Below are 63,714 nucleotides of genomic sequence, written 5' to 3'. Positions count from 1 at the left end.
AATTCATAATTAATTTACCTTATTTAAGTTTTTTGATTTTTTTTTTGGGAAAACATAAATCATAATGCATAATTCAAGGTAGAAATTTCCTTACTAAGAGTCATGTCATCAATCCACAACCAATTGATTCCAAAAGAATTAAGTTAAAAATAGATTATATTCAATATGAGTAGATCTTTTTCAAATGCCCAAAATAGCACTCCCTCCGTTTTTAAATATTTGCTCTACTTTTCTTTTTCGTCCGTTTTTAAATACTTGCTACATTTCCTTATTTTGAAAGCTTTTACAATATTTAATTCACTTATCTCAACTAATTGTTCCAACATAAATAATATTTTATTAATTTCATATTTTCTCTCCAATTCTCTTAACTACTTTTGCTTTTTACAATTTTTTTATTCTTCCACCAATCCCACTATCTCCGTATTTTATTACTTTATCCAATTTCTCCTAAAACTCCACGCAAGAAGAAATAGAGCAAGTATCTAAAAATGGAGGGAATATATGAAACTAACATTATGAAATGGAGACTTGGAGAGAGTAAATAAAAAGAGAAAAAATGAAATGTTGTAACTAATATATAACATAATATATGAATAGTTAAAAAAAGGTTATTCTACATAGTAACTCTGTTGTATTCACTTTTCTAAGCTGCTGTAACCTTGACATTAACTTTCCGTTAGCTGTTGCTATTAGTAGGGCCCACTTTACACCTATCAAAAAAATTTCCCTCAATTTGCATGCTAATAAAAAGTTATGTTAGATATCACAGGATTACTATGTAGAACAATCCTGACTATTTGCCATGGTTTTTTACGTACTCCCATCCTCGGCTTATCTGCGATACTGCGGAACTAGCCCCTCCGGCAGTTCCAGGGAGGACGAACACTGATTACGTAAGTATTTCATAAAGTGTATCATTGTATTATTTTATTATTGTACAAAATATTATACGTTATGATTATTTGCTTTGTATTTTGCAGTGGATGGGTCGTTCCATGCATGTGATTCGGCGATTCATTGCAGACACGAGTGGTGAGGTCACCCCAACAGTGGTTGAGGCCCAGGAGCTTATTGCGGCGTGGGATGCAATGACGAGAATGTATTAGAATTTAATGTAATTTTTAATTATAACTAAAATTGTAATTAAAAACTAATTAGAACTGGAATTTAAATTGCGTTTTTAATTACAAGTAGAATTTCTATTAATATTATGCCATGTTGCTATCCTACTTGCATATCGTTGGTCCCAATCTGGGACGCTAAATTCACGAACGTCATACCAAAATTCGGCTATTGGGGGAACAGGGAAATTAGGAGACATTTGCAACCACACGTAGTGATATATGTCCCGAGCAAGATATATGATGCATTTGTAGAGATTTATGAGACATATATTATCTGAGGCTAGGCCTTAACGCGATATATCGTTTGGTCTAAAGGTCATACGTGGAGGAAGTCATGGCCATTGCTAGAAGCATGCCTAATTTACACAATCTTCAACTGATTTGGTAACTTCGTAACATGAGTAATGAAGGCTTGAAAGCAATTCTTGAAGAATGCCCTCTTCTTGAATCCCTTGATATACAAGCGTGTTTTCACATTGTATTAGTCAATGGTTTCAAAGCATTTCTCTTTTTAGTCTCTAGTGATTCTTTAATTTACACAATACTTGAACTATAAGTAAACTATTACGAATTTCTTTCACCCTTTCTAAGTTTCTATGGTTTACAGACCATCATATTTTGTGTTGTTGAGCTCATTAATTAATGTCTTAAGGGTGATAGAAAAGAAGTTATAATATGAGCATGCTCCTATAACAAATTAACGAGGAAACGATGTAGAAAATCTGAACATTCATAACTGAGTTTCCCTCGTCTCAAATCTTCTTTTTCTGTCACCACATTTATTTTTTCTTCCATTGGCATGGCTTGCTGTTACGAGTGACTCTCTTTGCAGGATTGTGTCCAACACAATTTTAACCGCTTTGATAATAAGTACGAAGTATATTATTGTTATTAGATTTTTTTTATCTTAGTTTTTTAAGGAATGGTTAATATATTATTAGAAAAGATATATATTTACAATATTTCTAAAATATTTGATTCTGTAAATTCATGATTTTCTAAATTATTTGTTTCTTTAATTTCGTTAATTTATTTTAATTTTTAAACAAGAAACTAAGGACACATGTCATTGCTAGTGTATCTTTTATTATATAATTATTGATTGATGATTAATCAAAAACTGCTGTTTACCATATACTTAGTACAATGTAGGAGTGGCCAGCAGGAGAGTCACAAAATAGTGAATAATGACAACACAAACAAGCATCAACTTTGGTCTAACGTCAGACATCGATCTCTTCTCCATTAACAGTAGACATAATAGTGTTCTCTTGCTCCACAAATTCACAAACCAAATGAAATCAAGTTCAAATTTGCATAACTAATAGCTGCATAAGTTCAAACTTTCTGGTAAACCACACATTTGTACATTAACATATTTAGGCTACGTTCAAATAGTCTTGCAAACCACACATTACTATAAGTGGCACATATGATGCCCTTTCATGTACAATTCATCCAACCCCCTTCCTCACCAAAATTCAGTTATTGGCTGAGAAATCAATCCAGGGGTGGTTTGTAACCATATCGGAAAGTTTTCGGATGACGAATCACTCCCATGGGACACATGTCGCAGTAATGCTCGTAGTCCGCACCTATAAAAACATCAAAGATAAAGTTAGAAAAACATATTTTAAGGAGCCGTGTGTAAGAGAGAGATGCTCATAATAAGAGGCCGTTCATTATTCTTGCCAAAAAACAGTGAACCATCTAAAACATACACACCCAGGCAAAAATATTGCTAATTAGGCATGCATTAGGGCTTGCCGCCGACCAACACCTACATATCATTTACCATTGAATTCCCTAGTTTCACACAGTAATTCAAAACCACAACAATTAAAGCGTAATTAAGTATTTGCACAATTAAAGCGTAATTAAGTATTTGCACAATTAAAGCGTAATTAAGTATTTGCACAATTAAATCATCGAGATACTTATAAAGTATAATTTCACAAAAAAGAAAAAAAAAACTTTATTTGAAACCTATACTGGAAATAAAAGACAAAACATAATCCATCAGGAGTTTTTTTAATTTATTTTTTGGCCATTTTTACAGGTGACTTTAAGCAAGGGATTGTAGTTGTTTCAAAAAAAAAAAAAAAAAGATTTGTATTATACCAAATAAGCAGGCAGCAATGACATACAAACTTCTTAACCCTCTTTCTTTTGGACTATAATATGCGAAGACTTCCATGCATAGTAGAGCCTGTCACAGTTGCATGTTGCATTTTACTTCTTGCACTACTATATAGGGATTCTCCCACTCCCCCAACAAAACTCCCAACTCTCAAAGGCAGCCAACCACATTAGGGCTTAGGCCGCCAAGGAGGAGGTCATAAATAAAGATGAAATTAATTCAATTTAGTAATGATACAAAACTAGCTCAACTACATTTTCATTTTAGGTTAATTACAGACTCACATTAGATAATAAAACAGAAGGTAATAACAGCACACAGATGAATCAAGAACAGAATAATCATGGAAACGTAAGAGGGAGAAAGCATTTTAAGGGACATATAACATGCTTAAGGGTCAAAAGAGGAGGAATGCATTTTAAACAAGATATAAGTTTGAGCTATGATGGGAAGTAAAGCAAAGGATATGAACCAAAACCATCCCTTCAAAAAGACAAACTTTTTTACGCTGGTTGGTCACCAAACAAGATTATCAAGTCATCTAAATCAAACAAGAACCCCAGGTTTAAGAGCAAAAAAACCTGAAGAACAATGGATCAATGGCATACTAGACGGGTACAAATAACAACAATGGGCATTATGAAGACAAGAGATCCAAATACTATCCCACCTGTGGAAACTTAAGAGATGATACTATCTCATTATAAAGAGCAAATTAAGCCCAAAGAACTCATCAAGCACAAATATCTAATATGAGCCGACACCAAAGGTTTGCTTTCATAAACCAAGAAGAAGACAAAAGGCTATACAAATTCATTGAAGTTGTACAAATTTAAAAGTTCAATTTATAGCTAAAACAATGCCCAAGCCATAATCCGTATAAAATAAGATCAGTTTGCATGAACCAAACTTTTATCAGGTGTTATATGCTACATGCTCTTGCAAACCCAATTTTTTAAAATCATTTTTTTATGCCTCCAATCCAAGTAAACTTGAGCCTCCCTTGGCTTCTTTTAAATCCCCATAAACCCAACTCTCCACTTTCCATAATAGACGTCTCACATGCCCAAAGCAACCTACTTGGTTCTTATCTTTTACCAAAAAAAAGCAAGCATTCAAAGGACAAAGATAACACTACAAATAGACAAAGCATTATTTAAACAGCATAAAGAAAATATAGAATAGTTAAGAATATAAGTCTAAAGCTGAGTTCACCAGGGGGTGGAAAATAATTATAAAGATAAAGGTCTCACCGTCTAGCAGACTACAACAAGTTAGGGAAGAATTCGACCGAGGACTGATCATAAATTCAGCAAAGAAGAGCTTGCTGGAAAAATCCCCAGGAATAAGAGGCACTGTATCAGGCTTAGCAGTGAAGTTGCAATGAGTAGCATTACAGTGATCATGATCACCATGGACGATTTTGCCATTATTTTCAGACTTATAGTCTGTGTTCTGCATGTCATATCATAAAAGTAGTTTTACGTTATGCATAAGTCTTTACAGGGTATTAGTTAATACATTGGTATTTGAAAATGGCTAGTAAAAACTAAAAAGAAAAAAAATGAAAGTGCACTAATGATGTCAATTTAGTTGTGAAATGAGATGTGAAGTGAAATGTACAAAAACAATACGAAGCATAAATTGAAACGAAGAAAGTGATATTTATAGAGTACATACATTGGTTTTGTTAAAGTAAGCCAAGGCCTGTTCAGAATACTCAGCCACTCGTCTCTGGAGCTCCGCCTCGCTGATAGGCTTGTAACAATCAGTACGCCCTGGGAAGTACTCAATCGTCTTGGGAATGAAAAAAGGATAGTTATCCTTCTCCAACCTTGTAATCCATAATCAATCAATCTCTAAATTAAGTTCAATTTAATTCTTATTATCATTAAAAACCTTAAAATTCAGAACAAACAAATTATTATCATTATGAATAATTCCCCTAAAACAAAAACTTAAGATTCAAACAATATAGAAAATAATAATCATAAGCGATAATAACTTTGTAAATAACCAAGTAAAATTGGGCGATTTCGGAACAAACAAATTATTATCAGTATTCCCCTTAAAACAAAATTCCATCAAAAACTTAAAATTCAAACAATATAGAAAATAATACTCCGTAATAATCATAATTGTGAAAGTAATTAATAGCAGAGACAATGAAAAGCTTAAAATCTGGAAAATTATAATCTTACTTGTCATACAACGCTAGAAACTCATCCATAGCTTTATCGAGGTTAGTGCTATCCAAAGGATCTGCATCCAGAAACTCAGTTAGAGGAGGAATAGAACGAAAAAGACGAACAGGGATAGAGTCATCCATTTCTTTTCGATTTCTATTGCTTCTCTTCGATTAGGGTTTTCTGCAAAATTTCAGAGGAAAGAGGTTAGGTATTCTAATTGCAATTTTATAACCGATTTGGAGTCGGTTTTGGTTCTAATCTTTTCTTTTATTTAATGTTTTTTTTTCCATTCAATTTTGGTTTTTTTTTTTAATTTTTTGGTTTCTTTTTTTTAATTTTTGAGGGCGCCCCCATTGATCTTCAAGATAAACTATGTTTATCTTGTGTACACATCGTCAGTTGGCCATCCACTTGTTGTGTTGTGCTGTAACAATGTGCGTTGTTGGCGACAGGTGGTGTAAGTAATGCCAGCTGAGTAGTAACTCTGTTTGTGGCTAACAGCTGCATTTATGTTACAATTGAAATATAAAGGTGACGGTGTTAGCTTAGAATGTTTCCTGTTACCGTCACCTTCATGGCTAATAGTGTTAAGTTCAAACTTCAAACTTCAACTCAGTTCTGAAGCATACCTTGAAGATCTGAAGCCGCTTCGTTTGATGGTTGGCAAGACAAGGTTGTAGATCCTCGTCGTGGTTTGGCTTCAGGTACGTTGATCATACCATCTATAATTTGTCGATCACTGTAATTTTGCTTATTTTGCTTATTATCTGAAAAAATCGGTTGATAAAAAAAAATCGATCACTGTAATTTGTCGATCACTGTAATTTGTCGATCATAAATCGTATTTTGTGTATGTTAAAAAAAAACGCAACTAAAAATCGATTTCGGTTAAAAAAATCTATTTCGCTGATCTATTTGTATGTTTTGTCTATCACATCACCTTTAAAACTGTATGATGCGAGTGATGTATTGCATCGACTTGATGTAATTTTGATATGAAGCCTGTTTTTGTTTGGTATATGGGCTACCTATGTATAGTGTGAATACTATCTAATGGTTGGATCACGCTTAACTAGTATTGTGTGGTGTTCATATTAGATCGTGTATGTAACGAGCAGTAATGAATAAATTTTATTGGGTGTTGGGTGTTAAGAGTTTCCGCTGCAGACCAATGTACCAGCATTCAAGCTTTTGCTGGATTTGTAGATTAGATAGTCGTGTAACGGAAATAACAGATTTGATTGATTATATATGAACAAATGCATCTGATTAGGAATGTGTAATATTTTGGTTTGACATACAATTGAAGATTTGAAGCATATAATATATGAATCATGTGTTAAATTTGGGAATTGTATGTGATACTGTATTTGTACCTTTGTTTGTTTGACATACGGTATTTGTACCTTTGTGATCGTTTAATCTTTTAGATACATACAAACCGAAGCTTGATTTAAACTTTTGTTTTTAATGCTTCAATTTCAGATTTACCCTTGCACTCCAATGGGGGAGGGTGATGTGTCTCCCAAAGTTGATAGCGGTACTCATCTATGTGTGGCTGACAAGGGAAGTGGGGTTAAGTGCTGCGATAAAAGTGCTAAGCAGCATGATCATGTTGATGAGTGTGCAGACTTGGACGGTGGTATAATTATTCCATACGTGGAGGGACAACCACCTCCGATTAGTCCTGGACCGTCTCAATGCATTGGGATGCAATACTTAACCCCAATCAAAACAATTGAGACTGTGCAAACGGTTGTATCTAGCAACCATGTAAGTATAGTATCTTATGTGGAGTCTCCTAAGGTTGGAATGGTATTTAAGACATGGCAAGACGTAGAAGCTTACTACAAAGAATATGCTCAACAAATGGGATTTGGAGTTACCAGAGTCCAGGGCGTGTACTCTAAGGGTGAAGGGAGGGATCGTATTGCCACAACTTGGAGATGTGAGTGTTGGGGGAAACCTGATATGAGGGCTCTAAGGGAAGCAAAGAAGAGGGCAAAGTTGATGGATGTGAGTGGTTCAGGCGGAGTTGTTGATGGCGTAGTTTGTGAGAATGAACTAAACCGACGGAAGAGGAGGTCAAAAAAATGCGAATGCAAAGCAATGATCTATGCTAGTATCAACCGTGACCGCGAGTGGGTGATTAAGAAGGTAGTGTTGGAGCATTCGAATCACACACCAAGTCCAAGTAAGGCGAAGTTGGTTAAAGAGTATCGCATGAAGCGCTTCACTTCAACGGTTAGGAAGAAGTTATTACATTTCTTTGATAAGAGGGTCCCGGTTACACAAATTCATGGATGTTTGGCACCAGATGAATTCGGAACTGACAATTTGTCATGCACCGTGAAAGACCTTGAGCATGAAGTGTACAAGGAAAGACGTTTGAGGATGGTGGGTGGAGATTCAGCAGCGATGATGATGTATTTTCAACAAATGCAATCAGATAATCAGAACTTTTACCATGCACAACGTCTAGATGATGAAGGCCGATTGAAAGATGTTTTATGGGTGGATGCACGTAGTCGTGCTGCTTATGAAGAGTTTGGGGATGTTGTTTGTTTCGATGCCACCTACTTGACGAATGAGTATGATCTTCCATTTGTGAACTTTGTAGGGGTAAATCATCACGGCCAATCGATCTTGTTGGGGTGTGCTTTGGTTTCACATGAGGATTGCGACACATTTGTTTGGATATTTAAACAGTGGCTGGAATGTATGAACAACAAAGCACCAGCCGCTATACTCACCGATCAGGCAGCTGCTATGCGCAGACCCCTCGAAGAAGTGATGCCGAATACTCGACATCGATGGTGCATATGGCATATAATGAGGAAAATACCCGAAAAGCTTGGCAAATGTGAAAGGTTTGTCTAAGGAACTAGTGATTGCATGTATTCGTTTGAAATTTATTTGTAAACATCCTGTTTTCTAATTAATATCACCTGTAAATATTGCAATTATTGCTAATGATTTCCTTAACAAAATGAGGAAAAAAAATATTAACCTAGGTATATTTTTACGGAGAGAGTATTATTGTTTTTATTTTAATTTGCCCTTGTTGTAAATCCAGATATACGGAGTTCAAAAGTGTGCTAAAGGCTATTGTCTATGAGAGCTTTACTGTAGCGGAGTTTGAGAATAGATGGTGTGCACTAGTTGATGAGTACGAGTTACAAAGCAATGACTGGCTCGAGAGCTTGTACACGGAAAGACATATGTGGGTACCTGCTTTCATGAAAGAGTATTTTTGGGCCGGAATGAAGACAACCCAAAGGGTTGAGAGCATTAATAGTTTCTTTGATGGTTTTGTCAACCGTCAAACAAAACTTTTTGAATTCCCACAGAAGTATGCTAAGGCCATGGAGAAGCGTGTACAAGATGAAACAGATGCGGATGCAAAATGCTCAAAGTATATCAGGAGACTAGCCAGTGGATTTAAGGTTGAGAAGGTATTTCAGAAGCTGTATACAGACACTAAGTTTCAAGAGGTCCAAACGGAGTGCACCAGGATGATGTATTGCTACCCACGTGAGGAGAATCGTGTATCAGACAATGTAATTCAGTATGTTCTTGAGGACCGTGTTTGGATTGTCCCCGAGGGAAAGAGTGAGGATGAAATCACTGATAGGCGCAGGTTTGTTGGTGCTACATTCAACACGGACACTAAGGAGGTGCTGTGTGATTGTCGCAAATTTGAAACGCACGGTATCATGTGTAAGCATATGATGAGGATACTTGATCTGAATCTTGTGTTTGACATTCCTGAGAGATATATTGTTAGTCGTTGGCGAAAGGATATACTAAGGAAGCATACACGGGTGAAGGTTTCATACCATGACCCAAACAAGACAGCCGAGGTAATGAGATACAACAAGCTTATCCATGCTTTTGAACCAATTTGTGAGGAGGCGGCTATGGTAAACGATGAAACGGTTGATAAGGTGTTAAAAACCGTAGAAAATTTGAGGGCTTTCGTGAAGCAATGCACGAAGAGGAAGCTGGAACAAACAATAGCATTAAGTTACCCAGACAAAGGTGGTCCATTAGTCTTACCAAGTTCTGAAGAATGTGGGACTCAATCCTCTGTTAAAAAGCCATGCGGCCGTGAAGAAAACACTTGTAGCCAACCAACGTCGTGGTTACAACCTGCTAGTGAATCTCAGTTGAAGGACCCTATACCAAAAAAGAGGGGACGTGGCAGGCCAAAAACTACAAGACACAAGTCCCTTGCTGAGATCGGCTTCAAGAAACCTAGCAATACCAAAAAGGGCCAGAAAAAGGTATCATCTTACAACTTAGCACCATGTCATTATATATTGTCTCTTATATCCATAGTGTGGACTCTAAGTACTACAATTGATACAGGGAAAGAATGCAGTTGAAACGACACCAACACCAAGCATACCTCCTCAAATTAATGGAAAACTAGCAGTAAGTTGTACATTTAACTTGTTTTGGTGGTTGCTACGATTTATGCACTTGTTCGGCTATGCCATTACAAATTTTACAGTACATACATCACATGTACATGTAGGTTTGGCGCAATCTTGAGGCAAACATGCTGGATGGCCCATCTCACCACCTCGATATTGTTCCAGATGATGACCTCCTTGTCAACAATGACATTGGTTGGTGTACTAGTTTATCGGACTAATTTCGACCTTTACTGACGTGCTGCCGTTGTTCCCTTTTTGTTTAATAAGAATACTTGGTTGTCTATTGTGACTATGTTTGTGTATTCTATGTGGCTTTTACGCATTGTATGCTTCTTTAATATTATAGAACCCTAGGTATTGTTAACTTTCTACTCTAAGATGATAGCCTATGTTATGATTATTTATGTATTGTATGCCCCTTTAAGGTTAACCCTATGTATTGTTAACCCTTCTTTAATATGCATTGTATGCTACTTTATGATTATAGAACCCTATGTTTTGCTAACTTATTTATGTATTGTATGCCCCTTTAAGGTTAATACAAGTGTACTCAATTATAGTATCTTAGAAGTACATACATTATAGTCGACAGTAATTTAACTCTTCCCCACCACTCTTGACATTTCATTTACCTTAACTTTTAATATATATATATTTTTTTTTTGAAAAACATAGCTTTGGTTTTTTTTATTATTTACCCGTAAACTTTATTACTATAAAATGGCTAATTGTCTAGCCTTTTTGTTAAACATTTTGGCCCAAAATTATCCACCTGCAATAAAATAACAAAATATCAGAATTAAAACTATGGCCACTACATCACAAAGCCCAAAACAGACTTGGGGGTTGTGTGTATGACCACATCGGGCCCAAGATACACCAAGAGTATACGATCCATAAGTCCAATTTAAACACTGTATCACATAAAATCATAACGATTACAATATATATATTTTTAAAAAAAAAATTGAGTTCATTCATCAACTATTTTTCGTATAAATACAACAAGTCTATATGTTCCATGTAATGCATGACATAATTTTTAAAGATGCATTGAGAGATGATTTAGGGAGTGTTAGAGTAGAGTGGCAGGACTACATGAGTGACCTAAACCGTCGAATCAAACCCTATTAAGGTTTTAGAGTTTCATTATTTTGTTATGTATTTTGGTTATACGTTTTAAAATCAAATTTCATCTATGGCAAACCATGCAATGTAGTTCATGCATATTCTACAAGCACTTGAAATTAAGTACCATATAATTGTGTACTTAAATAACAAAAATTAGGAATTCAGGACAGCCGAGCTAAGTAAACTAAAGTTATGTAATCATGCAGGGCCGTGCTTAAATTTCATCCCAGAAGAGTGGGTTCGGAATTGTTAAAACCACTCCGTTCATCGTAACATATAGGGGTCCTTCGTTTATTTTTAAAAAATTATTGCAATGTATGCTAGTTATTTTACACCTTGATGGGAAAAACATTTGAAAAATACTAAGAAAGCTGAATGCCAAGGCATGATTCTTTGCATGCATTTGTAAGAACTCGTATGATATGTTTTTTTTCAACGCATGATTGGCGTGTGAACAGGTTAATTCAATCAATTTCTTATGTGGGAAAGGTTAAAAATAGTCACTTCTCTTAAACCCACACCAGTCCTCTCCAATTTAAATGTGTTTTACTTGACCTTTAGAAAATAAACGACATGTTTTGGAAATGAGATCCTGCATAAAATTACGAAAAAAACAAAATACATAAATAACACATATAATGTAATTTTTTTTTTACAGGTTTGTTATGTTGTAAAAATTAGAATGAAAAATTTGAAAAAATTTAAATATTAATATAAAAAAAAATTGAAAGAAAAACACTACTACTTCGTTTACACCGTACAACACTAGTTATAAACTTATAAAACAATGTTTTTGTGACATAAACAACACGGTCGATGACTGTCCCAATGGCAACTATCTCCTCTATATGTATCCTTCCCTCCCCAAGTCCGGGGTTCGATCCCTGCTACTCCATCCACCCCCACCCAATATTGTTTTTTTTAAACCTTAACTAATTTAGCATTGGCGCTTTTTCCAATGTAGTCATATGTTCATTTTTCCCTTATTTTGTAATTTTCCATTTATTCAGTGGTTGTAACAATTAAAATAGGAAACTAATCTAAAAAAAATATAACATGGATTAAAAACAACACGTTAATACACCACAATCGTGGGGTTATAATATTTTATTTTGCCAATATAACCACGGTCGATGACTGTCCCAATGGCATTTGTAGCAACAAACTCTATCTTATGTCCCCTCATCAGGTCCGGGGTTCGAATCCTGATAGGCCCTTAACCCACCCTCCACCCTTTTTTTCTTTTCGTTTTTTTTCCAGGCACTTGCTTATGTTTGTTTTTTTTTTTGCTTATGTAGTGCATGTTCTAATAACCTTGATATTCTAGATTCATTTTGTAATATCCCAATGTTTTTATATTATGTTAAAGGAAATTAAGAGAATGACATACTTACGACATTAACCCTACTTATTAGACATGCACTGCCGATTTCTCATATTTTGGGTATTTTGCTTAGGTTGTGCATGTTGCAATCAAACTTGTAAGGTCCAATTCCAAGTACCAATTTTTGCAATCCCACTTTCTTGTTTTGTCATTATTCTTATGATCTTATCCTATTTGCTTTAGTTAACTTGAGCTACCAAACTATTTTTGAAGTTTGTCTATATAAATTTACAATTTACAATAGTTTGTCTACATAATTCATATGCATTATTCATTAATTACATTATTCACACTTACAAGCAAACCGTTTGTAAAATTTTTCCGTATTCTTCACTCTTCAAGTAGCTTCTTTAATTCTAGAGCGTTCACATTTATTCAAAACTTAATTAATGGTGATGTACTGGTGTATGGCAAGTACGCGTTTGAGACTTTGTTTTGACCTCATTTTTAGTTTTATCCCAATTTACAACCTTTGGAGAGTGCCTATTTTAAACCTCTTTCCCCTATACCCATCTTTTTTTATAAAAAAAATATGAAAAAATGTCTATGTCTTTCACTATTGTCATTAATAGACTTCACTGGAAACATAAAAGACGATTACTTATAAACATACGCCATTTTTCCATATTAAAAACATAGTTTATAGTAAACACTCTTAAACATTGATTCAACATAACTACATAAGGTACCATTCATAAAAAAAAAAAAAATACCATCATAACAGCAGGAAACAACATAAGCAGAACAATACGAACAAACATAGTAACTAAACAACCACTTTATTCTAGTACGGCATGATACTTCATCACCAAACACACCAAATGGACTTAACACTTGCTGCAGCCCAATCCTTCAAACCTTCCTTGAACTTGGCCCAGCAACCTCTTGCACTTGCTACGATTTATTGAAAAAACGCTATTAATTTTCAGCACAATAATACGTACAACATAATCATATACAGACACATTAACACAAATATGGGTACGCATACCTTCTCTATGGCCTTCTTGACCTTAATTGGTTCAATCCGACCTAAAACGCGAAGCTCATGATTTGGAGAGTCCGACACAAGCAGTTCAGCTTCAACCCTTTTAGCATCCCACATGACAAGAGTTCCACCACAAAGGGTTTTGGTCTCTTCCACCTTCCACGACATAGTAGTATTCAGTTGCTTAATCACCCTCTCACAAGTAATTTTCCCAACTCGAGCCTCAGTTATAATGACAAGCATTGGATTATGAGTTTGAACAGATCAATTGAAATCGATCTCAAATGATGGCCTTGTAATGCGCCTTGCATTCCACAGAATTATGCTTGAACCCCTATCCATCAGAGGCTTATTTGCTTCATTTTCCGGGGTCACCCGGACTATATGGTAGCGACTTAATGGGTTCTCATCTATTACTTCGGACCGGAACACCATGAAAGCTACGTTCGACATATCGGCCCGAACATGCAGGATTTGGAATGCATCCGTTAAGCAACCAACTTCAGTGTTGTATGCTGTGCGTGTAAGGGGGTATATTGGACCCTTACGAGGTATTATAGGCTTTGGATTGATTAAATCGACCAACAGCTTGGGAATGAGCTTGGTAGGTCCTTCATACTCGGTTGGTTCCACTTCTAACTGGGGGATGATTTTTTGTACCTCCGGGAGTACAATGACATCGCCCGTGTTAGGCAAATGTGCGGGAGTAACCCTCCCACTTGCATCCACCATCATGAGCGTATCCATCTTGGCGTGCAAGAACTTATCAGGATTTGCAATTGCTTTGCGCAAATCAGATAAATCCGCCTCGTCAAATGAAATGCGACCATTTTCACTATAGAAGTAAACATAGTTGTTAAAATTCATTTCTGGGCCAGACTTATTCTCTCTGGCCCAAAAATATGTTGTTCCAAGGACAATTTGTAGGTGGTATCCAGAAGGAAAGGGAGGTGAGGCAGCCATTTCAGTGGAACTCGATAAAAGGATGCAATTTAGGGAGAGATGGTTGTGTGGTGAATGGCTCACAACGTTGCATTCGTTTATATAGCCATTGATGTAACACCTACCACTGATTTATTAATTTGAAGTAGTTGAAACAGTATTTGGCTTACCATAGTTAAATCCCAACTCATTTTGAGTTAAAATAGGGTTACAGGTCATTTTGTATTTTAAAATTTTTCATGAAATTTTTTTTTTTTTGTTTATAATTATCATGAAACCTTATTGATAGAATGATAGCTGCACTTGTATAAACATGGCCAACAATAATGGTTGTATTACTAAATCACAAATTAAATATACGTATATATGTATATATATATTTTTTTTGAACAAAACAAAAAAACGCACGAGTACAATACTTTGGATTTTCGGATCGATTCCAAGTAGTCAAAAGTTTAATTGGATTGGACCGGTTCCGATTGATGCGATAATGTTCGAGTTACTTATATCCGAACCGATAATTGATAGACATGAGTCACACGACTAGTGATTCCTATATCGGTTTAGCGGGTTCAGTTGTACGCATATTTGATTTTGGGAAACATGCATAACAGGCTAATATCATAGGTTTCGCAACATAATTTTCACATTATCTACAACTACACGTATTTGGCCATGGTTGGCAAGTGGATGTTGGCGTTTGACTGTTGGCTGGTTTACGTGGCTTGTTTGACCATCTGGTATGTTTGGCTCTTTATAATGGCTTTTGAAATTGGCTATTTCAGCTAGCTGTTTATAAAAGTGTTTGGTAAATTAAGGGTCTGTTCTCTTACGTTGAAATTCAGTTCAGTCCAGTTCAGTTCAGCTCAACTCCAAATTTCCCTCTCTTATAAAATATTCATTTCAGTTCAGTTCAGTCCAGTGCAGTTCAGTTCATTTCAGCTAAGTTCAGTTCAGTTCAGCTGATTTCAGTTCAGTTCAGTTCAGTTCAGTCAATGAGAACAGACCCTAATTGTTGGATGTTGCTGTTTTTTAGAAACCTTGTAGGCCAACATCCAAAAAATTTGTGTAAATATGGTAAGGCCAGAAGCAAAAACAAAAGGCTACTTTAATCAGCTTTTTCATTGTGGTCTAAAAGTTAGTTTTTTCAATAGCAAAAAAGCTAATTACCAAAAACATTTACTTCCTCGGTTCTTTTTTACTTGACCTATTTCTTTTATCACGCTTGCCAATGCAAAACTTTAACAAATAATCACTTAACTTCTTCATAAGTAAAAATTATAAAATTTACATTTTATGATAGTACTTATTGAGGTGAATTTACAAAGATCTTACATGAATATGTTTTTCCTTATATATTATTCACAAAAGACGGTCAAAGAAGGGGTGATGAATAGTGTAAAAGTCAAAGCGGGTCAAGTAAAAAAGAACGGATGAAGTATTGGCTATTTGACTACATAAAATAGCGAAATGCCAAAAGCTAACCGAAAAGCCAAAATAAATAGTCATTTACCAAACATGGCCTTTAATTTGACTACCTGATTTTATTAACTAATGTGACTGACTTATTGTATTACGGAGTACATGATTTTATAAAAGTGGTTGGTAAATTGCCGATAGCTTAAAGGTGATTGAATATGTGAAATGACCAATAAGCTAATTGTGGGTTAGGTAGTTTGGGTAGCATTTTAAAATAAATGAGTTTATAAGTGTCATTTCATATTAATTAATGAATAAGCTTATTGAAAAAGCTCCTAAAATTAGCATTGTCAAAAAGAGCTTATTTTGTGGAATATACTAATATAATAAGCTTGTACCAAACACTTGTATTAGCTTGCTTGACAAGTTAATTTTTTAAAGTTAGTCAAATAAGCTAACATAACCATAATAAGCTTACTACCAAATAGGGGCAATGTATTGCGCGCAAGATCACAATGGTTGCGCCTAGGGTTGCTAATCGGGCGAGCCGAGCCCGAACTATGGTCAGCTCGACTCGTGACCGTTTATATTTGTTCGAGCTTCTTGTTCACAAACTTTCGAGCCGAACTTGGCATAACTCAGCTTTGCTCGTTAAGGTGTCGAGCCGAGCTCAAACCCGTGTCGAGCCACCACGAATCGAGCTTTGAACGAGCTTTGACCGAGTCGAGCTCGAATAGTTCACGAATAGCTCAGTCTCATTATCACCCCTAGACTTGCGCCTGCTAGGACGCGTGTTCGAACCCTTTCAAGGACAATTAAGTGATTGTATTTTTTCTAAAAAAAATAAATAATTAGTTAGTCATCATATTTGCGAAACGTTCCTATTTTATAGAACGTACTATTGAACACTCTCGTATTTTAAGTGTGACACGACCCGTTACATATTGATACCTAAAGAAAAATAAAGGTGGTAGCATATTTAATGTCCCAACAACACCATTACAGATTTTTTTTTATTTTTATTTAATTTTTTTTTTGTAAACATGTTTATTAATTTAAATTTTTATGTAATTAATGACACATTTTTCACTACCACCCACATATATACTGTTGTACTTATAATATATAGGTTCACAACTTTTTACTATCTCCTTGAAGTGTTTCATATCACCCATCTAACACATTTTTCACTACCATCCATAGCTGTTGTAGCTTTATATCCTTATTTATGGTTGTGTCAATATTTTTTAAAACCATTGTACATTGAGTAGTCAATCTATCACAAGATCTACGATTGTTGTAGCCTATAGATTAGTAATCCATCTACAACTACTTGTTATACAACATACCACATAGAAACTCTCCTCAAGCGATCTGTGATTATTCGCAAATTTTCTACTTATCCACATCCAATTAAGAACATATTTACATATTTATATATGTACATATGTACTTATATGTATATGTTCATATTTATATATGTACATATGTACTTATATATACATGTACATATTTATATATATGTATATATATATATAGTATATATGTTTTATATATGTACATATGTACTTATATATATATATATATATATATATATATATATATATATATATATATATATATATATATATATATATATAACACCCATGCTGCCAACTTTCAAGATCATCCAAAGTATACTTGATGATTCAAAATGTAGACTTCAATAGCTACTTACCTAATCCCTTAAATTACAACTCTCATTCATTAATACGATAATTCAACCTTGAATAGACTTTGATGACATCACTAACTTGTGCTCATCAACACAAGTATCATCAAGTCTAATAATAACCTAACATTGACACATCAAATTAACTAGACTAAAATAGATTTATCACCATAGATATCCATACAATACTTACTTACTTAGTATATCAAGGACAATTTGAGCATGGCCTCCTTGTGCATCTACATCCCCACAACTGATCCATTTCCCTGAGCAAGCACTGCTCTTCTTCTTCAATCTGCTCAGCTGACTTTTTGTTCAAGTTTATCGGGTTACACCCCTTTGTAGCTTTGCATTGTCTTTTCATAATAGTCTCCTTCACCCAGAGGTTGTTCTTCCACCTACAAATTGACGCAAGTTTGTTCAGCTTCTTGCGGTTGTTCCCTTTCTTCGCGATTGACCCCTTCAGCATTGAACCTATCCCAAAGAATCTTCTTTTTTCCTTCACTGACTCCGGGGAGCGTGGTGACAGATTCAAGTCCCCTACAGTAGTACTAGACTCAATTGTCAAGTCCCTTTCCTTGGCTAACTTTAGGAGCGAACCAAGATTCATAGGAGACCCAATTTCTTCAATTTCATTGCATGTTGTTGGGTATGTTACCTTAGGCGAACTTTCTGCCGAGGCATCATAGTACGGCGAGGCATCGTAGTACGGGGTTGACATGCCGTTTATTTGATGGATTAGCATCTCATCCAACTCTGACGATGTTGGAGACGAACTTCCTGATGCACCGATGAACAAATGCGCAGTTAAGAAATCGAATCGTCTCAAATTCGGAACTGTTACACGATCTATCGGACTAAAACGAATGGTTTTTAGCCCAGATTCGGTGTCGTATGTGAATGAAGTTAATGGATTTGGAAGTGACCTGGGTAGTGAGTTGTTTTCATCCATTTTTTGGATTGTTCTGCTGAGGAGTTAATAATGGCTATTTTGTTTGTGGACAAACAGTACAATCGGAAAATTGAAGTTAGCCGGTGCTTTTATAACACTTGTATTCAATTTAGGAAGGTAGGTGGGACATAGCAAACTATTGTATGCAACCATTAAATATAGTGCTTGTTCTGTATTAAACACCAAGCATTACATCACACAAGACACAAAATATGATAAGCATAAGCACCATATTCCAAAACATAAACTACCTAGGCAATGTCAAGGGCGTTACATTAAAGTAGCTAAGCAAATACATAGTGCTCACATATATAATCAATATGCCAATGTAAACACAAAAGTAAGTGAGCATACACCTTATCAGTTAATCGAGGTACTAGTGTGGAATACTAATACATAATCATTTCGTTTCTTGATCCACACCAAAATGGCATTCCAAGCCTTGTTTTAATTATAATCTAATTAGATTATACTATATATGGTACGCACACCAAACCGTAGACCATCTTACGATTAATTCATACCACCGAACACGAAATTTCCTACTGGGAGGCTGAAGATCCTATAGTTGTTCTTAATACGGGCGTCCCGGGTGATCACCATTGGAGACAACGCAACGCCTTCATACATCAGAACAAAGTTTGAAGGTGGTGTGTTGATATGAGCAGCCCATATGGTGTGTATTCCACCCAAAGCCGCATCATGTGGCCACAGCAACTTTTTGGTTCGCGGGAAGGTGCACATCTCTTGTACAATCACTTGCTTGTATCTCGTATCCACATTGTGCTCCGGATTCTTGTGACATAATGCAATTACGATTATAATCTCAAATTTATTTCAAAGTATTAAAAAAACAACACTGATCACATACGCTAACTACAATTATTTCATGTCTCGAATTACCCAAATATGTCTGGATATAATGTCTTGACTTTACAAAATTTATTTTGTTTAATTTGAACCAATGACTTCACTAATCGACTCCATACCAATATATTATAATTATGTTTCCCCAAATATTTTGACCTTACTCACCTTTCTAAAAAAACAAATATATTAATCAAAGCTTCACAATGTTTAACACGGCACATGTTTCCACATTTATAATATTAAAAAAAATATATTAATTAATTTTACAAGGCACATGTTTTAGCTAGTATTACACAATCACCTTTTGCCACAGTGCTTATTATAATTTCATGGGTTGTTTGACTTGTGGCAGCTGATAATCTACAGCTCCCTTTAGCTCCAGACGTGCAAACTAAATATAATGGCGTCCAATATTTATAATTTTATGATTTATAACAACGACATAATATATGTCAGGGGAAAAAAAAAGTAACTAAACTAATTGACAAGTCAACGACATAATATATGTAAGATACAATAAAAACCCAATTAAAACATTAAAACAAAATTAAATAAAAGAATAAGTACACGACATACTAAATAGCTCAGAAAAGCACTTTAGTTCAAGTATTTAATAAAATTAATTTCAACATATGCCCTAACATCTTCCATCACCAAACACAACAATCAGGCAATTTTTTTTTTTAAAAAAGAAAAAATTTTAAGAATCATGTTTGAATAAGATTTTCGCTCCCAAGAATAAAATCTTTACTTTTAAATTACCTATTACTACTAACATTTCATCAATTGGTGAACAAAAATGTTTAAGATTTTTTTTACACTTTGAAGCTAAGTGCACCCCTTTTATGGCACTGACCAAATTAACCTCATAGATCCCCTAGTTGGTGTAATCTTATTATTTGTGGCATCCTATAAGACTACTATAGTATTATAAGTTTATAAGTAGTATTATATGTTATTCATAACTTTTCATAAAAAAATATACACACTATGCAAAAAACACAACTAATTCGAATCACATTTTAAAACGAGCTCAACAACTCGACTTCCATATGCATAATCAGCTAAACACACAGTAATATGTGCTTAACTTTTTTTAAAAAAGATTTTAAACAAAACCAAAATTACGTAAATAAGCCAATACTCAACTAAATAGATGACAATTAAATACAATACACAAAACCACAAAAAACTTAAGACGAATTTAAAAAAAAATAACCAGATATACTGCAACAATTAACACAAGCGTTTACAAAAGCAAAATTCAAACTGTATGAAAGTGCTCCACCTCAAAATATTTAACAACCAAAATGTTATACATCAAACAGTAACTTTGCATGTACATCCATCATTGCAAGTAAATTATATTCAATTTATAATTGTAATTAACTAATTTACCTGGGCACGGACGAGGAGCACATCTCCGTTTTGAACTCCAATTGAGGCTGCTGTGCGGCTCGGTGCCACGATTTGATTTCCTCTCATGATATAGATCCCATACATGGTCATGTCAAGTCTTGATGAGTAGTCTACGTAAATATTTTCGAACGTTTGATCAGCTCTTATGGAGTAGGGCACTCCAAAATCATTAGCATTTCCACTTCGCAGCCTTATAGTGTACATGGGTACTCCTTCAAAGGGATTAGCAAAAGGCTGCATGAAAAAGGGCCCACCAAGAGCAGCGGCTACTTGTTGGTTGAACATCAATGGATTAACAGGAATAGTAATTGGTGGAGGGATACTTACAGCGCCAGTTGCCTGAGTTGAGGGTTCCCCCTCTTCACTAGCTACGTGTTGCACCGTATGGTTATTAGTGACATCACGTACACTAACAACTGGAACTACGCGATCACTTTCACTTCCCATGAGCTCATTGGCAGTAGGGATCTCGTTGCTCGGAGTTGGTGCCGAGATTGATAGGCTCAAGGCCAAGGAAGTATCTGCCATCGAGGCCACAACATCACTTAGCAGAGATACTGGAGCAGGTCCCCGGCCACGTCTGGGGATCGCTGAGCGACGTCTCCTTCTTGTTGAAGAAGACCCACCAGCAATATTAGATGTGATTGTGGAGTTATTGCTATTAGAAGCCATCTCATTCAAGTGGTGTTAATTTAGTTAGTTTCGTGAGTTATGGCTGTAAGAAATGTGGAAGGTGTTGCATCTATTTATAGCAAAGTAGTAGTAAAAATAAAAAAATAATACAAGTACATACAATTATACTTTAGAAACCCTAAGTTGGGGGAATTAGAGAACATTAATTTATAATAAAATTAAAATAAATTGGGGAATTTAGTTATCTAATGATTATCTTGTTGTCTAATACGAAAATGTGTGTTTATTTCTTTTTATAACAATATATAAGTTTGCGAGCAAGCACTATAAACAAAATAATATGTGGCGGAGTAGGATGTTTATATTCGGGTTATTAAAATGTGGTGGTATGTTTGTAATATATGAAGTTATCGGGTATAGTGATTAATGTTCGACAAATTATAAAATAACCATTCACGGTTGCATCTGCATATAATTTTGCATGATATAGTGATTGAATACGCACAGTCTTGTTATCGTATGCATCTGCATATTATTTTGCATGATATAGTGATTGAATACGCACAGTCTTGTTATCGTATGCAATAGTTTTAATTCAGCATATTTCGATTCTAATTCATTCACCATAATCACCGTATAATTCGAATTTAGACTTTACTTATTTTTTCAAGAGGGGCCTGAATTGGGAATATATTATTTTATGGCACAAATGCTTTTCCTTTTTGTGACAATAGAGTAGCTACAAAAGTTAGGTTAACAAATGCTACATATGTTAACTAAACACATTATACAAACTACATTTGATGTCTATGCTTGTATGCTCTATGATCAAAAGTTAGTATTCTTATAAATGATATACACTTGTATTCTTGCTCCCCATGTAACTAAGGGCCTGTTCTGATTGACTGAAATCAACTGAACTGAACTGAACTGAATTGAACTGAACTGAACTGAACTGAGCTGAACTGAACTGAACTGAACTGAACTGAACTGAACTTATTAATTAGTGATTTTTAACTACGGATTAGTGGTCTTTGATTATATATTACTATACCTATGTGTATATACAAATGTACTATTTCATATGACATAATTATAAAATTTATAATATAATTATAAATTTATGGAAAATATATTAAAAACTTGAAACCTCTAAATATTTTAAACACATATACTATTTAATTTTAAAATAAAATAGTATTATGACAAAAAAACACAAAACACTTACATGTAACAGAAAAGCAGCTATGGATATTGTCCGACAAGAAATAACTGATCAGATATGGGAGTCAGTTCAGAGGAATGCCGAGGTAATGGAGGAGCTTGGTGGACAAGAAGAAGACGAAGAACTAACTGACTATGAAAATTAGTTTAAGTTGTGTAGTACTCTAATTTTCTCAATAAGATTAACAATAGAAATGTGTATCAAAAAAATAGAACCATTTGAACAATGAATTGTATCGATATTATTATTATTATTATTATTATTATTATTATTCTTAATATTAATTATTGTTATTATTATTATTATAATTAATTATTGATTATTATTATTAGTATTATTGTTATTATTATTATTATTATTATTATTATTTATTCATGATTATTATTATTTTTTATTGATAATAATAATAATAATAATAATAATAATTATTATTATTATTATTATTTGTTGCGTCGTTGTAATAAGAGCTTAAAAGAATGAAATTTGGCTTTATATCATTAGCAATATCATTAGACATAAGAGCTGAACTGAACTGAACTGAACTGAGCTGAACTGAGCTGAACTGAGCTGAACTGAGCTGAACTGAACTGAACTGAACTGAATTTCAACGGAAGAGAACAGGCCCTAAATTTGAAACTCGTTTACTTTTCATCACGAACCATATTGATAAGTTGAAGCGATTATAGTCAAGACAGTGTAAAAATACGTGATGTAGTAATATCATCATGTTTTTATATGTACTAGTGATTAGATTCTATTCAATCATACAAAGTATATTTTGTTTTTTTATAAGCCAGCAATGTTAATTTTTTTAATTAAATGGTTTTTTGCCCCTTTTTTCATGATTTAGTAACACTTGCAAAAATACTTTTTTAAAAAAAATACAAATAAAAAATACACATTACCACTTGATGGTCAGCTTTTTTTTAAGTAGCAACGACATAATATGGAAGAAGTGCAATATACGAAGTACAATATTTTTTGCCTTGTTAGTTGTGAGAACTTTTCAATTGAACATTTCTAATACCCCATACGTGAGGGGCAAAAGAGTCTTTCAAAATTGCTCCACAATCTTCTTCACTTCCCAACCCCCACCATGAATGCTTACCATAAGTAGAAGTGACACAAAACTACTACTGCAAAGTAGGATATTTGCAGAGGACAGCCGAGTAATTGCTTAGACTTTTGCCTAAATTCACAGCATGTACACAGTCCTGCACGCACCTCAAAAAATAAAAACCAAAAAAAAAACAATAAAAAACAAATAACCAAGCAAAATACAAAACAGTATAAAAACCCATTTAAGTTTATATTAAATAGTGTTGAGTTTAACGGATACTCATATATACACCAACTTCAATCTTATTTTTTTTTTTTTTAAACAATATTGGGGATTACTTAAAAAAAAAACAATCTATGTAATAAGCTAAATAACCTAAATATATACTCATAAATATTTCAAAACGAAATCCAAAAAAAATTATAATTAAAACATTACAAAGGATACTCTTAAAATACATTTTTTGGTTTTATTTAATAAAACACATGATTAATTTATGTAACGACCTACATACATAGTTATCCGGCCTAAGTAAATAGTCTAAATACCCACTATGCGTCCATTTGTTGCTTAAATTGCCTCTTAAATCATGGATTACAAATACATATAGCTATTCATAAAAATGTGTATTTCTTACCATGGTCAATTAGGCACTCAAGTACTCTACAAGTCTATAAACTATAAACATATAGCCTAAGTGCCTAACCATTTACTCCATCCATCCCAACAACCTTGCTATAAATGTTGTGCTCTTCTTTTAGCATTAGCAATTGAGTAAAAGCCGTTGAAGTTGGCCAATTGGAACATGACTACATATAATGCAAAATGACTTTAAAAAAAATAATTACAGAACATACCATTAGTAACAATAATAATAATATCAGTATTAAAACGTACTAATAACATTAAAATATATAATACATATAGGAGCAATAACAATAACAATAATTTTAATGGAAACTAATAATACTAATAATAATTACTAATAATACTAATAACAAAAATATTAATACTAATAATAATAAATAAAACAACAAAACACTGTTATTAAAAAAACAATTAAAGAAAAAGACCAAAAGCCAAGTAATTATAAGTTACTACAATTACAGAGTTAAATACCTAAAAGACAAGTTGGTAATATACATGAATGACACTACTACACTAGTCCTTAGCTAGGTAACTCAATATTGTTCTGTCAAACAATCTTGATGAATTTGTTAATGTAAGTAAAAAATTAGACTCATTAATTTTGCCAACATTGATGACTCACATATGGATTTAGTCTGTATAGATCAATGAATTTTTTTTTTTTTTTTAAACATGCAATGTATTATGTATATGTACCAAGTCCCCCTACTCCCATAACTTCTTAACAACAAATCTGGCACTAACTAAAAAATAAATCGCGGTAGCTAGACTAGACTGTTAAGTTGTGCTCAATTTTTTAGGACTCACTCGATGAAACCCCCTTATGACTACGCGTCTACGCATGTATGAATATATGTTAGTCATACAAAAGCAACCCTCTATGTTTGTAAAAATGCCAACGAAGTAATTTCTTTTCTTCAAATTCAATTTATATTTTTGCGTTATCGGTTGACATAAGTAGCATCCGAAAGATTACTATTCGAATTGGAATTAGTATGTTATTACTAGTCGCTCCATGTTTATATTTCATCTAATTCCATAATATACTATTTTTTAATACAATCTGGGAATTAAGATATAGTGAAAAAAAAAGGTACTAGTTTCTGGTTTAACAAATTTACAATTATAAGAATACTGTAAGTACTACGAGGGTATTTACGTCTTTCAAAATCACTTGCAGAGTATTTCAAACAAATCTGGCAGGCAATTGCATCCAGTTTCGCGCAGCTCATTCATACTCATTCTTCAGATGGCTGTCTGGCTTATGTCAGTAGCTTGAGGTGACCCCTATTCAATTGGCCCCTATGTCAGTGAAGCTTCTTTTACTCAACTACTAGTACTCCGTATTAAATATTTTATCACAAGAGGGTTATCTCATTTCTATACTCTATATGGTCTTCTCTAACTAGCATGTTTTTTAATTTTTTTTTATTTTAAATATAGTAGTATTACTGTAGCTTACCTCAGTATATATTTTGTACTCTTTTTTTTTCACATCGCAATTTAATTTTACACACATTTTTTTGTTGTTCCTTTTTTGAACCAATTGTAGCATACATAATTTATATACTTCATTTTTTTCGAAAAAATTAAATAATTGTACTTTAAATGGGTCACTAAACAATGAAAAACAACAAACAAAAGGAAAATAGTATCTGTAGATTTATGCATGCAATTATAATCTTAATAACTTCATGTGAGACTATGTGTCAAAAAAAAAAATAAAAAAATAAAAAAACAAAAAACTTCATGTGGAGACTAGTCCTTGTATGTTTTTTTTTTTTTTTTTAAAATGATATTTATATATTATCAAAATGTTATTTATATATTATAAAAAAATGTTATTTATACATATGTCATTACTCATTCTATAAGATTACCAAGTACCCCATAATAAAACAAGTTTGCTTGGCAATGCCAAGTGTCACATATATATTGGGTTAGAGTTATTGTTTTGGTTTAAAAAATCTATTTTCAGCAAATAAAAGATTTCCTTCAAGTAAATGCCAAAGTACTTGGTGGACACTCCCCATCCATACATATCTCCTTTTTGCATTTATGAATATGTCCCCTTGTAGAGTCGATTGAATGGGTGATAAGGACAATACATAGTCATAGAATAGAATTTATGAACTATGGTTTGTCTGATTGTTTGGTGGAAAATATGAATGATGAAACAAACAATGGTGGGTGAGCCTTAATACCATGTTTATATTTGTAGCAAAATTTAGGATGATATCATACAAGTTCATGTGTGTAATAATTTTCATGTAAACATATAATAGTTTCCGAAAATGATTATATTTTTGTATGCTTCCTACATTTTGTAATTTTTGTCACTTTGAACAACTAACTACACAAACAAACAAACAAACAAACAAACACTAAAAATAAATAATAAACATAAAAATGTTATGTCGTAGTTAAAAATGTGAAAGAGGATCAATTGCAAATTTGTAACAAAGTTAGAAGTTTATACATAATCTATCTTTCTACCTATTATATACTTCTAAATACTAAACCAATAGGACACCTGGCAATGTTTCATGCAAAAAAATCCCTCCAAAAGTATGTGTAAAAAACTTTAACATATAAAATAAAAAAAAATCCGGTCGGATAAATAACGATCGTATCAAAATTATGACATTTGCTTATAGTAAAATCTAAACTAAAATAGCTAAACGATTACATTACTTGTTATACACAGACGAACAAGTGATAACCAAGGTCTTCATATAAGTAATCGCCAAAAAAAAATATGGCCGTTTTTGTAAACAGATGAATTAAATTCTTATACAGAATCAGTTCTAATGATATAATAACACATGTTATCGAGTGAGGAAATAATATGAGAATATCTTTAATATCATATACTCCGTATTATTCGTTCCTTATTTATAGCTTGTACTCTACATACAAGTATATGAGTCGCTAAGTAATTACATATACATCATTTCGAACCTCCATTATCATTTGCAGACCATCGACTTAATTAATAATTTATAAACTCCTTTTACTACTATATATTCCTACATAAAATTAAGATTTGAGTCATTTAATTATTTTAAATTGGATTAATGATGAGTAACATTGTTTTAAAATAAAACAGCTCAAGAAATGCCTACACAAAAAGGTGTCAGCGGGATTAAGCTCCTTTAATTATTTTATATTCCTACATAAAACTTCTTTCCAGATTTAGTCCGACCCTTCATAATCTTAACACCGTAGGTCTTTGAATCATCATCGCCTCTTTGTACTTGCACCTCCTTTATCCCCCTAGGAAGTTCCTCCTTTACATAGTCTGGAATACACTGTTGTAAAAATTAAGTGGTTAGGCTATGGTAATTAGATGGTGAACCATTTTACAATTAAGTTGTATCGGTAAAAAACATTGCTCACCAGATAATACAACTTCTGATCATTATTAACCGTGACAATTGTTAATGATGCTTGTTGATCTAGCTAAATGGCAACGGGTTTATTGTCGCCATAAACAAATCCTTAAACTAGTTGTAGTTATTGTAATTCCTTTACACACATCTCAGTAAGATCTAAGAAAAACTAAATATATGTTTTATACCATAAGAAAAACTTAATATTTTTATAACATATTTCATACACTAGTCGGCAGTATTTGATCTTTATAAGTTTATTATATAATCCATAAGTCAATTGCCGTTCCTTTTTCATATATGCATCGGTAATTCAGGATTTTGTACAATTTTTAATTTTTTTTTTGTACAGATATTTAATTATTTTTACAATATTTTAGCAATATTTTTTTTTTTCAAATATATTATTTTTACATCCTAGTATATTTTATTTTATTTTATTTTTATTACAGCTGCACCCAAACACTGTCGATATATTAAATTCGAAATAGATACTCTATTGCATCTAGATTCAATTCGTCAGATGTTATAAATTTGTAATACATTTAATAAAGGTAGTTGGCCGAGCAATTAAGTGGTGTATATAGTGCAATGTTGATGGCTAGTAATGCAACACATCTACATGATACACCATTTGTTGTATATATACTCCTAAATATTGAAAACCCTAATTCCGACAAAGATTTAACAATGACATCAGCTTCTTGGACATCCGTCCGTTCTACACCGATAATGAAATGTCGACATGGTCTTCCGGCCAAGGTGTACATCAAGAAAAGCGGTTCGGACATCGGTAAACGCTTTCTAGCTTGTCCATTTCGGCAGGTAAAATTGAATATGGTTATAAAATTGCTCTACAAGCTTGTAGAATTTGCCTGATGAATGCATCGTTATTGTAGGATAAGGTGAAGGATTGCGGGTTTTTCGAATGGGAGGGGGATGAATCGGTTCCAACCAGCCAAAACACTTCCATTGGAGACTTGAGAGACATGAATGAGGCTCTCATTAACAAAATGGATGAACTTAAGGCCGAGATAATCAACACAGTGTCAGTAGTGAACAAGTTATGCAATGAAAACATCGAACTCAATAAGCGAAATAATTTGTTAATTGGGTCACTAATCTTGTCATGGATAATTATTTTAGTTGTGAGTCGCTTGATAATTTGATGTTGTAATCGTAAGTATAATTAAATAAAGTTACTTTTTTTCCAATTAATTCAATGTTCAATTGTTAAACGTGTTGCTATATTTTATTTAAGTGTACACAAGTCATTAAATTATTTGCAAGCATATGTAGTCCCAACAATATAAAATCATAGAAACTAATTAATTCTCATTTATAAACGAAAGTAAATTACATCATTAAGGATAAAAAAAAAACAAAAAAAACAAGGGACAATGCATAATTAAGAGTACAAACACAACAACCTAATCACGAACCAAACGGAAAACTATTTTAGAACAAAGCACGCCTTGAGCGTAGGTGACCCTGCAAATTGCTTAATATCATTAGATGGAGATTGCACGGCCCTGCACATATTAGTTAAATGAATTTAACACAATAGATCGGATATTAAGTTAATATAAGACAGGTAAAGTAAAATAAAAACACAATAAATGTGAACATATACATATATATGTATTACCTTGAAGAATATATCAGTCTTCACAAATGTTGTGCAAGTAAGTTTTTGGTTAGCTGCGGAGATGTCGTTTAGCCACATTACTACCACACCGCCACATAATCCGTCCTCCGAAGGGGTGTATAAAAAATTATAATTACCAGGCAGGGAGTTTACTATGGACCTTGTGTGTGGTAGCTCATGCCTAGTCTCTAATAAGACAACAATTCCTGGCTTATGAAGGTCATATAGTTGTTGGAACTGCTCAACTAGAGATGGTCTTTCTAGACCCCTAACATTCCAACACACTATACGTGTGTCTTGTGGAATTGATCCCCCATTTCCGGTTACTAAAGAGGAAGCCATTGAACCTTCAAACGGTGTGATATCTATCTTATGGTATCCTGGAACATACTCTGCATACTCATCAAATGCAACCCAAACATGGAGTACGTGTGGAAATGATGCTACTTTAAAGACCTGAAAGGCGTCCGTGTATGGTCCCATGCACACACGAATTGGATCCCTATCAAGTTGCCAAACTGGAGCATGCAAATCTATTTCAGGCTTAGGATCTAATAGGTGCATAGCAGGACGGACATGGTGTGGATTGAATGTGCCAACTGGCACACATCCCAAACACCATTTAAGAAATATGCGAAATTCACGCCTAATGGGATAGGCATCAAAATAATTAGGAAGATGAGCAGGACGAATTGCTTCGTCAGTGCCTGCCCTACGCATGTAAAGGGTATTAAGTTGTGAGTGGTTTGGGCTACAAGGGTGTAGTATGAGAGCACCAACCGTTTCATTAGATAAAACAGTGAGGGCACCCGTATCATCTTTGAATAAGAACTCATACGTAGTAAAATCCATTTCTGGAACTAGCCCAGAAGGTGGACTAAAGTACATGAGTACCCGGGTTTGATCAGACATCCTTGCAAGTCTTGCCATGGAGATGAGGGGAAGACAAGATATTTGAAAATGGTTTTACAAATTAAAAGGGGGAAAATCTTGTTTAGTGCATGTGAGTGAGTGGAGTAGCAGCCTAAGGGCACATGTATATATACTATAGTTTCAATGAATATAAACCACAAAAATTATATGGTTTGTATTGTGACACGTAGTATGTTTTGTTTTAATTAGTGAACTAGTTACAAGATATTATTTTCACAATAGTATTAATATCCCCTAAAACCTACTTAAAACCATCTAACTAAATCAAAATGCCACCGAAACAACAAAATCCAGACCGAACATAGCAAGAATTGGTGACAAACATTCGTGAAACATTGCTTAACCATAAAAGAATGTTAGTACGCATAGGTTACCCTACATTATTGATGGAAAAAATTAACGAGAAGTTATGGGGTCACTTCGTTGTATTTGATCGGTCTGAAAATGGGTGCTGATTATTTTAGTATGCATAAGCTGAATTTGATTTAATAATTTAATCCAGAACTATGTTATTCATTTAAATGAACAACAAACTTTCTAACTTTTTAGGGAATCGATTATTGTAGCGTCATGCATTTTTTTTCCATCGAGTAGTACTAAGGTAATAGATAGTCGTTGAAGAACGCACTTGCTACGAATCTGGAATGAGAAGTAGATTATGTATATACATGTGTCTTGTCCCTAGGGTTCACTAAAATGTAGCCAAAGATTACACGGAATAGTACAATGTAATGTCGGAAGATGAGAATTGATCACGTGATAAACTAAAATCGGGCGGCCGGGATACCGAATTCACTAAAAAGTTCTTACGTCGTTATCCTTTACATGCCATATGTAAATTAATCAATCCTTAGATATCCTCAAAATGTACATTGTAAATCATTAATCAGTATACAAGTGATCACTATATCCATACAAGTGATTCTATATATTAACAAAAACATTAGTTAATTGTGCATTACAATAATTGCTAGATTTTGTGGTCGATCTCCATATTCTTTGGTTAATATTCATTGTTTTTGCATATAAATTAAAATAAAGAAACTTTGATTTGTGCTTTCATTTAGTAAATAATTTAAAAAAAATATATACAACCACGTTTACATTTGTATTCCTATTGGATGGAACTTACTTAATTATGTTGAAAGATAACCATATTTGTGTTAATGTAATAATGGCTATTTAGTTATTTATATGTTTTTTTTTTACCTCTAATTTAAAAGAATAACTTTTGTAAACATCCGGTGTACAGTAATTTACTGTACATCGTGGGTCACTTTTTATCAAATTTAGGGTCACTTTTACAATTTTTTGGGTAACTTTTATCAATAAAGTATAAATACGTTGTAACATTTATTTATGTTAGGGTAACATTTATCCATATTAGGGTAACTTTTTCTTATATTAGGGGTAATTTTATAACGGATGTACAATATTTATTGTACATCCGATTTATTTCAAAGTTTGTGAATGTAAAATCACATTTAACAGTTTTAGGTAAGTATTCTATTGGGAGTACAATAAAATATAATTTCATAAATTGTACACGTGCAGTGTGTGTCTCATATATTGTTATTAATAAGTTTACAAACTCATTAGATAGAGCTGCTCAAAGATGAACTTAAATAAACAAAGATATCTTAAGGACAGATTCCAAATCATTACCTATTATTAGCCGAAAAGATGCACTTGATAATAGTACAAAAAATTGCTATTGGCTAATTTTCCACGTAAATTATAGTAATCAACCTAAGCTTTTACATCATGATGCATGTGTAGTCTAATTTTTCACGTTAAAAAAAGGACCAATCACATGCTCAAACACACCGTACCATCATACACTAATATTCATACAAAAACTATAACCTAAGCTTTTACACCATGATGTGTAGTCTAATTTTTCACGTAAATTATATTAATCAACCTAAGCTTATACTTATGGAAAAGTGCTTCAATAATTGGTCCACGTCATGTTGGCCTTGTTTGGTAATTGGCTATTGGCTGTTGGATGTCGGCTTCTTTGATTCGCTGGTGTGGCTAGCATTTTATTTTTGTTTATTTGTTTGCTGTTTGACTTTTTATTACTCTGTACAATTGTTTGGTAAAATTGACTGTTGAATGTTATTAGTAACTTAGAAAAGCCAAAAGCCACAACAACTTCAAGTAGCTTTTTATATTTGGATTAAAAGTCACTTTTCAACTAGATGAAAAGCCATTTACCAAACACTAATTTTGTATGGTTGACCTAATGAAAAAGCCAAACAGCCAAAATCCAATTAAACTGCTAATGAAAAGTCATTTATCAGACACCCTTGGTAGTGATATAAGAATAGTGATGTGTTTGGGGCCAACACCATTTATTTTATTTGTATATGTAATTATTTTTTAGATTGGTGTTTAGGATAAGGTTGAGACGGTTTTTTTCCCTAAAGATTTGTTAAATTAAGCAAAAAAAATGTTGCTTAAAAAAAATATCAATAAATGATTATAAAAAAAAATGATTGTAACGAATAAAAAATTCCTAAAAATAAAACATTTACAAAAAATAAATTAATAAAAAGAACAACACCCTTGAAAATCTTCCAACAATTGTACACGTACCACCTGACATTGAAAATCTTCAACATTCTAGTCGCATTTATTACATGTCGGTGTCACCAAAACCCTAGCAGTACACACTAAATACATAAAATACTATAAAAAAAACATTTATGTATTTCCTCACCTACCAAAAATAAATACTTAGTATCCACTCCTATTTATTTACAAATCATCCTGTCTCCACACGCGGTTGCATAGATCGAACCAATCGGACGGTGCAGATTGGTAACACCCTCCTCTTTCATATATTCCGGCATAGGTAAACCTGTATATTACAATTCTTTGTTTTTTTTTAAAATTTATTTGTTTGTCGTTTGCTTTAGTAGTGTTGCTAAATACGGTTGAAGCAAATTTTTCATCAATTTAATTTGTTCGTTTCACGGAACACTTCCAGTATATGCATTTTTGTGGTGTTTCCCACGATCTAAATGTTAGGAATTAGGCTCTAATGTTATTATGTTTCTCATGCATATGATGTAAATTAGAATCAAACTTCATTTGTTTTGAAATGAATTATTATTTTTAGCTTCTGTTAATAAATACTTTGCCAATCCAAGTTTGCTTGGTAAGTGACATGTGTTATCGTATACCGATAATGATGATGTTCATCTTATAGTGGTTTTAAATTATGCCTTTACATTGTTTTCATCTCCATTCATACTGTGCCTCTAGATACAATTCAAATATGGAGTACAATTGTATGTATAGTAAAAAATATGGAACAAAACAAATAAATTATATAGTTTTTTTATAGTTTTTTAATAAAAATATTTTACACCGGAGTTCCATTTGTAATTAATTTAAAAATGGAAAAAAAAACTATTTCCATTTTTTGTACGAAAGGCACTATATTAAAATTTTTAATGTGGTTAAATAAAAGTTAGTTAAATATAAAGATCACTATATTAAAATTAGATCACTATTCAATTGTAAATATTGGAAATTTTTTTTTTATTTTTTTTTCGAAAGGGTTGTAAATATTGTAATTGGTATATGATGCTCAACTTGTGTTCTTTTATATCACTTTATAGGTTGACATAAGTACATTGTGCATTAGTAGAATTTAAAATCGTTGTGATGTTTTAGGTAATCATGTCATCGGAATCGTACAAATATATTGTGACCATTGATCGTGACAACCTAACAACCGCGGTAAGATTAATAAAACTAATATGTATGTTATAGTGAATTTTTTGTTGAATAATCTGTATAATACTAATGTCGAATTATTTTTATTGTCAATTCACAGCTAATCCCGGATAGGATTAATAAGATGATTAGGGGTTGTCATACGGTAACACTTCAGCGAGGAACTCATTCTAAACTGTATGACGTGTATGTGCTCTATATTTCGTATGGTGACCGGGTTGATACGCATTTTGGACGGGGATGGCCAGATTTTATAAAATCAAACAATCTGTGGGTTGGTGATAATCTTGAGATAAGTTACAAAGGTGACAAAGTTTTTAGGATTCGTGTATGGAGGGATGGAAATGAGATCACCGATGTCGACCCCGAATTGATTCTGCCATCTGATGTACCCACGTCGGAGGATATCGATGCTACAACCCTTGTAGAGGATTTGGGGAAACCAAAATTCTACGTAAACCTCACCAAGGCATACATTGTTGGAGACAAGCTAGTAAGTGCTATGTCTTTTATTAAATAGGTGTGAATATAAGGCAGTTAGTTACATAAATAAGTGTTATTTATCTAACTAGTGTTTTTTCGGGTAGAATGTCCCTTTGAAATTTGCGAGGAACCATTTAGCAAACGTAAGGGAACCTACGCCTGTTACTCTATGGGCTACTAGGAGGTGGAAGGCAACTCTTCATGTAACTTACAACTCACGTGACAAAATTGTGCTATGCAGCATAAAGAATGGTATTAGAAAGATGATCAGAGGAGAAGGGCTTCCAACAGACAAAAGACTCGTGGTTGAGCTGGTTGGCAACTCACCGTTGTCATTTGAAGTTCATACCTAATAAGGAATGAAGGATCTACTAATGTAATTGGCATAGTTATTAATTATTGAAAGTGTTTTGTTTAATTTATCCACTCATGTAATTGACAAAATGTGTCGGCATTTTTTATAACCTGGTTTTGGACAGGTATATATAGTCGTGGGTAATTATGTACCTGGTACAACAGATTATGGGCTTATATATAAGGCGAACCATGTGTGGTTTGTATAATGTGTTTAACTATTAATAATTACATATTGTATTATTTCAATTGTTACAATTGTTAATGAGGGCCACGTGTACTTAATTTTAATATAAGGAATTATTCATTTTTCCAATTGAATGTAAATTTAAAGTAACATCTATTTAGTCAACATTAGTTAGTCACATGCTTCACCAGCAAATATGTCTAATTATCTTATTACAATTTTTAATGGTTCAAAAGTCAACGTTACAAGCCGATGTTCACAATAAGTGTCAGGTATTCACATAAATTGAGTGACATTTGTTAGTCTTAACAAAAAGTAATGTTAAAAAATTGGCCACTTGTTCATGCTAGTCTACTAGAGGGTTGCAATACTTAAGATAAAAAGATGTTTTTATTTTCAATTCATGTCAGATAATCAGGACATGTTCTCATTGACTGAATTGAACTGAGCTGAACTGAACTGAACTGAATATTTTATAAGAGAATGAAATTAGGAGAGCTGAGCTGAACTGAACCGAGCTGAGCTTAAATGACTGAATTGAACTGAACTGAACTCAGCTGAACTGAACTGAATTTCAACGTAAGAGAACAGGCCCTTATTGCGCATTATTAATAAATTCAATGCAGATGAAGCATCATTTATTTATCGGTATTATTTGCATATTAATTTTGTTTTGCGAAGATTACAGACATTATTAAAAGGTTCGTAATGAGACGAATCAAACAAGATCCATTTTTAATACTCCATCCGTTTTTAAACATATGCATCACTTAGGAATGCACATAGATTTAGGAGGTAAATATAATATTGTTAGTGGCTGAATAAATTATTATATAAATGTATGATGAAGACCATGAAACAGAAAGTATATATTTTATAGACATAGAAGAGGGAGAAAATATATATTTATTAATTTAGAGGAAACATGGAGAAAGGGATATGTAAGAGAGGGCAAATATAATCGTAGTACGAAGTATATCTTTACCAAATATACAAGTGATGCTCTGAAAATAAAAACACCATTAAAGGAAAGTGATGCCTATTAAAAAAAACGAATGGAGTAATAGTGTTCTGTATACATAAGCGTTAAAACGTGGTCAAAGATTAGACAACTTTAAAACAAATTTGAGTAGACAAGATAAAAAAATACATATCACACCTAAAAAATTTTAGGCGAGATCTACTAGTTTCAGGTGAATATCGAGAACAATTCTTAATTGTACAAAGTACAGATCGATGGAGTTAACACAACTATAAAATATATTTTCGGCATAACATACAATGTAAGCATTTAATTAGGTAACATTGAGATACAATTAATTAAACAAAGTTTACTTAGGTATCTAGTTAATAATTAATACTCCGTTATATCTCCGTTTCAATACTTATAGTTGCATATGGAATTAGTTAACGAGCTTATGACTAGACAAGTTTATACAAAAGTGATTTATGGAATGCTTGTTTGGTAAACGAGCGCTTTGATATAAAAGCTTTACAGATGAGTTGTGCATGAAGAACTTTTTTAGCAAACAATAATCTTTTTATAAATTATTTTGTCAAACGAGTTTATAAATGAGTGATTCATGAAAGGCCCGTTTAGTAAACGAGCATTTTTTTTTACAACTCCTTTTGCATGCCCCCGGTTTACAATAATTTTATTGTACATCGAACATTTTTACGAAAAAGTGACCATTTTTCTTTATGAAAGTGACCCTTTTTCTTTACAAAAGTGACCCTTTTTATTATAAAAGTGATTCATATTTTCACAAAAGTTACCCCTTTTTTACAAAAGTGACCCTTTTTTTCCACAAAAGTGACCATTTTTCTTCACAAAAGTGACCCTTTTTCTTCACAAAAGTGACCCTTTTTTTCACAAAAAGTGATTCGTGCTCTTAATTCTTCCTCGCCATTTATTAGCAATTGCTCCAATAGTAATTGATTTACACGAACAGTGCTTTCTTTATAATTGTTCCAATTACTGCACTAGGTCTTTCCTTGTCATATACTTCGTACTTGATTAATAAGTGCGCAAGAACTACCTCCAGCCATGATTGAGGACTCTGACATTCCACCACTACCACCTCCTCCACCTTCAACAGAATTTCATCCAGCCCTCTCAGTTAATAACATCAAGAACGCGATTCCTCCAATTCTCGATCGAGAATAAGTTCAATACTCCAATTGGATGGATTTGTTTGAAGTCCATTGTCATGCTTTTAACACCCTTGATCACATTGATTCGACCATCGCACGTCCAACTGATATTTCTTCTCTGTACCTGGATAAAGAATGAAGGAAGATCGCAAATTATGAAAGAGAAAGCTTGAATGATGGCGCTTGAATCGCCGAACGGAAAGTGTCGAGGAGAGAGAAAAATTTTCGCACGTATGAAGGAGGGATAACTTTCCTCTTTCATACTGCCATACAATAAATAGTGTACACCGGATTTTTTTAAACATTTGTGTTTTTTTTATATAATCTTTATAGATGAGTGATACATACGTGAAAGACTTGTTTAGTAAACGATCCTATTCATAAACAATCATTTTAAATTTATGTTATCAAATGAGTTAAGAAATGAGTGATTCATGAAGAGGGTTGCTTAGTGAACGCTCGTTTTGCTATATTAGCTTAATATAAAAGTATATGACTGGCACATGAAAGAATAGTTTATTAAACGAGCCTATTAACACACAATCATTTATAAATTATATTCTCAAACAAGTTTATAATGAGTGATTCGTGAAGGGACCTATTAATAAATACAAAGCTTTTAAACTTTCAACAGTAACCCAAATAGTGAATGCGTATTATTCAACTTATTTAAACTCATTAATCAATATAGTAAGTGTGGATACATCAATAAGTGAATATCAAATGGACGCAATAGTTCGAGCTAATAATTAAATCAGTTGTTCATGAACACTACCAAACGAGCATAGCTATGTATCTGTCCAAAGTCATAGTTTGTTCAAACGTTGTTCATGCAAACATTTAGTCATTTATAAAAAATTAGTACTCTTGTATTACGTGTGTTATACAAAATTACAACACGATGTCTATATGTATGATTATCTCCTAAAAGAAAAATTTATTCCATACTACCGAGTAGTTGTTGTTAAATCGTGACTTTTTTTTCCGAGGACAATGGAAACTTATTAATTATGCTTGAATCTCATTTATATACATAGTGTATTAATATTATGTATCACAAATTATCAATGTAAATGTAAATGGGAAAATTATTTAATCTATTTTCATCTTGACCATGACACATAAGTACATAACTCCTCTAAGTAATAAGTGTGGAAATTAATATTTTTATTTTGTTTTTTATACTTTTTTGTTTTTTTTTTTTTTTTTTTTTTTTGTAACACCTGAAATATCACTGTTCACCCTCTGGTTTTAAACCTTTCGCTTTCATTTTAATTTTTTTTTTTTACATTTTTTTAAATTATCTTTGTGGACTATGTCCACTTAGTTGCCTTGTGGTAGAACCTTAGCCGATTTAAAAATAAAAAAAAAAAGACAAAAAAATTCACCCATATAAAAGATCGATTCTCTCTCCTCAAGTCAAACATTTCACCTTCCTTCCATTCACATTAGGCTTCCACGGAGTATTTTATAGCTTCACCCTCCGTTGCTTCACCCCCCACTCACTTAACAAACCTTCTCCGGTCTCCGGCGACAACGACAAAATAAACCAATCTTCTCCAGGGTCCGGCGACTATCCAGTCCTGCTGCAGTTCTTTACGGTCGTAGTACGGTATCTTCCTAGCCATTTTATATTTATTATGTATTTTTTTTTTTGTTTTTTATTTTGCAAATTATCGTCTGTATTACATAGATCTGTTTAAAATAATTCGAAATTTAACTGCTGATTATAGAATCGGGTGTTTGGGTTTTTATATTTTTTGAAATGGCCTTGAATTTGGTGATGCATGTACTCGTAATTTGCAAGTTTTGTTACTATAATTGTAGATCTGTTATCCCCACGGTTTGTTGAGTTGAATATTGTTTGGTTTTTTAAAGAATTACCGATTAATGTGCTAAAATTGGCATGTTTATTTGTAGCTTTCAATTTGTTTAGTTTACATTTTTAACACGTTGAGAATCTTGTATGTTCTAATGGACTTTAAAGTAATGTTTATTGTACTTTTAATTTTTTTAATTAGGTAGTTCATGGAAGAATTAATTATTTATTCTAACCGTTCTTATTACTCCATTAGGGTCTGTTATTAATAAATGGACTCGTTTGGGACTGGATATGTCATCGTTAATAAATTTATGAGTGATGATGGTCTGAAATCTGAGAAACTATGAATTATTAAAAAATTGTAAATTTTTAACCATTAGAAGTATTAACTATTTTTTTTTTTTAAAGATCAGAACACCAGTTAATAAATATTATGCTTTAGTCAATTCTGTCTTTATACCAAAGGTTGATGTCTTTGATGGTGTATGCTGATGTGTGGACCTCAGCATATGTTACGTTTTTTACTTTTATTCTTACATTTGTTGTGTGTTCATTGAAAGAGGCGATGCCAAAGTCCGGTCATACATGGTTTAGCGTTCTGATTAATGAAGAGAAGAAGGATATTTTGGTGAGAATTAACCTTCATTAACCGTATATATCTTAGTTGTCCTGTTAATCAAGTTCATATAACTAAATAAAGGGAAAATCGTATCAGTTTGTCCCAGATCGAATAGGTGAGCTCATAGTTAAAGGGAAAAGGGTTGTTCATGTTCAAAGAGGCACTTCCCGAAGGCTCTATCCAGTTGAGTTCTTGATTGCAAGGGATGATGGCCGGGATGCTATGTATTTTGTAGAGGGTTGGCATGATTTTGTCGAGGATAATGGGATTGAGATTGGTGATATACTTGACTTCATTTATCGGGGTGATAAGCTATTCAAGGTGCTTATTTGGCGCTCGGGCGTTGATATCACTGATAGCACTATTGTGATCTCATTTGACTCCTCCGACAATGATGCTGCTGCTGAAGATGATACGGAGGAGCCACCACCTCCAGCATATCTCCCGGACACACGTTGTAGTTGGATACCGGACTTCGAGGTCACCTTCACAAAGCCGTACAAGGCCTGTAGTAGGATGGTACGGTGTGTTTGATTTGACTAATTAATTAACATCAAATCATAGTTTTTGTATGAATAATAGTGTATTACAATGATTCTCATGATTATGCTCTCTTTTGCAGAATGTGCCTCTTAGTTTTGCAAGACGCCACTTCAGTGACGTTGTTGATTCCAAACCTGTGTGGCTATGGTTCAACCACCTACAAAGGTGGAAGGCAACACTTTTCATTAAGAGAGACCTCAATCAACAGATTATCCTATGCAACATCAGACGAGGGGTCGGGGAGATGATTCGTGGTGTACGAATCAAAGTCGGGCAAACGGTCGTTGTTCAGTTGCTTAGCAATGATCCCCTTGCTTTTAAGGTGTCGAAGAAGTAGGGTTCATGTCCAGTAGTGTATCTTTCATATTATATGTCTATATTAAATATGACTATTTTGGGTTATGTAAGACGACTATGACTTATTATGTGACTTGGGTATCATATGTGTTCGGGGTGTCAAAGTATGCAGGAGTTTTTTGGGCTGTTGAACTATAACCCAATTTTGTGTATTATAACAAACTTTGCTTCATGTATTCAGATTGGTGTGTTTACCGAAGCTGGATGAAATGATAGTATGAATGTATGATATAATCAGAGTATCAAGTTTTATATGTTTAACACACTTCTTAAAATAATATGAGCATGAAATGTAATGTGCATGACATACAATAATGGCTGATTGTCAAGCCTTTTGGTTAGATATACACCTTATTTAAGTAGCTAAGTTAGAATCACGAGAGATGCTTTAAATCAAATTGTGTTAAGCAAGTTAGGTGTCAGTTAATTAGGTCTTTCTCTTAAATTTGGGACTAAGCTAGTCTGTAATGGGAAGGATTATAAATGTTGGACTAAGCCCATTAGCCCGGCGCGAACACATGCTTACATTGTTATTCATTTCACCGTCTTCGCTGCAAACAAATGAAAATTTAATTTTAGAACATTTATTTTAATTACTACTCCGTATTATTATTATTATAATTATTATTATTACTATTACTATTGCAATTTTACTGTCGTATTGATTAAGTTACGTATTCAATTTTCCATCAAACTCCAATGACTGTCATTCCTTACATAGCTGAATTGATGGCTGTGGAACTAGGTCTCAAGATGGCATTGGACTTGTGCATCTCAACTCGAGACTTGAAGTTCAAATGTACAACAAAGCTTTCATCGATGGAGGGCATACAAAAATACTCGGTAATGTTTTTATTATTTTTGTTTGTTATTTTGGACAACTACAATGGTAGGCATGCCAAAGAAATATTGCTTAAAGACAAATGATATGAGAGAACTAAAAACCTTGGCCTCACGAACAAACACAATACATGTAATTAAGGAAAGTTATCAGCATACACATTACAAACAATATACTTGTATATAATATCTATTACATTAGCCCAATCTTACATCAGTTTATATTTAATATATGTCCAGCCCAATTATGTATCAGTTTATGTTCAACATATGTCTAGCCCAATAATGCAGTAGTTTATAATTGGGCTGGACATATATTTTGGCTGGACAATACAAAAAATATGACCAGCCAAACTATGCAGTACTCTATAATTGGGCTGTACATATAATTTTGGCAATACAAAAATATATGTCCAGCCCAATTATGCATCAGTTCAAAGTTTCACATATGTCAAGCACGGTCCAAATAGCGGTAAGCAAAATTAAAGTCCAGTCCAAGATAACAAATAATGGCCCAAATAAAAAGTCAAGCATCCAAATTTGACTGCCGCTTTTGACGCCGTGTTGACGCCGTTTGGCAAACTTTTGTCCCTGTGAATACACTCCGTATGATCACATGTGGCAGAATAGCACCGTCAGCAATATGGAAAATACAGATACGCCCTTAATAAATGATTGAAATGACGAAAATAACCCCTTGATTTGCAAATTACATAAATCTTTTTGATGAACTTGTATTTTTCCTTAATTTTTTGGTTTCTTTTTTCCCAATTCTCTCTCTTCTCCTATCTTTCCTAATTCTTATCAAAGTTTTCCATTAAAATTTTCATTACTATATTTTCTTCTTTGTTTTTTTTTTTTGGACAAATTATACTCTGTTTTTTCTCCTTCCTTCTATAATTCCTTTTTCCTCTGTTTTTTTTTCTATTTTTTTCATTTTTTTCGATTTTACGATTGAATCTGTTCCTTACAATATGGAATCGGTTGTTTATCTGATTTTTTTAATTCATATGAATTGAATATTTTTAGCTTCGATCAATTTCATTTGTGTATGAATTTCATCTGATTTTTTGCATTTTTTTTATCAATGAACATAATCATGCAAAATATGAACATATGCATAGGTTCCCTTAAATGTGAAAATTAGTTTTTCATAAAGTGAACATAGGCATAAAAAATATGAACATATGCATTTCAGAAAGTAAACATAATAATATTATTATGAACATATTTAAGAAAGAAAACATATGCATAAACAGACTTAATGAAAATATTTCATGAACAACAAATATTTACTATAAATATTTACATTATGAACATATAAAATATTATTATGAATATAAGGCATTTAATTATGAACATAAAAAATTGAAGAAATAAAAAATAATATGATTATGAAACATATGCATCATAAGTATTAAAAATATGAACATATGCATTTTAGAAAATGGAAATACGCATTCAAAATATGAACATATGCGGTTCATTTTTGAATGAGTATGAACATAATTAAACATTCAGAAGGTGAACATATACATAAAAAAAATATGAACATATGGATTTAGAAAGTGAATATATGCATTTCAGAAAGTTTACAAAAGGATTCAAAATATGAACATAAGCATTTAAGAAAGTGAACATATGTACAAAAAATAAGAACATATGCATTTCAGAAAGTGAACATAAGTATTCAAAATATGAACATAAGAATTTACTATATGAACTTATGCATTTCAGAATGTGAACACAAGGTATCCGTTTGATTTCACTAATTTTTTTGACAATTCCAATAAAAAATTTCGAACAATAGAGTATCGAACAATATTCAAACAAAATTAAGTGATAATCATATATATTCAAACAAAATTAAGTGAAATTTACATAAAATTGCCTTTTTTAGGGAGAATCCGTTTGATTTTTCATCTCATCTCAAATATTCATGGTTGTTTTTGAAGAGAGAGAGTGAATTATGTTTGATTGTTAGAGAGAGAATATCAAAAAGATGAGTAATAAATTTAATTTCAGAAATTTATAGAAGATATACTTAGCTTATACTCCGCATTTATAATAGATTATATGTTCATTTTGGCATGACTTTTTTTTTTTGAAGTTCTTTTGATACACATATGTTTATGGTTGTTCATTTAAGTATTAAAAAATGTTCATTTCAATAACACTTTGATACAGATTATTTAGGTTCATGTATCACAATTTAAAGATAATATTCAATATTATGTAACTTCTTCAACATGTAAATTCATTCTGAATTTCGGTTAGAGTACATAAAGTTCATATATTTTCTATAATCATTATGAATGGTCATTTAGCACCATGAAATTAATTAATCATTACGAATGATTCTCAATTATTAAAACATATAATAACATCAAGTGCTTTATATTGAAAAAGACATGTTGCTAAAATAATCTGTTATAATAGATTATATGTTCATTTTGACATTTTTTTTATTAAATTCTTTGATACATATATATATATGTTTATGATTGTTCATTTAAGTATACAAAAATGTTCATTTCACTAACACTTTGATATAGATTCTTTTGGTTCATGTAACATAATTTAAAGACAATATTCATATTTATATATCTTCTTGAATATGTATATTTTGGATTTTGGTTAGAATATATATGTTCATGTTATTTGTGATAATTTGTTCATTTATATAAAACATTATGTACATTTTTATTTTGCCAATTGAAGTTTTCTTGTTCATATGTCAAGGGCTGGTAAACCACATGCTCCATCGCTTGTGCAGGCCCCCGTCAATTCCTTTGAGTTTCGGTCTTGCGACCTGATATGTCCATTTTATATAGTGTTTTACCCCCGTCCCTTGGTTATAATTAGTAGTGTTTTTGGCTCTTTCGAGCCACTTTTATTACTAATTGGTGTTTTCTAGTGTTTTCGTAGTTTTGGTTGAGTGTTGTAGGAAATTGCACTTTTGGAGCATTTTCCCGGGTTTTTATGGAGCGACTACGGACATTGGAGGAACACGACCATCTTTTGAAGCCCAAGGCCGGTTAGAGTTATCAAGCTGGTGATTAAGGGCTCGGTATTTGGAATACCGAGGCGTTTGGACCAAGTATTCAAGACCCTAAGAGGAAATCCGGATTGGGCCGAAGAATCGAAGCCCAATCAAAGTCCAAGCCTCGAGGAGTGCAATGCATCTCTTTGGAACAAATTTGGGCAAGAATGAAACAAAGTGTTAGTGGAAAAAAGTCCAAATTTGAGTCAGGTTCACTATTCTGATACTAACTTTTGATGTATAAATCATAATGCAGTGATTCCAATTGGGTTGGAAAGTAGACTTGAAGAGCTTTCCAATGATAGGTCACATGCCAAAATCCGATAAGAGACGCAAAAGTTATGGCTTGTCGAAGTTATGCCCAGATTATGAAGTCGAAGAAAAAGGCGGGCCCGATCGGGCGGCCACTTGCCCGATCGGGCGCGAATCAAGACCTGACGAAGAAAAAGGCGGGCCCGATCGGGCGGTGCCTCGCCCGATCGGGCGCGTGTTTTACGAAGTTTAATAAACGTTAGATTTAATTTGCTTTAGCTTAGGATTCGTAGATTAGTATAAATAGTCTTTTGTTAAGCTAGTTTTAGTTGTCTTGGATCATTGCGTGAGACAATTGTCTTTAGACCATCTCTTTTCTCCCTTACTCTCTCTCTACTTTTCTCTCTCTTTCTCTACAACTTTTGGTTTAATTCCATACTTTATCTCCTCTACTTTGGTAACTATTTATCTCTCTTACTTTAATCTCTTTCTTCTATTATGCTTTATTTAATTGTCTTGCTTAGTTTAGTTTTTATTATGTGTGAGTAATTTCTTTCTAGGGTTTATGGGGATCCGTAATTAATATGAAGGGATAATTTGTAACTATTGATTATTGATATTGCATGATAATTTCTTATTGAATTGTTTTAATGCTCTACAACTAGATTATGAATCGAGCAGATGTGATTTACTTGTAGAAGTTTAGCAATATTGAATTGATGAATCGAGCAGATGTTAATTTGATATTAAAGGCTATTTTCAATAGGAACTTAGATCTAGTAAATTGCGAGAGCCTGTTAGATCTATGTTGATTAATAAATTGCGAGAGTCTGTTAATCATGTTATTTGTGCAATATTAATTATTGATTGTTATGATTTATCCCGGAATATTAATTATTGGTGAACCTGTGACCCTAGGCTTTCTTATTATTGATTTCTTCCCTATCCTTAACCTCCGTAGTATAGTTCCCTTTTTATAACAATAATTTGATTACTTTAATAATTTAGATTATATTAATTAATTAGGAATAGAAAGACCAGTTTCCCTGTGGATTCGACCCTACTTCCCTATCTACTTTAGTTAGAGGACTTAGGTATTACTTTTGATTAGGGGATACGACTTTACCCTGTCACGACCGTACTCCCCAGGCGGAGTGTTTTACGCGTTAGCTGGGCCCCTGATCCGTGTAGAACAAGGGCGAACACTCATCGTTTACGGCATGGACTACCAGGGTATCTAATCCTGTTCGCTCCCCATGCTTTCGCAACCGATTCATTAAATTTGTAATATCAATATAATGTTATTTTAACATATAACATAATGTTCATTTTCATAACTATGAATACACACATTGACATTGTAATTTGTTTGAATTATATGACAAACCAAAGTAAGAAGTTGAGAATACGGTACATTGCTTAATTGATGCTATTTGGTTTAAACATAAGCTAGAGGCAATAGAAGAGGAGCAAAAAGATTAATGAAAGCTTAAATTACTAAAAATATTATTCTTTCGAATATTTGTTCATTTATGGATTTCTAATGATCAAGTACATTAGTATTCATATTTTTTTAATTCATTAGTGCTTGTTATATTGTATAAAAAACATATAGTAGTTGACAATGTTCAATTACATAACAGTTATAACGAATTCAATAAAATGTTCATAATAAAAAAGGTAAATGTTCAGTGTCAAAACAAAAAATGTTCAGTTACATATCGATCACTTATAAAAAAAATTAAGCTCGAACAAATATATATATTGTTTCAATACAAATTATTACTTATTATTATTTGCCAATCTATCCCGTACACCAGTGTCAAAAAATACAATTTCATGTTTATGGAATAATTACAAAAAATTCCTTGTTATGAAATGAACATCTTATGATACACAAATGAACATTACCAATACATAAATGAACATTTTATAAAAATTTGCAGAAAATTCGTAAATGAAAAGGAGCGAGGGCGGAACACGCGCGGAGGGTGGGGGGTGCAGGCAGTGTTCTCTGCTGGGGTGTAGGTAAAAATTTGTATAAATTATTCAGGGATTTTTTTTAAAAAAATATTTGGGCTGGACCAGCTGACAAAACCAAGCCTTTGCGGGCTGAATTGGGCTAGATTTGATCAGGTTTATTTTAGGTAACCCTTACTAGTCTGTAGTCTCTTATCTGAATTTAGTTTTTCTTTAACTTTGTGTTAATTTTGTTTTTTATAAACTTATCTTATCTAAATTTTTTAACCCTTGTAGTAGTATAAACTACTCTTTAAGTACTTTTAACCTTTTTATTTTAATTGAAATACTCCATGAATAGAATTTTAGTGATTAGAGTTTTCTATTTCGAATTTCGATGTGCGGGTCGGATTTGGTGAGGTCGGGTCGAATATAATTTTAAACTTGAGTAATGCTAAGTTAGCGTGTTTATGAAAGCCAATATCTAAACTGGATATTTTTAAATTGATTTCAATCAGGTTAATCGGGTGAAATTTTAACACCTCTTACGAGTTAACATGGAGTTACAGTTGTAAAATCTACGGAGCATTTGTTTAAAATTTACTAGCAGTGATATATACAGCATGTTACAGCCAAACTTTTTGACTATCAAATCCCAAGAAAGTCCATGGTCATTTCTTCAACCCAGAATTCCCTCTTTAATCCCTCTCTACATAGATTTAAAAAATGAAACTATTTACGAAATAACAAATTCAAGTACTCAGTAGATGATTTAATAATCAAATAAATGAAGTCACCGTCCACAACTAAACACAAATCCAACGTCACATTCACATCATCAGCCTCTGTATTCTATAGGGCCCCACATGGCTTGTTCACACTTTCCTAGGTGTCCACCTTCTCTTTCTATCTCCTTTGAAATTAAACTAATTGAAAAAACAATTACCCACCTTCTCTTTTGCTGACCATATTTTTTTCTCTTTTCAAATCTTTCAACTCCAATCTTCTTACGCGTTCACACTTCTCTCACACATTTTTGTCCAACATATAAAGTGCACATCTTCTTCTCTTTTTTTATTTTCTCCTTTCTCTCTCTACAATTTCACTCCTTCTACTGTTATTTTCACTTAATTTTTTCTAATTTTGAAACTAACCCAGTTTGAATTTGCTCATATTTTCCCAAATTCAGCTCATTTAATTCATTTTTTTGCTGTAATTTGAAGTAATCTTCATCACTTGGGACTAAAGCTTCAGATGCTAATTCCTCTGTAAGACGTCTCTTTTTTAATTGGTTTTTTTTTTTTTTTTTTTTTTTTGGGTTTGATTTATGTTTTTTTTTTCAATTGTATGCAAAAATATTAGTGGGGTTTGATTGAATTGAATTTTTGTTGGAAATGAATTTCTGATTTTTTTTTCCTGCCAGGTAAGTTATATACTTGCAGATATGAATGAAGGTGGTAATAATCAAAGCAATGGTGGAAGAAAAAGAAGGAAGAAGAATGGAAATGGGGTAGATGAAAGTGTTAATTTTGAAGAAAAACAACCTAGTGGCAAGAAGGAAACAAAGGAAATGATGATCACATCATATTTGTTATTAGAAGACCAAGAGAAGCAAGAGAAAGAGGAGTGGGAAGAATTTGCTGATCAGGAGAAACTCGATTTCGAGGCGATTCATAAGAAAAAAACACAAGCAATGTTGGATTACAATTCGAATTTGCAGAGTAGCTATGAGGGTTTGGATGATACTGATAGATTAAGGCGAAAGCGAGCGAGGGGAGCTGTTAATTCTGCAATGGTTGTTGCTGCTAGTGAAATGATTGAGAAAGGTGGTAGTATTGAGGCTAGCAGTAAGCAATCTAGTGGTTCATCAGTGAGCCATCAGCGTCGATTATGGGTGAAAGATAGGTCTAAGGATTGGTGGGATAAGTGTACTAGCCCTGATTATCCTGAGAGTGAGTTTAAGAGATGGTTTAGGATGGGAAAAGCAACATTTGAGTTGATTTGTGATGAGTTGAAGGTTGCTGTTGCGAAGGAGAATACGATGTTGAGGGCTGCTATTCCGGTTGATCAACGAGTTGCTGTGTGTATATATAGGTTGGCAACAGGTGAGCCGCTTAGGTTGGTGTCTAAGAGATTTGGTTTGGGGATTTCAACTTGTCATAAGATTGTTCTTGATGTTTGTGCTGCAATTAGGTCTGTTTTGATGCCCAAGTACCTGCAATGGCCTGATGAGGATTCATTGAGACAGATTAAGGAGGAATTTGAATCCATTTCTGGCATTCCTAATGTGGTTGGTTCTATGTATACAACTCATATACCAATAATTGCACCTAAGATTAGTGTGGCTGCTTATTTCAATAAGCGCCACACTGAGCGAAATCAGAAGACTTCGTACTCGATTACAGTTCAGGGTGTGGTTGATCCTAGAGGGGTTTTCAACGACGTGTGCATAGGATGGCCTGGTTCAATGCCTGATGATAAAGTGCTGGAGAAATCAGCATTGTATCAGAGGGGTAATCAAGGGCTTTTGAAGGGTGTGTGGATTGTTGGTGGTGCTGGTTATCCTTTAATGGATTGGATCCTTGTGCCCTATAATCAGCAGAACCTAACTTGGACACAACATGCTTTCAATGAGAAGATTGGCGAAATTCAAACCGTTGCTAAGGACGCCTTTGCAAGGTTAAAAGGAAGATGGAGTTGCTTGCAGAAGCGAACCGAGGTTAAACTTCAAGAATTACCTGTGGTTCTTGGTGCCTGCTGTGTGTTGCATAACATATGTGAAATGAGAGGGGAGGAATTGGATCCTGAACTGGTTTTCGAGTTATTCGACGATGAAATGGTCCCTGAGGTTCCATTGCAGTCATTAACCTCCATGAAAGCTAGAGATTCAATTGCCCACAATTTGTTGCATCATGGTCTTGCAGGCACTGGCTTTCTATAATTAGAAAACCATTCAGTTTATAGGTTCTTTTCACCCTTTATGCTGTAAAAATAGCTCCATATTTTCACTCCTTTTCAAAGATAGTGATTTTTGGAATGCATAGGCCAAAAACTTGTACTCTACATAGCAAATAGGTAATAGAATACTTTTGGTTCATACTTTTAATTGCTCTTGATTAAGATATGGATGTATAATTTTGAAATGACCTTTAATTTGTACCATTCTTTCAAATGATTTAAACAATTATGCAATTATTCTTAATTCTTAAAATTGACCTTTCTAAAAATATAGAGAACTTTTTTTTTTTTTTTTTTTTTTTTTTTTTTTTTTTTTTTTTTTTGTTTTGTTTTCTACTAAGGCTCTAAGGCATTATTTCTCCTTCGTTTCTCCTTACTCCCAATTATTATGTGATGTATTGTCTGCAATGTGTGAGTTATTTTATTTGTGGAAATACAATACTCATATCTTAGTTTTGACGCGTTTAGTATCTGGACATCATAAGTAATTATCTGGATAAATATAATATTAAATGACATTACATGATGTTGCAAAATGTATCTAATAATGATATCGTAGAATGTATTGACCAGATTCTCTTCATCATAATATATACTACAAAGTTTTCAATTTGTGTCAAAAAAAATAAAAAAAGTTTTCAATTACTAGCATAAGTTTCATTCAACAAAATTAGACTTAGTCACAAAATTCCAATAACTGAACAAAAGTTCTAGTCAATAAAAAACAATTCAGTCACCAAAAATGATTCCAATAGTTCAATAAAAATCAGATGAACGCAACAAGATCCCAATATATTTTGGATCGATAAAAGTAAATGTGTGTGAACGCACAAGAGATATAGTTAAAATTCTTGCAATTGATGTTGACTAATGTTGCAAATGCAATACAAACGGGAAAGAGGGATTCGTTTCTTATAAAATTGGATCAACAAGATTAAGACGCAACAAGGGTGTCTCCCCTTTTCCATGCCTGGTGTGAAACCATTATCATGCTTATTTGCACCAACAACATCATTGACTTTTTTGGAGGTCGATTTTGACTTTGTGTTGTAGGCTATCGACATATGATCTTGCGTTCACGTTTGTAATGGATATAACTTTTTCAATTGTAATTGGAAATATTTTTTCAATGTCGATTACTCTATTCTTGAGATCTTTAGCTTTAGCCACTTAGGTCAAAGCAATTGATTGAGTTGTTTACACTTTCTATTATTGGAGTTGGAGAACCAAAGATTATTTCTCACCAATTTTCATCAAAACTATGAAAGGTCAAAAAGTTGTTTAACACTATTTTCATTCTTATGATGAAAGTGTGATAAACGATTAGGACTTTCATCACCTCTCATTCTATACTAAAAAGGTTACTCAACAAAAAAGTACAAAAACATTTTTTAATCACTTTAATCAGCAAACCACCCTTTCTTTTACAACTTTAATCAATCCTGTCAAAAAAAAAAAAAAAAAATAAAACCTCACTACAATTTTATTATTACGAGTATTTTTTTTTTTTTTTTGAAACCATACCTCACTATAACAATATATCTTGCTCCCTACATCTCTAAAAACTTTATGTTTTGACTGTATATTTGCCGTCATTGTACATATTTGAATATTAATATTTACAATTACATATTAGTAATAGTTACGGAGTATAATATACCACTTATTAAGACAAAGCAAATAATACCCTAATTGACAATGCTTTATCTCATAAATTGGGAATAACCTTATAAATTGTGAATGTTAACAAGACATGAAAACTTTTTGAGATAAAAGGAACATCTTTAATTGGTTTCCGAAAAAAAAGAGGAACGTCTTTAAAAGTTGTGCACTTAGAAGAAATTGTGCTTTATATAGGAACAAAGGGAGTAACGTTTTATAATTGTTAAAAGATAATTAAATATATTAATGGTTAGTTGAAATGCATAAAATCCAATTGTTGTTGCAATAAATAAAGAAGGAATGAAATATATTAGAAGATTATATTAACATTAAAGATAAATAATTTAATTCAACCCCATAATATTTCTTTTTTAGACGCCGACAAGATAATCACAAAGGTTGCTTGTTGGTCAGGCAAATAATCGTTGCAGTATTTGCCAGGATGGTGCAACATCAATCTCAAAATAAGTATCAACAAACACAAAAGAAATGGTTTGAACCTATTTATATATTCTCAATAAACCAAACTATTCACACCTGATAGCAGCCTGGATAACCCATAAACACATTATAATAGTCGCCTTCATGTTAATTGAGGTCAACAATCCCATTAAAAAAGGTGGCAACTTACAGCCTGCCTACCAGTCTTCTATTTTCACTAGTACATGATGAAGCTACAAGAATCTACTATATTGATAGAATTGAATTTTCTCAATTAGTAAAAGACAAAAAAAGATTCAGACAGCTAAGCAATATATAGTGGACATTGAGAGAAGAGAGTTCAAGGAAAGGAAGGACCTTGAAGGCTTGAACCAACTGTCAGAACTCAACATCGAGATTTTGATACAGTAGCAGGGTTCATTCGGATCGCCATGTCTCCAATCGATGACCATCATGTTTGAGAAGGTAAACGGAAGGGAAAATGTGCAAAATGAATCCTTAGGATAGAGGATTCAGGTTTCTTATCATCAAATTTGTAGCCTGCACATAATGCAAAGCTTAGCAGAAATCCGAATGACTGCAAATGGAATGAAAACTAGATGACGATACAAGAGATTTATACACTCTAAATGATATGCAACTAAGCATAATGTCCACTAATTGCATCACAAACTAGAGTTATCGACCATAAATAGAGATACCATCAGGGGACTGCCTATCAACACAGTCCAGGAAAAAGGGCAACAAAGGAAAGTCATGAAAAAAATCCAAGCAGATAATTACAACCCTTTACTACCTTTCTCCTTTCCCTTCCATTTTACAAAAAATATCTTTCATTTGTTATCTTCCCACAAGAAGAGAAAACTCTAACAATCTATTATGGCATAATCCATGATTTGCTGCATGTAAGCATTAAGATGAGCTATTCATCATATCTAAGATCTACAAAACGTGAGGTGCTCTGAGGCACTAAAGGTTTTCCAATACAAGGCATGAGGCATACTGTCACCTCGTAAATCTACCTTAGGTTAGCCTCAATGCCCTTTTCTCAGCATAGGGTTGTTGAGGTGATGACGCTTAGCACCTTATAGCACCTTGCTCCTAGCATGTCAGAGGCATGTTTTATAAAACAAAGGAACATGTGGGGTACAATACCAAGAGTCAAGTGTCCAAATGTCCCAACCAAAGAGAAAGAAAGGTTCAGGAGAGATACTCATAGCACACCTCATGACAAAATACAAAAGAAAATTCAAGAAAATGAGAAGATAAATGAAAATCAAAACAGACCATTGAGTGCTTCCATAGCTGTAAGGGCACATTTTGAATCATTAAATTCAACAAAACACAGAACCATTGCTTTCTCGCCACTCTGAAATACAACAAGAGATTAACGTAATTAATAAGATTAAAAGAGGGGTGAGATTTTTATTTTTTTATTTTTTAAATTTTTTTCCAGCACTACTTGTTATACACACATAAGAAAGAATATTAAGTGATGTGGTTAACACTGGATGCAAAACATGCTTTTTTTTTTTTTTTAATTAATCCTGCATTCACAGATCTTCACACACCGAATAAATATATGAGGAAACATTTGCACTCGTAACTATTATATTCATATTAATCTGCACTAGATCATATTGATTATTTTTTTCATTTTTCCCCTGCCTCAATAGTCTTTGAGGCTATACCTTGTTCATTTCAGCTTTATATTTGATTTAGAATAAAATGATAAGGGTTACAACGTCTCATTCACAATTCAAAATAAGTTCAGACAAGAACCAGTAACTTCTAACAAGTTCATATAAAGTGTGATAAGGGCCAAAAATTCAGATACTTCGTATAAAGATTTTTGTTGAAAAGAACAAAACTTTACCCGTCTTGCTTCCTTGTGTATGACTTTGATATCCTTAAAGCCTATAAAAGGACGAAAAATATCTACAATTCCAAGTCAAGGAAAGGCAGGTGGTCGAAATAATAAATAAAGCTTAAAAGAACAAATATAATAAACAAATATTAAGACATTACCAACTTGAAAGGTCTCTGTAGGACATCATTTAGGAAATTTAAACACACTAACTCAGCATAAATATACAGACTCTAGCAGCAATATGAATGAATATTTTCAATTATTTTCATCATCAATTGTTCAAAGTTCAAACAGTAACTCCTAAAGAGACATGGAGATGTTACTGTCCTTCCAGCCAGAAATAAGGACACAGGAGAGTAAAAGAGTGAAAAATAAACAAAAAGATTGATGCAAAAGGTCGTATTGCCCCTTCTGTATGAAACTGTGAAACCCTCTGCTAGCTGAAAAAAAATGTGATTTCATGTGTGCAAGTGAAAATAAAAGTATACCCTATATTTCTCATACCCTTCATTTCACATAGGTCAATATACTCAGATACTCACAATTCACAAATGAGTACACTGACACAATAATTCATGTTATAGAGTAACAAGTTATACCATGCATAAGATTCATATATATGCCAAGTACCATATCCGCCTTTGATACTTGCCATCAATTTCTGTCCAGCATAGTCACATAGGGGGTATCACCAGCCCTTCATCAAGCAAGACCCTCAAGGCCTCAATAACCCAATGCACAATAATTCAATAAATATTCTCCAGAAGATAGTCACCATAACGAAAACCAATGCAAAAATGAAATTTTAAAAGCTAGCATTGAGAGGATACGACCAACTTCCCTTCTGGTGCAGTCAGTTGGAAGCCCATCAACAAAAAGAATGTTTGATTCAGTTTCATGCAAAGAGAGGCTTTCAACCCTTCGCTGAGAGTTAGGTCTCTCATAAATGATATCTGGATTGCCAGGAGGCACAGGACTGATTCCTAAAGGAACATCTCGCCTTTGGCTAAATAGAATGGGGTCTTCAAGGGAAGATGCGTAGCCTCTAGCACTCATTCCTGCTGTCAACCCGCCTAAAGCAGGCTCACTCCGTGCAGCAAAACCTGAATTATCATCCAAACCATAAGCTCTAGACCGCAAGGGCACTACCTACAATAATACAAAAAACACGTCAGAATCCAGATTGCAATGTATAAGAATGACTAGTAGTTGAGAAGCAAGTACTTACATCCCTGGCCCAGGGGATCTATAGATGAATCGCGCAAATAATTTGGTCGCAACATATGATGAGCCATCTCTGAATCCTTTAATGTAAAGTGAGCTGAATGATCTAGCCTCCAAACATATGTACCTATACTCCCAGTCAGTTGGAAAGCTAAGATTCATATACAGAAAAAAGAAAAGCCTACATAAAACTAAGATCCCCAAATTGAAGAATATACAAAAAGTAAAGTTTTTCCACCATGAACTAGCATCAAACTCATGTAGAGCATATACTAGATACAATCTCCATTTCCCATTGCAAAAAAAAAAAAAAAAAAAAAAAAAGAAAAAAAAAGAATCATACTCCATATACATGAAAGAAATGTGTTAAAAAAAAAGGTTCGTAGATATTCAGAAATCGGCTAACTGAAATATAGATACTACAGAGAAGCTATATATAGGGTAAACACTTACTTAAAGTGAAGAGAGGTTTGAACCAAGAACCAATAGTGCCAAAGTATTTATTTAATCATTATACAGATCGCGAAATTATAATTTACCCAATTGAAGATAAATAAACACTAAAGGTATCATGTTACGGAGGTTTTTCGTCCTTGTTAATATATAAATCTAGCAAAATACTTAAATCTGAAAGCATCAGCCTGCCAAGCAGTTCCCTCTTAGGAGACTAACCAGATTTCCCCAACATCAATATGTAACAGACCAAGCTCGTGGGCCAATTAAGCCACCAATTATCAAGCAGTACTAGAGGAGGGGAAAAGGAGGTGAGCAAAAGGGCTTAACAGCCACATCAGAAAAGGAATTGAGGATGTGGCACATGATGACAAAAGCAATTAAGAGCTGCAGGAGAAGGAAACAACAGCAAGTAGAGGAGCCTTGGCATAGCAACTTTGGTGGAATGAAGCTAAGAGTAGTTAACTAACAGCTAGCTTTTGTAATCCTTGTTTGTATATAAATTAAGGGATGGGAGAAATAGTAGGGTTATGTGATTAGAATCATTTGAATTTGAAAGTTTAATCCTAAAGATACCATCTCGGAGATTGGTAGCCTCAAGTTACCCAACCTTTCAATTAAAAGGAAAATTTGCCAAACTTGCTTGCTGATTATTCTTGTTCTAGTATTATTTGTGTTGATTTGCATTCGTGAGTGCTGAGTCTATCACACAATAACAGACATACAGAAGCAAAACAAATGAGGTATGGGAAATTCAATTTGTAATTATGGAAAAAGATTCCATCACAGCAAGTCATTCATCACTAGAAAAAGAGGTACAAGTAACAAAGGGTCTTTATTTGAGTTGAAATACAACACCTAGTAACACTGGTAACTATGATCTCTTTCATGCATGTTAACTGAATCACTACTGACCTGGACATTTAGAGCCTATATGGAATTAGGGATGGCAACGGGTCGGACTCGGAGCGGATTATGCTAAATCCGACTCCGATCCGACAAGAAGTCGGATGTTAAATCCGACATCCGACTCCGACTCCGACATCCGACTCCGAAATCCGACTCCGACTCCGACTTCAATATCCGACCTCCGACTCCGACTCCGATCCGACCCGACTCCGAGTTTCTTTTACATTATTTAATATACTTTGAGATGTTGGGCTATTTGGGCCTTGACAACCCACACCCAATGCCACCATGACCCACACAAAAATCCACTATCTATTGGAGTCGGAGTCGGATAATCCGTCAAAGTCGGACATTTGTCGGAGTCAGATTTTTTTCTCGGATTTTTTTTAGGATCCGACTCCGACCCTCCTCCGACTCGGAGTCGGATTATTTTAACGGAGTCGAACTCGGATTACTTTTTTCTCGGACTCGGAGCGGATTTTTTTACCTCGGATCGGGGCAGAGTAGGGTCGGATTCGGACTGGATTGCCATCCCTATATGGAATAAGCATTTCCAAAACAAACCAAACGTTTGCAATATAAAGCTAAATAAATAAATAAAAGAAAAGGAGCTCTTGCAAACCTATCACAACCATACAAATCATTGTCACCAGAAACATAGTAGCATTCAACAACCACCAATTATTATATATTAGACATTCCGATCGTATTAATACTATTGCACCCTAGATGATTATTGCATACAGGAATCTTTTTACAAGAGAAGAATCTAATAGCTGTTCAAATTAATCAACATTGAAAGCAAGAGTTAGGGCCTCTTCTGTTCAGCTTAATTTAAGTTCAGCTTACTCCTCTCATAAACAATTCATTTCAGCTCTATCAGTTCAGCCCCAATCAGTTCAGTTAAGTTGTTTTCAGTAAATCGAAACAGGTCCTAAGACATAGTCATTTCTTGTCCATTCAAAAGCCAAACATACCTCTATACGGCATGAACCAACATAGAACAAAGACCATCCACATTAAGCATAAAAACCATTCCACATCAATCCACATAGCACCTAAACAAGCAGTAGCTTAGATCCAACTGATTCCCATCATCGCTAAGTTCAAAGTTTAATCATTCATATATCCATCACGATTATCCATCCATGTTTGTTGAAATCCATCTATATTTCACTAAATCATCAAAACACCTTATGTTCCGCATATAAAGGAGCTCAGCTTACACAATTGATCACTGCCCCAACATCCACAATATCTACTATTCCAAATTTCAGTAATTTCTCTATAATGCGCACCCTAGATTACTAGTGCCCTACAATCCGACACCCGAACACATTACGAAATTCAGATAAACACAAAAATATCTCAGCAAACATGTAATCTATCACAAAAGATTAAAATTAAGTAGCTAAGCGCACAAAAACAGTATCCAATTTTAATCACAATGCAATAAACTACAAGAAACCTACGTAGTATAATTTACAGTGCCAGGAAACATTGGCTCTAATTAACATCAAAATTGAGCAAACATTAAAATTAAAAGCATGCAATTCCCAGTTATAAAGCCCAAACAATCCAAGTTCATTATAATTTTAAACCATAAAAATGAAAACTTGAACAACTTTTTTAATTATTCGACACTTACCCCGCAGCTTCAGAATCACAACGATTTTACTTTCACTCGTTTTATTATTCGAGAACGAAATTTACCACCAGGAAAAGCAATTGATAAACCCTAAAATAAGCTGAATTTCTGACAATCTGAAATTGAAAGAGAGATTATCGAAAACTTCCGGAGAACTCCAGAGCTTTGTCTGCCGGAAAGAGGCAGCAGTTAAGTTACCTGAGTAAAACAAGACTAAGGGTTTTCTTTTTTTTTAGTTTTTTTGTTTACTTGTGATGGTTTTTGAGAGGAATCCCCATTTATGAAGTTAAATTAAATTAAGGAACTGCATATACTCCGTAGCATTATCATTAAATTGAAGCATTTTTTAAGTTGTTTTATCAATTTGGCCTTTTTGAGGGTTAGGGATAGATTGTTTGGTAAAAAAAAGAAAAAAAGAAAGAAAAAAAAGGTGAGGGATAGGTTAAGTGTTTAGAGCTCCCTCCCAATGTCGGGTCATCCTGAGATTGATTCTCATCAGTCGTTTTTGTGGCTCTTCAAATGCCAAAAAAAAAAAAAAAAAAAAATTGGCATATCTCTATATCTCTAATTGTATACAGCAAGTTAAATTTAACCAAAGAATAATAATTATAAGTCAAAGTAAAATTGGATCGTGTTTTTTTATAGTCGGACCAAAAAAAAGCTTAGAAATGCATGCCAAAGCCTGCGAGAATATGATAAAATCTCGAGTTAGGCCCAACCTGGCTTTGGGCCGAAAATTTCTGCCCAAAGCTCGACCAAAATCAGGTCAAGCCTAACATGATTAGCTCCCCTCAAAGTCTTGTTCTTTATCTGTTTTTTTTTATGGATTTAAATTTACAAAACAACAAAATTGATCTGTGGAGTAATTCAATATTTTACTATTTTCAAAAAAGTTTAAGATTAAAATTAGTTTATACGTACTTAATTTTATTTACGGAGTAGTGGTTTAATATGGAAAATATAATGAGGAAGTAAAAGAAAATTTTTTCAATAGTAGAATAATTTAAGCCGATAAGTTAAACAAAGATGAGCTTTTTTGAACAAAAAATTTTTCAATTTTTTTTTGTTGGCCTATTCTCTCTGTCTAAACTTTACTAAATCAAAACAATAAAGCTAAGTATTTGCCTATCTTCTTGTAAAAAAAAAAAAAAAAAAAAAAAAAAAAAAAAAAAAAAAAAACATGTACTTGTAACTACGAAATTTTTACTTTTTTTGAGTAAATAATTTTTTTTTGAACTCTTATCATACTTATATATATTACTCGTGAAATTCTCGACTATTTTCATTCAATCCAACATCTTCTTTTTGACCCTTGTTACTTTGTTGGTACCAGAAAAATCTATAGAATAGTAATGCAAATTGCAGACCATTTACAAAAGGTGTGTGTGATGGCCTTACAGAATTCAGACCATTTAAAAAAGGTGTGTACGATGGCCTAGTGGGGAAGTGTCCCATATAATGATGCTAAGGAGAATTGGTTCACTTAAGATTATTGTTTATGAATATCAAAGAAATGGATAAAAAAGACTGAATTCACCATAATATTCAACTCAGTTGCAGCAATCAATAAAGTATAAAATGAAAGAGAAGTCACAAAAAATTGAGAATGTATCCTCGGATGATTGTATTATAGGTACATTCATCAGGGGGGCAACCATTTTCATCCATTTTGCAAGAAGGGAAACGGAGAAAGAAAGAAGAAATGGAGAAATGGGGAAGAGGAAGAAGATGACGCACCATAGTTGTGTTCACAGGGTCTCTGATCAACTGTTGGATTGAATCAACTAGAGTCTAGAGTGAAACTATTACCTGATTTCCCACTCACTTTTTCTCTCCTCTATAAATTTTAACATTTGAAATATTTAGGTTAGTTTTGCTTATAATAATTCCCTGCTATAGATCAAGTTCATATATATTTGTACATTATATAAATCGAAAATGAAAATTATATACTTGAGGAAAAAAAGGAGAGTTGGTTGGTAATGCGGACTAGTTAATATAGATCAAATCAAATCATACTAGATTAGACCAGTTCTTGATCTTTTTATTTGCCATAGGTATTTTTATTTTTATTTTTATTTTTGAAAACATTTGCATAGACATTTTTATTTGCCTTTATTTATTGTTACATTTTTTATTTCACAATTAAAAATATGATGACAATTTACTAAAAAGTACTATAGTATTTGATAAGGTCATTTATAAGGTCATTTTAATACGAATTTGAAGATAACTTGCGTAATACGAGTTCTACAGTAATATTTTATCTCATATACATGAAGTATGAGATTTGAAAAAATCTGATCAGATTAAGTGAACTAAAGATATCCATTAAATACATACAAAAACTTTTGTATATAGGTAGAATTTACCTTAAATACTATTGCTGACAAAGATTTGAACATTGGTAATCATCTGCATTGTCTCTTGACATTCTTCATCTAATATAGTCTGTATTAGGAAATTGATTTTGGCACACCCTTATGTGAGAAGAGTATAGAAAACTGTGCTCTCACGTAGGAGTGTGCCAAAATCAATTCCCTCTGTATATGCTAGTCAAACTACTACATTGCCCAAAGCCTATAATAAGTCGATTTGGTCCATCTTCCATATTCCTATTGATCTTTTTGAGTGACATCTTGGAAGTTGAAAGATCAAAACTCCTATATAAATAGTTAGATATATAGCAAAAAACAACTCTAAAATCATTCTCCTGTCAAAACACTCCGAAATCATACCATATCCAAAATGAGTGGCATACCAATTAGGTACCTTACAAACATGGGAGCTTATCGTATCAGTATTCATGGTGCTACTGTCACTGTGAACTCTACTGAATATTATGAGTATGGCCCGTCTGCAAGTTTAGTGGAGAAAAAAATTTCGGACTTCCATTCTCATCTGGCAAGTAGCAATCTCAAAGTTGTAGGTGTGGATATCAAAAAGAAAACAGAAGGTACTAGGGATAAGAGATATCTACTAGCCCTTTGCAATAGTAACAACTGCCTGATTTTTCACTTGGATGAACTTCATGGGTCAATAAGTAAATTCTTCCAGGATTGCGACATTTGCTTTGTTGGACCCAAAGCGTTGTTTTATAGACATTTAGGTCTTGAGAAAGTGGTCGAAACAGGTGACTTAGCAGCAAGGGTCCTGAAGAAACCAGGTCTCATTAAATCAGCTGTAGCTGATTTGGCTCGAGAAGTTGGGGTTCAGTATGATGGTCCACCAACTGGTTCTGGAAGTGAAGTTCAAGTTGATTCGAGGAATCCGACAGTGTTAACTGAAGAAATGGTGAAGAGTACCATCAATGATGCTGTTGCTAATTACCTCATTGGTTGCAAGCTCTTGAGCAACATCAGTAGTTACTGAAAATGCAAGTAGTTTTTCGTAAATGTACTCTGAAAAAAATATTTACTTGGTATTAGTATTTTGGTTTCCTATTTCTATTACCAATCACCAATTGCTTTTGCTTACCTTTTTGTTCATCCATCTTTCTAAATAAGAGGGTTTGTGTAATGGTTTTCTTGAACTTGCTTGTATTCAAATTTTTTGTCTTGCCTATATAGATCACTTTCAGTATTAAACTATTATACGAAGTATAAACTTTTAGTCAAGTGACAATTATTTCTTTTTGTTTTACAAATAAAATTAACCAGTGAGCTTCTGTTAAAATTGTAAACCCAAGAAAACACTCTTTGCTAACCATAATATCCCGATAGTACCTTTGATAAGTCATTACAATTTATATATCCTCGGATGATTGTAGTATAGTTATGATCATTAGGGGGAAATCCATCTTCTTCCATTTTGCTTAATAATTGAGCAGCTTCACTCATAAGCCCTTTCTTGCAGTAGCCTTTAATCATCATAGTGTAAGTGTTACAATCAGGTTGCATACCTTTCTGCTGAAGAACAGAGAAAAACTTAGCTGCATCTTCAAGTTGCTCAGCCTTACAAAAGTAGTGGATTAGGATTTTGTATGTGATAACATCAGGATTTACACTATTAACCTCCATATCTTCAAGTAAGGCCAATGCCTCAGCAGACTGTGCACTTTTGCACAAGCCACAAAGCAATGAATTATATGTAACAACATCAGGAGTAACCCCGTGAGCTTGCATATTTGTGAACAACTGACGTGCACATGTAAGTCTCTTGGCTTTACACAAGCCATCAATAAGGGTGTTGTAGGTAGCAACATCCAGAGTTATCCCCTTCTGAACCATTTCATTGAATATGTTGAGAGCCGTTGGTAAGTCATTATTAAAAATATATCCTCGGATGATGGTAGTATAGATATAATCATTAGGGGGACAACCATCTTCTTCCATTCTGCTGAATAATTGAGCAGCTTCACTCATAAGCCCCTTCTTGCAGTAGCCTGTAATCATCATACTGTAAGTTTTACAATCACTTTGCAGACCCTTCTGCCGAAGAACAGAGAAAAACTTAGCTGCATCTTCAAGTTGCTCAGCCTTACAAAAGTAGTGGATTAGGATACTGTAAGTGATAACATCAGGATTTACACCATTACCCTCCATATCTTTAAGTAAGGCCACTGCCTCAGCAGACTCTGCACTTTTGCACAAGCCAAGAAGCAACGAATTATATGTGACAACATCAGGAGTAACCCCGTGAGCTTGCATATCTGTGAACAACTCCCGTGCAAGTGTAAGTCTATTGGCTTTACACAAGCCATCAATAAGAGTGTTATAGGTAACAACATCCGGAGTTATCCCATTCTGAACCATTACATTGAATATGTTGAGAGCCTTGTCAGTGTTCTTGAGTTTGATACATCCATATATCATAGTGTTAAAACTCACAAGATCAGGCTTACAACCATTTATGGTCATGTTCCCAATCAGCTTTTCAGCATCTTCCATCCGGCCACACAAATAATAACCATCGAGTAACGCATTGTAAGCAACAACGTTTGGAGTCACACCTATGTCAATCATGCGCTGCAATGTGGCTTGTGCAACATCAACATCACCCTCTTTGCAAAACATGTCAACCAACATGCAGTAGGCCTTAACACCTGGTGCCATGTTGCTGTCTAACATCTCAGTCAACACACGCTTAGCCTCATTCCAAGAACCAGAATTATAGAGGCCGCGAACCAAGGAGATGTGAGTGTCAACATAGGGTTTGATGCCCTCATTTCTCATAGCATTGAACAAGTCATGTGCCTCTTTAACAAGCCCTTTTTTACAAAGACTATCAATAATAGTAGTATATATGACAAGATTAGGCTTACAACGACCTTCTAATTGCATCTTTTTAAACAAATTGAGAGCACATGTATTACGACCAGTCCTACAAAATCCCTTGACCATAGCACCATAAGTTACAACATCAGGTTGAAAACCCAAGTTGACAATCCTATCCAACAAAAGAGTAGCTTGAGGGAGCTCATCATTATTGACATAGCCATTGATTAAGGTGTTAAAGGTAAAATCATCAGGGGGATAACCAAGCTTAATCCTTTTACCAAGAAGCGAAAACCCGAAATCGACACGACCCAGATGACAGTAAGAATTAGCAAGAATGTTGAGGGAATAATTGTTAGGAGTTACGCCGAGTAAGTCAAGGCGTCTGGAGAGAGAAATAACGGTGGAATGAGGATGAAGGTGTTTCAATTTGGAAATGGCGTTGAAAAGCTGACTGAAAACAGCAATAGAAGGAAGAGGGTGCAAAGAAATCAAATCATGGAAGAGAGTAAGAGGAAGTTTGAGATCAGAAAAACCTAAAACGCACCTTTCAATAATTGAATCGAGATATATATCACCAGTGATGCGACCGGTTTTGTTAGCAATCAGAGTTGCGGATCTGACAAAGGTGTTGGGCTGCATATTTGACATTGTTGCTGCTCAAATGCTCAATAGTACGACTACTGTATTTCTCTAAACTTTTCTAGGATTCAAGTG

At 33.5% G+C, this 63,714-nt stretch overlaps 4 protein-coding genes across 4 annotated transcripts; 2 read left to right on the top strand and 2 right to left on the bottom strand.

Annotated features, from left to right (window-relative positions):
• Positions 1-2,338: 2,338 nt before the first annotated feature.
• LOC145574319 (uncharacterized) lies at positions 2,339-5,782 on the bottom strand. Its single transcript, XM_081632073.1, has 4 exons — positions 5,469-5,782; positions 4,948-5,101; positions 4,521-4,722; positions 2,339-2,722 (listed from the first exon to the last, which is right to left on the bottom strand). The coding sequence occupies exons 1-4, from the start codon at positions 5,594-5,596 to the stop codon at positions 2,628-2,630; spliced, it is 579 nt and encodes a 192-aa protein (XP_081488199.1). The 5' UTR covers positions 5,597-5,782; the 3' UTR covers positions 2,339-2,627.
• Positions 5,783-5,949: 167 nt separating this feature from the next.
• Positions 5,950-10,311, top strand: LOC145574318 (protein FAR1-RELATED SEQUENCE 6-like). The gene is made up of 5 exons (XM_081632072.1): positions 5,950-6,160; positions 6,942-8,326; positions 8,533-9,742; positions 9,828-9,893; positions 9,997-10,311. Exons 2-5 carry the CDS (start codon positions 6,960-6,962, stop codon positions 10,114-10,116), a joined length of 2,763 nt encoding a protein of 920 aa, XP_081488198.1. The 5' UTR covers positions 5,950-6,160; positions 6,942-6,959; the 3' UTR covers positions 10,117-10,311.
• A 37,371-nt stretch (positions 10,312-47,682) lies between these two features.
• On the top strand, positions 47,683-49,783 carry LOC145574317 (protein ANTAGONIST OF LIKE HETEROCHROMATIN PROTEIN 1-like). Its single transcript, XM_081632071.1, has 2 exons — positions 47,683-47,884; positions 48,040-49,783. The coding sequence occupies exon 2, from the start codon at positions 48,061-48,063 to the stop codon at positions 49,555-49,557; it is 1,497 nt and encodes a 498-aa protein (XP_081488197.1). The 5' UTR covers positions 47,683-47,884; positions 48,040-48,060; the 3' UTR covers positions 49,558-49,783.
• A 2,178-nt stretch (positions 49,784-51,961) lies between these two features.
• LOC145576034 (RNA-binding protein 2-like) lies at positions 51,962-58,102 on the bottom strand. The gene is made up of 6 exons (XM_081633822.1): positions 57,782-58,102; positions 54,776-54,898; positions 54,378-54,692; positions 53,554-53,615; positions 52,965-53,046; positions 51,962-52,217 (listed from the first exon to the last, which is right to left on the bottom strand). The coding sequence occupies exons 2-6, from the start codon at positions 54,840-54,842 to the stop codon at positions 52,129-52,131; spliced, it is 615 nt and encodes a 204-aa protein (XP_081489948.1). The 5' UTR covers positions 54,843-54,898; positions 57,782-58,102; the 3' UTR covers positions 51,962-52,128.
• Between the last annotated feature and the right edge of the window lie 5,612 nt (positions 58,103-63,714).

Source organism: Chenopodium album, chromosome 13 (genome assembly GCF_948465745.1).
Source record: "Chenopodium album chromosome 13, dcCheAlbu1.1, whole genome shotgun sequence".
In the NCBI taxonomy this organism is placed as follows: Eukaryota; Viridiplantae; Streptophyta; class Magnoliopsida; order Caryophyllales; family Amaranthaceae; genus Chenopodium; species Chenopodium album.
The sequence above is the reverse complement of the archived record's forward strand: the minus strand, read 5'-3'. Positions and strand labels throughout refer to the sequence as shown.

Bases quoted from the DNA above. Each gene is read 5' to 3' on its own strand.
- LOC145574319 (XM_081632073.1), bottom strand. From the start codon at position 5,596: ATGGATGACTCTATCCCTGTTCGTCTTTTTCGTTCTATTCCTCCTCTA. The intron at 5,102-5,468 runs GTAAGATTATAA...ATGGATTACAAG, and splicing joins TTTCTAGCGTTGTATGACAA to GTTGGAGAAGGATAACTATC. The intron at 2,723-4,520 runs GTGAGACCTTTA...ATGTTTTTATAG, and splicing joins TTGTTGTAGTCTGCTAGACG to GTGCGGACTACGAGCATTAC.
- LOC145574318 (XM_081632072.1), top strand. From the start codon at position 6,960: ATGGGGGAGGGTGATGTGTCTCCCAAAGTTGATAGCGGTACTCATCTA. The intron at 8,327-8,532 runs GTTTGTCTAAGG...TTGTAAATCCAG, and splicing joins AAGCTTGGCAAATGTGAAAG to ATATACGGAGTTCAAAAGTG. The intron at 9,743-9,827 runs GTATCATCTTAC...CAATTGATACAG, and splicing joins CCAAAAAGGGCCAGAAAAAG to GGAAAGAATGCAGTTGAAAC.
- LOC145574317 (XM_081632071.1), top strand. From the start codon at position 48,061: ATGAATGAAGGTGGTAATAATCAAAGCAATGGTGGAAGAAAAAGAAGG.
- LOC145576034 (XM_081633822.1), bottom strand. From the start codon at position 54,842: ATGGCTCATCATATGTTGCGACCAAATTATTTGCGCGATTCATCTATA. The intron at 54,693-54,775 runs GTAAGTACTTGC...TATTGTAGGTAG, and splicing joins AGATCCCCTGGGCCAGGGAT to TGCCCTTGCGGTCTAGAGCT. The intron at 52,218-52,964 runs GTCTGTTTTGAT...CATTATGTGCAG, and splicing joins AGCTATGGAAGCACTCAATG to GCTACAAATTTGATGATAAG.